This window comes from Trematomus bernacchii, unplaced genomic scaffold, assembly GCF_902827165.1.
Source record: "Trematomus bernacchii unplaced genomic scaffold, fTreBer1.1, whole genome shotgun sequence".
Lineage (NCBI taxonomy): Eukaryota > Metazoa > Chordata > Actinopteri > Perciformes > Nototheniidae > Trematomus > Trematomus bernacchii.
In genome coordinates, this window is record NW_022987839.1 from 4721573 (window position 1) to 4793661 (window position 72089).

Sequence of the window (72089 nt, forward strand, 5' to 3'; positions counted from 1 at the left end):
GACGTCCCGATGCTCATATTTAACGTGTAGATGTAAAACGATCCCGATATTAATCCATATACTCCTGCAGCAGAAATACAGGAGACCCGCTCAAACTGACGTGGATGTTTCAAATGTGAACGACAGGCGCAGACAGTTCTCATTGGCAGGTTTCTTCGATGACGTTTATATTAACCAATCAGGAGTGTTGTGGACTCATTCCAAACATACCTGACTTGTCTGCCGTGTTATGGCTGAATTCCATTTCAAGTGCCGTAGTTCTGGCTGTCGGCCAGAATCCGAAAACCATACATTATACTGCATGTAAAACTATAACTAACCCTTATTACTGTATATTGACCAATGGGAAAAAAAACACAGCAACATAACACATAAATAAAATAAGGATAACTGTGACTTATTGTTGAGTAAATAACAGTGTGTGTTTTAAACCTTGGTCCTCCCTGCAGAGATTTCTCCACTTTCTATGATTTTTTTTTTTTTTTAATGATATTGTCAACTGTAGATGTTTACAATATAGTAAGTTAGGAATTTCATGAAAACATATTTATTTTTACTTTTGTTTCAACATTGGATATTTTGTGTTTGTGGTGGATTCAATCGAATATTGAGAAAATTATTTATGTAAAAATGTTTGACACTTTTTTTTTACAGTTTCATGTGTAGGTACCTTAAAATTACAAAGAAATATCTTAAAGTCTTATAATAGTAATACACTTTTATATTACGAGGAGTTACATATTTAATTGCAGATAATAATTTAAATTTTACATATTTTTTTTTTTTTTCTGAAAGTGCAAAAATACTGTAAATATGATATAGTACATTTACTTTAAAAAAAAAATGAAATAAATGTTATTTGTTGTTGTCAAAATACTTAAAATAATGTTTTGGGTTGTTAATTTATAGTTCATATCTATAATTTTACGGGATTTTGCAAGTTATTTAAAAAAACATAATTACTATAAAAAAATAATTATTTCCTGTAAAATTAGGATATTTTTTTACAGTGTATAGAATGTCTCAGTTCAAATCTTCCAGACGGTTTGAGAAGTAGGCTATGCTGCAGGACACACGCCGGTTAGAATAGTCTATTCTGCACATGTGCAATGCTGCACAATTCAAATTTTACAGTAATGGGTTGTGCTATTACAGATGATTTTGAGTACAGTGCTTTACTGTGAAATAATAGTTAAATAATGTCAAATCCAATTTTACTGTAGTTTTATAGATATTTTGTTGTGATATTACAGGGGCTTTTTATTACAATATTTCTCTGTAATATGATACTCTTAAATGCTGTGAAATCCTTGCAATGTTTACAATGTTGTTGTGATATTACAGGGGCTTTTTATTACAATATTTCTCTGTAATATGATACTCTTAAATGCTGTGAAATCCTTGCAATGTTTACAATGTTGTTGTGATATTACAGAGGATTTTGATTGCAGTATCTTATTGTGAAATAATAGTTAAATGCTGTGAAATCCAAGGATACAGTCCTTTTTACATGTATTTGTTGGGATATTACAGGGGGCCTTGATTACAATATGTCACTGTAAAATAATACTGTTAAATGTAGTGAAATGCTGGTAAATTTTTACAGTGTGCATTCGACCAAGAAGATACAAACTTGAAGAAAACAGAATCATACAAGTACATCAGGTTTCATAGAGCCAAACCATTTTAAGTGCTACTCAACTGGCTTTAGATAAGCCAGTCCTTTGTTAGTCTACAAGTGCTTTGTTAGTATGTAAGTGCTTAGTTAGTATCTAAGTGTGTTTAAAAAATCACTTGCTATTTTCTACATAACATCCATATTAAACTGTTATAACACCCATATTACACATTAATACACCCCTATTACTGCATTATTGCACCTGCATTACACCCATGTTACACCATTATTACACCGTACAGTACACCGACTGTAATTACACTGTTATTACACCCCTAATATACCCATATTATACTGTTATCACATCCACATTACACATTAATAAACCTGCCATTATACCCATGTAAAACTGTTATTACACACATATTATACACATGTTACACTGTTATTTTACCCATATAACACCCATGTCACAGCAATATTACACCCATATTACACCGTAATTACACTGTTATTACGGTGGGTTTCTTGGCTCTAAATTAGCTTGAGTTTTACATAATGATATCTCTATGCTCGGGAAGTAAACAACGGAGTCCAATGGAGGTGTTTCAGGCAGGGGCGGCCGGGAGTATGTGAGAGAGAACTTTTGGATTTAAGCCTTTGCAGACCATTTATGTCCACAGGAAAAGGAAAACCTGAAAAACGATAATACAGCCTCTTTAAAATACCCCTCTTATAATTTGTGCACATTTATGAGCTAGAGAAACAAGCTATCTTTGATTCTGAGGGACTGTACCCACATCAAAAACATGTTGTGGGTTTCATCATGCAACGATAAACTGTGTGAGGACACAAGACATACTGTAATACTAGAAAGATTCACAACAATGTTAAACGCTCTCTCTCTCTCTCATTCAGCAGAGGGTCCAAAGTCTAGCGTTTATTCACAGAACAGCACAGTGTGTTACTGCCAGGTAAACCGGCTGTTGGCATCCATGACAGCTGAGAATAAGACACATAAAAGACATTGAAGAGTGTTAGAAATTAAAATCAATATTCAATGACGTAATTTAGTTTAAACGCACAGTAAGCTTTGTCGTAGCAGTTTTAAAATCAGCTGGGGTCTAGAGAGAATAATCAGTTAGGTGACAAACGTACAGCAACACAATGTTCTTACCCCCTCTGGCACTGTATGCAAAACCACCTCACCCTACAAGACAGTGAGATATACACAGACACAGTATGCAAAACCTCACCCCCTAAACGCGTCTGTTGATCACACATACATTTAAGATTCACTCTCAGAGAGATGACCTAATCAGAGAAACTAAGGCCCCGCTCACACGGGACCGTTTGCGTTTATGCACAGTATGCGTATTCAAAAAAGTCTTCCGTTCACATGCATTTGTTTCATTTAACGTGTCTGTTCAAACGAGGCCGCTGGAAACGCTGTAGTACATATGCTGGGACTGTAAGTGGCGCTGTAACTTCCGCCAAAATACACCAAAAGCCGCAAAGAAGAGCAACCGAGCAGCCCCGCTGCAATGTTGCCATGGCTACCCTTCTGTTTAAGCCCCGAAACTGAAACTGAAACTGAAAGAAACCGAATCTGTGGATATTGCATCCCGACCAAGAAGCACGTCTCCGTGGAGAGGACGGCTCAGAAAGAGAGAGATATTCTCTACAAACACCGGGTGAGATCCTCCTTTGTCAATATAATGGATCAATGCATGAAATCTGACTCTGTTTATTTTGTTTAAGGAGTATATTGGGCGTTAACAATTCTGGTTTGCCTTTTATAATATTATTTCATTCAAAAACCCCTTGTGCGTTTAATTAACACAGCTATTTTTGATAGTTGCTACAGCAGTGAGCAGGAGAGGTGGGGAGAGGCGGGGCTATCGTTATTTTTTCAGGAAATATTCGTATCGAGGTGATTACACGGACTCGGTTGACCCCCCAGAGCGTTTCGTTTGCAAATCTATCCACCTTGGGACCCGTTATTGTTTGTGGGGTCAGTTTCTATCGGCCTCGTGTAAATAATAGGGCTATACGCACGCGAAACTATGCAGATACAAGCAGTTTTCTCCTCGTGTAAACGGCGCCTAAGACAATGAGAAAGAGGAGGGAAGTTCCCTCCCTACGTGACCGCCCACCATTGATGAGGAGGAGTCACCACTGAGATATAGAGAGAGGTGACGGAGCTCTGGACACTACTTCTTCTTCTTCACCACGAGACTTCACCCCTTCACCCCGGCGAGGCAACAGCTGCTCTGTCTCTCCTCTTACCCTCTGCTTGTTGTATCATCGTGCCATTTAATTAAACTCAACCAATTTGAACCTTTCCGGAGACTCCATTAGTCTCTTCATTCTAAGCTTCTCTTCTGGGCGCGAGAACAACAAATACTTCTAACAAGAGCTAACTGTGGACTATTTCTCAAACTAAAGGTAAGTCAAATGTAGTAATACTAGAAGATGTGATGCCTCCGCAGCAATGAGTGGAATATGTGGGTCCTCCTCTGAATAAATGTTTCAGGCGTGAAATGAAAATTAGGATTAAAATGTTCAATAACAGGAATGCTATTAGTACACTTGACATGGACACATTCAAAAACACTTGGTAGGGATACATATGGTTGATATAATTAAATATTCTTCCTATTCTCAATACATCCCAGAAAGAAAGACCAATTGAAGACACTATTCATTAAAACTGCGATATGAATATATTGTGTTGTGTACTGCTTAGCAACCGATTGGCAAGGTAGTTTTCAGGTAATGCTAATCAAACAAGTAGATTTTCTTCTCACAATAGCACACATTTAGATGAGTATTCACAGAAGGATGAATGATACAAACAAAACGTCAATGTCCTTTAAACTAGGATAGATTGCTGCAATTCATTGGTTTATTTTTAATAGCTTTTGGATGATGGATGTATGGCACAGAGGGATAAGATGTACAGTAACAAGCCCCAAGGAGCGTGTCATAAGGCACTTTTTTCACAAGATGGCAGTATAATGCCAACATCTGAGTATCACTTGTACTTAGATAACGCAGGATGGACTCTGGAGTTTTTTGTACGTGACTTAAATTATGTTGTGGCTTGCTCATACTGCAGCCAAAAATGATGTGATTTTAAAAGCTTTCCTAAAAGAATTGAGGCATTATCTCATTCAGTTATATATAAAATAATCAAAAGTCAAATGTGTTCCAGTGTATGGATATTGCGATCCACCAACACCTGTTGCACGTTTATAATGTCACTTACTTGTTAAGGATGCACTGCAGTGATGCCTTTATAACTGTGGCAAGAAAAATAAGCTTAAACTCTTAAACTAATATATAAGCTGTTTCTTTTGTAAGTTTAAGGAACTCATCTGAAAACCACACATCCTGTCTGTGCTTCATAAAATAAAGCCATCTGTCCTATCAGCTGTTGTGAGGCTTTTAATGTTAAAGAGCCTTAGCTTCCTGTTTCACTGTTTACTGACATTAGCATGACTTTTTGACTTGTTTTGAATGGTTTTAGCATAACACACAGTCAAAATATAACGGTAAAGAGCCAACTAGAGCAAAGGTGCATCTCTGTTTTGACGAACATCGACTGTCAACACCGAGAAGGTAACGTTAAAGGGGACCTATCATGCAAAATGCACTTTTGTACGTCTTTTATTCATGAATATGTGTCCCCGGTGTTCCAGGGAACTCACCAAGTGTCAGAAAACACAACCCTCTCTATTTTCCTCCATACCCAAATCTCTAAAAAAAGGGCTGCAACGGATCTGATAAAAACTGATCCAGATTTGAACACTGTCCTGACGTCAGGACGGTGGCGCTACGGCTATTGGGCCAACTCCACCAATCAGGAGGAGACAGCCACGGCCATTGCCGTTCGAAAGTGCTGGAGACGCTGTAGTACATATGCCAGACCTGTAGGTGGTGCTGTTCTCACTGAATCTGCCCTTGCTAAAACAGAGCTATAAATGGTCAAATTGAGCGAAATGAGGCATGGCTAAAATGCATAATCTGTTTGTTATTTTGAAGAGAAAAAAAGTATAAATATGCCTTATATAGGTATGGTCCTACACTATATTATTCAAATATAGCATGATTGGTCCACTTTAAGTTACGTTTCTATCTTTACGTTACCTGCGTCGGTTACGTACTTTAAGACGCTGCTAATATTAACTTAGCATCACAGGAATTCAAACCATGCACTGCTATTAACGTGGATCATGTACCAGACCAGAGTGTAGGAATACTCTGTTACAAGTAAAAGTCCTGCATTCAAAATGTTACTCAAGTAGAAGTAGAAAAGTCAAAATATATTTAAAGTACCAAATGTAAAAGTAGTCATTGTGCAGATTGGTCCATTTCAGAATAATATATATGATATGTTTTATTATCGATCATTAAAGTGTTCTCAAAGCTGGTAAAGGTGCAGCTAGTTTGAATGACTTTGTATACTGCAGGGTAGCTTGTGAATTGCAGCACACAGCTGGTGCAGCTGCATCCTATGTCTTTATAAAGTCAATACACAGAGAGAAGGTGTTAGTAGGCCTAGTTATCACTACTTTAAAATATGTAACAATAGATCTAGGGATATACATGTGTAAAGTGTTCACTTCTCTGTCCTTTTTACTAAAGCTTAGGGCATACATCTCAGGGGTTAGAAGTTGATACATGAGATAAAGAAGACACAATCTTAAGTGATAGAGCAATTGCTGTTTTGTGAAATATTGGACAATGTTTATCTCAACGAACAACCAGTCTTTGGTTAATCTGCTAACATCTCAGAGACATCTGGCATGCTTCAAAAGGCCCAAACAACACATGTAATGGTTTAATCTTTAAAAGCAGAATGTATTTATAAATATTTTCCCATGTTCCAGAAGAGATGTCCTCCCAGGTCCGACTGCGGCTGCTGCCCAGAGCCAGATGCATGTTCGACGAGCCGCTCCAGGTGAAGGTGGCCGGGCTGAGGTCCAGACAGGTAGTCACCCTGAGAGCCAGAGCCACGGACGAGAAGGGAGTGATGTTCAGCTCCATGGCCACATACGAAGCTGATGGAAGCGGGGAGGTGGACCTGCAGAGAGACCCCTCCCTCAGCGGGACCTACACCGGGGTCCAGCCCATGGGCCTGCTGTGGTCCATGAGGCCAGACACCTTGCACAAAAGGTTAATATATACATGTTCACTGAACCCCCATGTGGTGAGGTTCTCTGTGCACGAGGAGAAGGGCGGGATGCTGGCGGAGGCGACCAATGAGAGGCTTCTGGTTGGAGACGGGGTCATCCGGCGCCCGGTGAAAGATGGGAATATTCGTGGAGTCCTGTTTACTCCCCCAGGTTAGTCCGTTTCTCTATTCCTCTTCACATCAAACAGTAGTGCATGGCCACAGCCTGATAAAGCTATTTCCTTTTTTCACACAAGTCCATTGTCAAACAAAAACAATTATAATGACTTCAGGAACCAATATGTCGCTGAGAGGCTGAGGTCGGGCCTGGTTGCCTTTTGTCTGACACGCTTGGAAAAAGGATGTGTTCAGGTCCAAAAATGCTTTGAATAAAATCTTAAATTAATGAAAATGGTTGGCTTATTATCACATGTACAAGTATATAGTCTGTATAATCCAGTTATCAAAAGTTGCGGTCAACAAAAAATACACCGACCCTCTCACCCTCTCTTCCACACACACACACACACACACACACACACACACACACACACACACACACACACACACACACACACACACACACACACACACACACACACACCCCTCACACAGGTGATTACTATGAGTGCCGCCAATAACCATGGGACCCAACTAATTTAACCCATAATTGATCACTAAATAATAATAATATATACAAAGCAGTGGCGGCCGGTCCATAGGGGCGCCACCCCACCTCTTCCCATATTAAAAAATAAAAATAAAAAAAAAAAATATATTTTAAAAAATATATATATTTTTATTTTTATTTTTAATGAACAAGGTAAATATTATATAATTGGTATCAGTCAAATGTATAATCTACAATAAAATCTCGTTTAAAATTGTGTTACGATGTCTAAAGTTACTGATAAGTCACATGTTTCCTGCCTGGCCTTGCCCGTGTACCTTCTCTCGTCTGGGCGCTAAGAGAGGAGCCCTCAACCAGTGCAGCAGCAGCCACTAGCAGCTGACTGTTGCTATCTGTAACTGTAAACTATGCCGCGAAAACATAATTTCAGCCAATCAGCGTCGTCAAATATGATGGTCACAGGGCTCCTACGTGAGCGCCCGGTGCAGTCTGTGAGTTGTTTGGACTCGTATCCAAGGAGACAAAACAGGAAGCTGTCATACACTCTGGAAGCTACCACATTAGCAGCTAATGAAAACTCCGTTTTTGACATAAAAATTGAATTATGGATCATCAATCATTTTTCAAAGTGACAGACACATTGGATTAACCTATGGATTAACCTTCAGCTGCGTTATTCTCGTTTTTGATCAGAATTGTTATTCTGCAAAAGGTGAGCATATCTCCATGTTTTGCTACCTAAAGCTACATCGTGTGATGTCTGTATTTGCTTCCCCTGTCACGAGTTCTGATCGCTCAGTGATGATACTTATATTTCTAGAATATGTGGAATCTCAGTTTGTAAGCTTGTTTGTGCATATCCGATAAGTATATCGATTGATTTATACCTAGAGTGCGTTAGCATTTTTTCGCTCAGGGCTCATTTAGACGCTTCTTGTGAGACTTGTGTTTTGTTTCGGTAAACATGGTTCATATCATCAGTTAGATGCGTTTCCTCTGAGTAGGACACATTAATAGTTTATTACATTTTAAGAAGCCCTGAGACACAGTTTCGTGAGAAAAAAAACGGGGGGAAAAAAGCCCCTTAACAGGTTAAATGGGAATTAAATCAGTGTTCCCAAAGCCCCGGTGTTCTGCAGTTTGTGTGGGCCTACTGTACTGTTGCACAGTTTATGCTGTAGAAACTATGTCCAGGACAAGGTGTTTGGAAGTTTTGGAAGATTCATAGCTAACCACACTGAAGTTATGGAGGTATTGATCAGTCTTCTCATATTTTTAAGCCTCAAATTGTCCTTCTCCCCCCCTCTAACATCACCAGAAGTCATGATTTAAGGGGTCTTTTCTCAAAAAAAATTACCGGGGGAGCATCCCCCCGGACCCCTCTAGTATTGTTTGATCACCATTTCCACAGCCCCACCTAAAATATTTTCCACCAGCCGCCACTGATACAAAGACTAATAACAAAGTATAACCAACCAAAAAACATTTATTAAATCTACAACACAAAGTACCACTTTCTGACATTCATGGCTGCAACAACACTATTAATTAAAAAACATAAATCGTATATAAGAAGTGGACATAGTCACCGGGACGTCACAGATTAGTTTGGCTGACTTCCATTTTTAAGCCTCGATGTACGCATTTTGCTGTTACCTTCTTGTTTTTTTGGAACAAGAAGTGACATGAGAGGTCGGAGCAGGGATTGAGATCATAAACTCTCCAAAACATTTATTGTGGTTTAATAAATCAAGTGAGTAAGCATGGTTATTTTGTCATAGACTTCTATACAATCTGACTGGGCAGTTGGATAGAGCTGGACATTAGAAATACTGCAGGTTTAAGGCACTCATGCATTGGCTTTAGTTTTCAGAATCAGAATACCTTTACACGTCCTACAGAGGGGACATTTTGATTGTTACAGCGAAGTGGAGAGCCAGACATAGCAACATATTAATTCAGATGCAAGCACAAAATATTTAAGATAAAATTAGAAATGACACAAATTACACTGTACAAAAATACACATCAAGGTGGACAACAGAAAGTATCAGTAACAGTTTTAAAAAATAAATAAGTGTAACTGTAACCGACCAGTAGTTCTTAATCTATCTTTGTCTTTATTCAGGAGAGGGTCCGTTCCCTGCTGTGTTGGATCTGTTCACTTTTGGTCGAGGTATGACGGAGAAAAGGGCCTCTCTGCTGGCCAGCCGGGGGTTTGTGGTTCTGACTGTAGCGCTGTTCGGCCACGATGACATGGCGAAGAACATCAAAGAGGTCCATCTGGATTATTTTGAAGAAGCAATAGCGTTTTTAAAGAAACAAGATAAGGTGAGTACAGGCCACATTTTTTTAAATCTTCACTGAAGTTGCAAAGATGTTAGATTCTTCGCTCAGTGGCAAAATGTATGATTACTTACAACATAGCTAACCTTATGGGCATCATAATAAATGCTAAAAAGCCTTACGTTACATTGAATTTATCTGATACTTTTAACCAAAGTGACTTAAAGTGCATTCAACCACGAGGAAACAAACTCAAAAGCAAGAATCCCGCAGGTACATTTTCTATCTATAAGCCAAACCAGATTCTACTGCATTAGCTTCACTTAAAGCCAAAGAAAGCAGCTCACAGTTTGCTTGTTTGTCCACAGGTTGGCAGTAAAGCAGTTGGTGTAATATCCATTTCTAAAAGTGGAGATCTTGCCCTATCAATAGCCTCTAACCTGCCAGATGTTGGAGCCACGGTGTGGATAAATGGCTGCTCTGCCAACACCTTGTTACCCCTCTACTACAATAAGAGCCAGATCCTCCCCGCGTTAATGTTTGACTTGAGCAGGATGATTCCCACAGACTCAGGGGCCTTTAACTGCAAATATGTGTTGCAAAATCCGCTGGCAGAGGAGAACAAAGCCACCCTGATCCCCATCGAACGAGCCGAGGGACGCTTCCTCTTCGTGGCTTCGGAGGACGACCTCAACTGGGACAGCAAGGCCTACATGGAGAACATGGTGGAGCGACTGCAGCGACACGGGAAGGACAACTTTGAGAGTGTGTGTTACCCCGGAGCGGGACATTACCTGGAGCCTCCGTACGGACCCTACTGCCCCTCAAGTGTCCATGGGGTTGTAGGCAAGCCGGTCCTGTGGGGGGGGGAAGCAACGTCCCACGCAGCAGCTGAAGTCCACCTGTGGAGAAAGATCCAGGAGTTTCTCAGGACTCACCTGAGCTGTGAAGCTCCACAGACTAAAGCCAGATTATAGACAGAAATATCATCATATGATAAACACACGGATAACTGTAAATAATTATATAGCGAATCATGTCATGTTTGATTTGATGATAGTTGAAGCACTGAGAGAAAGACATGACATTCGGAAAACGAAGTGTAGAACACGCTAGCAAGTGTGCAGGTGTGCGTCATATGAGAGGCCCCGCCTTACATCTTCCACCACAGATTTGGGAAAATTGGTCCGTGCGCAAAGCATTGTGGGGATTTTAAGACCGCGGAGTCTACTCATGTGCAGCCTCGATATTTCTCCAAACGGAGTACGCCGGGCTCGGTAGATTTCCAAGTATGCTGGAGATTGGAACAGTACTTCGGCGGCACTCGATGACGTAGTATGCTTGAAATAGTGGCTCTGAAGCAGCTTTACTCGTGATTGAGAAACACCCTGTGTTTCACAACATGTTCTATGGCACGTCTCTACTGGGAATTGTAGTTTTAAAAGACGTTTTCGTTTTTCCCAAAATTAGAAGTTGACAGTATTAAACTGTGTACAGCCCTGGAGGTTTAGGGGATAGGAAACACATTGGTGTGTACAAATGTAAAACATGTAATTAATAAATGGGTGAAAATCGCTTGTGTGGGAAGCATTAATATATACCCACATGCCAGCTCATTGTTACTTTGTAATTCTACTCCACTACAATTCAGAGATTAACCTGGTATTTTTACTCCACTACATTTATTTTAGTTACTTTGCAGATTCTGATTAATGATGTGAAATATAAACAACCCTTAAAGCAGACTTTAGTTACACCTGAGTAAAATTCAGGGAAAGGTGATTGTCAAGTGCCAACAATCAGGAGAGATATTAGTTGGTGCTTGAGAAGACTAAACATTTATCTGCAGATCTCTATAAAGTATATTCATTACTCGTTATTCTCTACTAATAGTTAATTAAAAACTGTATATAATAGCTATTTTGCACATCCCTTTCAAGATTTTCTAAGGTTTATTGACATATCATATACACAACTATGTTGAAGTTATGCAATTAATGAAAAACTTGGGTCACAGGTTCCTCAACAGTGCATTACAAGACATCTATCAATATGTGTGTATACCTCCACCATTAAACTCAAATTCTGCACATGTCTTATACGATCTACATACATAAGAGTATAATTAATATATATATAATATCAGTTAAAATAAGTGCTTCAACACAGTTAACATTGCAGGAAAGCAATATATTAGACGTTAAGTACTTTGTCAGGCTTAATATTTATCTGTAGATAGATACCCCCAAAGCTTTTTTCTTATTTGAAAGAAGACCTTAACCTAAAGTATTCTTTAATGTGTTAATAAAGGTTAATTAGTTTGTCTGTTTTGCACATCCTCATATTAATATCTTTGTACATCAGGTACTAAACTGTTTTATTGTAGAGATCACTTACAGTATCTTCTTGATTTTTTATATTCTATATTTCTATCATTGACCTTCTACTTTCCCACTATGAAAGTATGTACTCTTAATATTTTATTCACCAAATAACATTATTCAACAAAAATAAGGCCCTGACACACCAGGCAGTCACCAGAGAACTCGCCGACACCCGACACCGACAGTTCCATCGACGAGTTCTCCTGCGTCTTGGCCGTGTGTCGCACTGGAAATCACCGCAAAGACTTCAGCCGAGCACGTACGAACTGCGCATGCGTGAGTGGCAATAACTCTCCTTACCAGCAGGCGGCGGTAGTGTGTATTCGTCATTCAAAATAGGCAACAACCGGAAGACAGAGAAGAAGAACAGACTGATATAAACAAACAAATAGCGTGTGCGTTCCATTTTCACTCTCGTCCATCGAAAACATGTTTTAGAATATAAAAATACATGAATGATGAAATGAGCACATAAAGTGCAGACATACTATGAAATCACAGTTAATAGACCTGCATCTGATGATCGCAGTGTTCTGGCGGGTGTGTAGTTTGAGTCAGCAATGTAATAATGGCCACTTCTTGCTAAATTTACGATGAGATGAAAAACCGGAGTTGACCAAACAAATCACGGAGCTCTCAGCAGAGGACAGCCGGGGACGCTCCCGCCGATATCAGAGATGTCCCTGTTATGTGTGGGAGGTAAGAGAGGACATTTAAGGGCTATGTTTGATGTCTTTTAAGTATCACCTGCTGGGGTTTAGCTGCTGTCCTGTGCCTTTTTTAATCGTTTGTTTACGTCCCTCACTTCCGTTTCGCTTCTCATTTGCTAGCTGAACAGCTGATCATAGTGGTTTCTTGGCCTGATAGCTTGTGTCCGACACCCGGCCGATTCAACATGTGTCGACCGTGAAAGGCCAAATAAGGCGTGTCACGGCCGAGGGTTCGGGACACACCAAATTGACTTTGGGCGACAAGGAACCCGTTGTCGCCAGACAACGCAAGACGGCCAAATACGGCCTGGTGTGTCAGGGCCTGACGAGGAAGAGAAACAGCGGCTCTGAATGTATAGTGCCTTGCTTTTTGTGTACAGTTTATATACAGAAATTCTAGTCTGCATTTTTAAAGACTTTCTTTGTGATATAAGACATAGTGAATTAAATCACAATAATGCTCAACTCGAAAACATGTCGTCCTGTTTCTCTGGATTCAAACATTTTAACACTTTAATTATTTTATCTAACCCTTAAATTACATGACATTACATTTTATTTAGCTGATGCTTTTATCCAAAGCGACTTACAATAAGTGCATTCGACCAAGAAGATACAAACTTGAAGAAAACAGAATCATAAAAGTACATCAGGTTTCATAGAGCCAAACCATTTTAAGTGCTACTCAACTGGCTTTAGATAAGCCAGTCCTTTGTTAGTCTACAAGTGCTTTGTTAGTATGTAAGTGCTTAGTTAGTATCTAAGTGTGTTTAAAAAATCACTTGCTATTTTCTACATAACATCCATATTAAACTGTTATAACACCCATATTACACATTAATACACCCCTATTGCACCTGCATTACACCCATGTTACACCATTATTACACCGTACAGTACACCGACTGTATTTACACCCCTAATATACCCATATTATACTGTTATCACATCCACATTACACATTAATAAACCTGCCATTATACCCATGTAAAACTGTTATTACACACATATTATACACATGTTACACTGTTATTTTACCCATATAACACCCATGTCACAGCAATATTACACCCATATTACACCGTAATTACACTGTTATTACGGTGGGTTTTTTGGCTCTAAATTAGCTTGAGTTTTACATAATGATATCACTATGCTCGGGAAGTAAACAACGGAGTCCAATGGAGGTGTTTCAGGCAGGGGCGGCCGGGAGTATGTGAGAGAGAACTTTTGGATTTAAGCCTTTGCAGACCATTTACGTCCACAGGAAAAGGAAAACCTGAAAAACGATAATACAGCCTCTTTAAAATACCCCTCTTATAATTTGTGCACATTTATGAGCTAGAGAAACAAGCTATCTTTGATTCTGAGGGACTGTACCCACATCAAAAACATGTTGTGGGTTTCATCATGCAACGATAAACTGTGTGAGGACACAAGACATACTGTAATACTAGAAAGATTCACAACAACGTTAAACGCTCTCTCTCTCATTCATTCAGCAGACGGGTCCAAAGTCTAGCGTTTATTCACAGAACAGCACAGTGTGTTACTGCCAGGTAAACCGGCTGTTGGCATCCATGACAGCTGAGAATAAGACACATAAAAGACATTGAAGAGTGTTAGAAATTAAAATCAATATTCAATGACGTAATTTAGTTTAAACGCACAGTAAGCTTTGTCGTAGCAGTTTTAAAATCAGCTGGGGTCTAGAGAGAATAATCAGTTAGGTGACAAACGTACAGCAACACAATGTTCTTACCCCCTCTGGCACTGTATGCAAAACCACCTCACCCTACAAGACAGTGAGATATACACAGACACAGTATGCAAAACCTCACCCCCTAAACGCGTCTGTTGATCACACATACATTTAAGATTCACTCTCAGAGAGATGACCTAATCAGAGAAACTAAGGCCCCGCTCACACGGGACCGTTTGCGTTTATGCACAGTATGCGTATTCAAAAAAGTCTTCCGTTCACATGCATTTGTTTCATTTAACGTGTCTGTTCAAACGAGGCCGCTGGAAACGCTGTAGTACATATGCTGGGACTGTAAGTGGCGCTGTAACTTCCGCCAAAATACACCAAAAGCCGCGAAGAAGAGCAACCGAGCAGCCCCGCTGCAATGTTGCCATGGCTACCCTTCTGTTTAAGCCCCGAAACTGAAACTGAAACTGAAAGAAACCGAATCTGTGGATATTGCATCCCGACCAAGAAGCACGTCTCCGTGGAGAGGACGGCTCAGAAAGAGAGAGATATTCTCTACAAACACCGGGTGAGATCCTCCTTTGTCAATATAATGGATCAATGCATGAAATCTGACTCTGTTTATTTTGTTTAAGGAGTATATTGGGCGTTAACAATTCTGGTTTGCCTTTTATAATATTATTTCATTCAAAAACCCCTTGTGCGTTTAATTAACACAGCTATTTTTGATAGTTGCTACAGCAGTGAGCAGGAGAGGTGGGGAGAGGCGGGGCTATCGTTATTTTTTCAGGAAATATTCGTATCGAGGTGATTACACGGACTCGGTTGACCCCCCAGAGCGTTTCGTTTGCAAATCTATCCACCTTGGGACCCGTTATTGTTTGTGGGGTCAGTTTCTATCGGCCTCGTGTAAATAATAGGGCTATACGCACGCGAAACTATGCAGATACAAGCAGTTTTCTCCTCGTGTAAACGGCGCCTAAGACAATGAGAAAGAGGAGGGAAGTTCCCTCCCTACGTGACCGCCCACCATTGATGAGGAGGAGTCACCACTGAGATATAGAGAGAGGTGACGGAGCTCTGGACACACTACTTCTTCTTCTTCACCACGAGACTTCAACCCTTCACCCCAGCGAGGCAACAGCTGCTCTGTCTCTCCTCTTACCCTCTGCTTGTTGTATCATCGTGCCATTTAATTAAACTCAACCAATTTGAACCTTTCCGGAGACTCCATTAGTCTCTTCATTCTAAGCTTCTCTTCTGGGCGCGAGAACAACAAATACTTCTAACAAGAGCTAACTGTGGACTATTTCTCAAACTAAAGGTAAGTCAAATGTAGTAATACTAGAAGATGTGATGCCTCCGCAGCAATGAGTGGAATATGTGGGTCCTCCTCTGAATAAATGTTTCAGGCGTGAAATGAAAATTAGGATTAAAATGTTCAATAACAGGAATGCTATTAGTACACTTGACATGGACACATTCAAAAACACTTGGTAGGGATACATATGGTTGATATAATTCAATATTCTTCCTATTCTCAATACATCCCAGAAAGAAAGACCAATTGAAGACACTATTCATTAAAACTGCGATATGAATATATTGTGTTGTGTTCATTAACTGCTTAGCAACAGCTTGGCAAGGTAGTTTTCAGGTAATGCTAATCAAACAAGTAGATTTTCTTCTCACAATAGCACACATTTAGATGAGTATTCACAGAAGGATGAATGATACAAACAAAACGTCAATGTCCTTTAAACTAGGAAAGATTGCTGCATTGGTTTATTTTTAATAGCTTTTGGATGATGGATGTATGGCACAGAGGGATAAGATGTACAGTAACAAGCCCCCAGGAGCGTGTCATAAGGCACTTCTTTCACAAGATGGCAGTATAATGCCAACATCTGAGTATCACTTGTACTTAGATAAGGCAGGATGGACTTTTGGACTTGTTTTGAATGGTTTTAGCATAACACACAGTCAAAATATAACGGTAAAGAGCCAACTAGAGCAAAGGTGCATCTCTGTTTTGACGAACATCGACTGTCAACACCGAGAAGGTAATTTCTATCTTTACGTTACCTGCCTCGGTTACGTACTTTAAGACGCTGCTAATGTTAACTTAGCATCACAGGAATTCAAAGCATGCACTGCTATTAACGTGGATCATGTACCAGAGTGTAGGAATACTCTGTTACAATAAAAGTCCTGCATTCAAAATGTTACTCAAGTAGAAGTAGAAAAGTCAAAATATACTTAAAGTACCAAAAGTAAAAGTAGTCATTGTGCAGATTGGTCCATTTCAGAATAATATATATGATATGTTTTATAATTATTGATGCATTATTAAAGTGTTATCAAAGCTGGTAGAGATGCAGCTAGTTTGAATTACTTAGTATACTGCAGGGTAGCTTGTGAATTGCTGCACACAGCTGGTGCAGCTGCATCCTATGTCTTTATAAAGTCAATACACAGAGAGAAGGTGTTAGTAGGCCTAGTTATCACTACTTTATTTTATGTAACAATAGATCTAGGGATATACATTTGTAAAGTTTTTCCTTTTCTGTCCTTTTTCCTAAAGCTTAGGGCATACATCTCAGGGGTTAGAAGTTGATACATGAGAGAAAGAAGGCATAATCTTAAGTGATAGAGCAACTGCTGTTTTGTGAAATATTGGATTTTTTTTTATCTCAGCTTCAAAAGGCCCAAACAACTCATGTAATGGTTTAATCTTTAAAAACAGAATGTATTTTACGCTGCTATGGACAGTCTTGCACAAATGTACATTCTCAAAGATATTGAAGTGACTATTGTGTTGTATATATTGATTGTTGTGCTTTAATTTAGGTCTTAATGTGTGCATATGTATAAATGTGTCTTTTGATTGTGTATGTATGTCACATATTTTTATATATATTTGTTTTTGTATTCGGGATTGTGGGAAACGGTATATTTCGATCTCTCTGTCTGTACCATAGACTGTATATATAAATGGACGTAGGGTCCGTGACGTCACCCATAGGATTCTGCAGAGTTGCCGAGAAGCCCTTAGTAGGCGGAATTGGCCACTAACGGCTCGACAGTGGCGTCAGAGTTCCACTCCCGCCTGCTCCAGCCTGCTCCAAATAAGGGCAAAGAGGCGGAGCCGAGGCGGGACCTGCTGGCTCCGGGCTGGATGTAATGGCGCATTTCCACTACACGGCCTCGCTCGGCCCCGCTCGGTATGGCTGGGCCGCGATTGGCCTCGTTAGGACCAGCTCACTTTATGGCGCGTTTCCATTACAGTTTAGGAACTGGGGTAGTATCTATAGTAACGCAGTGTAGGCGGAGCGACGCTGCTTAAAACTGCCGTGACGTCATCTTCAATGCGACACAACAATGGAGGATGTGAAGATGTGAAAGCGATCGTTTGCTTGTTTTTTGCTGTGTGGTTTATTATCACAAGAAATAGACAAGAGTTGTTTCGAAAGAGGCGACGTATAGAAGAAGCTGACGCGAGAGTTCGGGCAGTCCTCCTACGCCGCAGAGACTACAGGACGACTCGAATCACTACTAACTACAATGCTACTTGGTAAGCTAACGTTCACTAACTAGCAATGTGTTTAGGCTCACGCTCCCTATACGACCAAAGTATTTCAAGTATTTAATTAATTGTAGCTACCACTTTTACGTATTAAAATATGTATGCTTTTGTTTGTGTATTTCAGAAGTTACCGACCGAGCTACCGAGTGGTGGAATGTGATTGTTCCATCTTTCACACACACTCAGTGGGTGGAGAACTTCAGGATGCCTGAGGAAAACCTACGTCTACCAGGGGTAGCAGTGGCACACGGTGCAGAGGAGGGCAGGGACATACGAGAGGGTCTGATGCGCTACCTGAATACCTAGAATGTATAATGTAATACCTAAATATTCATTGTATTGTATTGAACATAAATACATCTTTTCTTTTTCACATACATGTGTTTGTCAAATTATTTAAACCAAAAAAATGTTATCAGAATTGACTATTTAGTAAATATTTGAATTTCAAGCACCAGTACTGCCCCCATAATAATAATAATAATCTAATAAATTAAGCAAATATCAAAGCAAACTATAAACATAAATACAAAAGTGTAAAACACAACAGAACTATATTCATAAATGCAAGTGTAAAAAATTGTTAACATGGATGGAGGCTAAAGTATCCACAGCATAAAATAATATGATTATGATGGTTTGTCTGAAAGACACAGCCTCAAGGTTCAAGGTTTTTTATTTTGTCATACGAACATAGCTAGTGTAGTTATGACAATGAACATCTTAGGTCACAGGCTCCTCCAACAGTGCAACACAATAACCCAGATCAACAGAAATATAGTGCAAGTAAATATTAAGCGCTGTGCACCGCTCTCTTTGTATAGGTGTTTTCTTTTGTTCTCTTCTCTTTGAAATATATAAGCAATGTGTTTGAGTCTAGCACAACGAGGGTATTACAATTGAGTAATTTTTACTACATGTATTTATCATGTATTCTTAATACCATTATGTAATGTTATGTTTTAGAGGAGGACCTCAAGCTAGCAAACTCAATTTCAAAGAGTATGCAGAGTTGTCCTGCTAAAGAGTTAAAATGTATTATTTAACCAAGTATTTATTCTCTTATTTGCTTTAATTGCAACAGATGATAAAGGTTTCACTGTGATAAGTATTCTCTTAAATCCATAAACCCCTGTACAGTGCTTTGTGGACGATGGTGTTTATGATATTTCTGACTGCAGAGGGACGCCTAGATGATGCCATCTTTCTGTGCGATCGCTGGTGGGTGCAATTATTTATCAACAAGCAATAAGATAAGACATGGCATTGATTCTGCTGGGCCAGTTGCCGTTCCTGCAGGGCCAGATCCTCTCCTCCTCGGTTTGTGCTGTTGATGCAGAGGACGTTGTTCGGAACTGTTCCTCCTCGCTAGTCCCAATGTAATCATCTAGAACAGAAACATGACTTGTAAATTCCACAAACTACTGCAGCACAATACTATAAATAGCAACAACAACTATAGAAAAGACAAACTGAACGTAAACAATGGCACATATGGTGTTAGCAAACAATAGCTCTCGCTAATGCTATCTGCCTAGCTAGCCTTCGGGGCTCCATAAAAGCATGGGTTGTCGAACATAAATGTAAGGATAAAATAGACTTATTTGTTAGAAGTGAGCTTTAGAACAGATAGGGACACAAAGCAGGGACACAAAGCTTTCAAGCAAATAACAGAGTGTTAGCAAAAACGTACCATGCAGACTCCAGTAACGCCGTTGGAGAGTCCAGTGTCTGTGTAGAGACCTCCTGAAAGACTTTGATATTGCGAGTTGTCCCGTCGAGCACCCGCTGGACCTTATCATCTGCAATATAATGGACGTCGTCACTTCCTCGACCGACCATGGTGTGCTTTTCTTTGCCATTGTTGTAGCTCCTCTGTTAACAAAAATGCTGTTTGTAAAAATGGATTATCTCGCGCGCAGATTGTGACGATTCTCTCCGACCAATCAGCAGCCGAGAGCGTTGACGTCACAAACTCAGCCCGGTTGTCTTTGGCCCTGGCCCCAAGATTTTATGAGGCCAGAAAAACTGTGAATTAGGACCCGCCGGCCGGTACTAGGCCAAGTGGAAACGCAACCACAAACGGGCCGCTGACGTCACAGCCCTCTTAAACCGGGCTGCGCGCTGTAGTGGAAACGCGCCATAACAGAGCTAGCTGAAGCTACCAAGCTAAGCTAACATGCTCACCATCTGCAGAGTTGCCGTCGCATTTTACGTTTCTAAGGTAAGCGGACATGAGACTATTCAGCAAAACTATAAATAATAATCTAAGTTGAGTTTTTAGCATAATACTTCAGAATCTTAAAATCCCTTAACGTTTGTATGCAATGTGCTAAATTAAACACTGGAATCAAGCAAAATATTAATATGTTTGCATGACATTAGTTATTTATATTTTGCCATCACTTAATTATACGTTTAATACATTTAAGTTAAGCTAAGGTACATGTGATGATAGCTAGTTAGTGCTCTTACCTGTGAGGCCTCCTCCAAACAGCATTATAACCAGACTGTATCATTAAAACTACAAGTACCAGTTCTAGATCCTTGACTTTAGACAAACAATTCAAAAGACAAAATGTATTTAAAGACCAATCTTTATTTGAAGGTGCCTCTTAACCTGAGATATTAGTTATACAGTAATAGTATTGACAATCTAAAAAAACTGAGCAACTCAACAGTCAACTTTATATTTCTTATTGTCTAAAGCATTTATTATTTTCATTTTTCCCCTCTCATATTCAGTGTGGATGGATTGAGACAGCGTGGTGTCCAGAGAGCTGCAGAGACTTCAGGGAGAAACCTCTGTGTGATGGACGTCCAGTCTGTTGGTTTGGCCGGAGAGGACTGAGGGTCTTTCCTCAGCGAGGAGGACCAGGCCTGATGGAGGAGCCCATGCAGAGCTGATACCACCTGATCAGGCCTAGTCTGTCACTTTATTTGACTAAATGTGTTTACTTATACATTTAATCAGTGGCGGCCGGTCCATAGGGGCGCTAGGGGCGCCGCCCCACCTCTTCCCATATTGAAAAAAAAAAATAATAATAATAATTAAAATTAAAATAAAAAAAAAAAAATATGTTTAAAAAAATATATATGTTTTTATTTTTATTTTTAATGAACAAGGTAAATATTATATAATTGGTATCAGTAAAATGTATAATCTACAATAAAATCTCGTTTAAAATTGTGTTACGATGTCTAAAGTTACTGATAAGTCACATGTTTCCTGCCTGGCCTTGCCCATGCACCTTCTCTCGTCTGGGCGCTAAGAGAGGAGCCTTCAACCAGTGCAGCAGCAGCCACCAGCAGCTGACTGTTGCTATCTGTAACGTGTAAACTATGCCGCGAAAATATAATTTCAGCCAATCAGCGTCGTCAAAGATGACGGTCACCGGGCGCCAATGTCAGCGCCCAGTGCAGTCTGTGAGTAGTTTGGACAGTGACTCGTATCCGGTTGACGCAGTAGTTGATGAGGATGGCTTCGTGTGCAGGTGGAGTCTCCGGACCTCGGTCCCCGCCTAATTCTGTTCAAGAGCTAATCTCCAATCCTTTCGAAAGGAGAAGTTTGGCAGATAAATTGTTGCTTAAAGACCTTGCACCGGACCAACCCGATTTGAATATATCGCAGCAATCTCGTGAAAAAGACAACATTTATACACGAGGCTTCACAAGTAGCTGGTACACAAGAAAGGCTTGGCTAGCTGGATGCAAACAGATAAATGCTGTCTTTTGTTTCCCATGCTTGGATATCACTTTATATGTAGAGAGGAGGTTTCCCATGGTTGTTAGAAGTTTATTAATAAGTGGGCATTTATCACAGAAGTGATTGTTCTGTCTCCACGTTTGTTGCATTGTCTGTGATGTATTTTCCAACGGTTATAGCTCCTGTTCTGTCCCAGCAACACTACACGGTTTGCAGCTCCACCACATTTTTGGTTTATCTTCGGTGTCGCTTAAAATCTGCTTCCCATCGGACTAAAACCTCCACGTAATCTGAAGACAGATACTTGAAGTTATTTAAACCTTTTGCAAACTTTATGTTCTTTCTTGCTCTAGCCTTGCCAGTTACATTGTACATAACACATATATTATCATTATGCTAACTGGTTGTTCGTGTTAGACGATGTAGCTTTTTCATTTCTGAGTTATTGCTATATGTAAATAAGCCTGTTTGTAAATAATCCTCAGAGAAACAAAGAAAAAACACAATTTATGACATTTTGTGCTGTGGTTATTTTTTTTAAATTGCATTTATTCACAGTTCAGTTTGAAATGCTGTAGTGACTTGTATTGAACCACTTAAATATTTATAATTAATGCTACTGAAAAGATGCTATTAATTTTATATCTCACATGCAGTTCACTGTAAAGCTACTTGGTGAAGGTGTTGGTTCATAAAACATGAACAGTTTTAAGAAAGAAAAAAACAGACCAGTTCTGAGAACACAAATTCCTGGTAAAGTAGTAGATGTTCAGGTTGATAAATAATATTTTCCACACTGAAGATTATGGAGGTATTGATCAGTCTTCTCATATTTTTAAGCCTCGATTTCTCCTTTCCCCCCCCCTCTAACATCACCAGAAGTCATCATTTAAGGGGTCATTTCTCGAAAAAAAATTCCGGGGGGAAACCCCCCGGACCCCCCGGGTAGGTCACTTACGGTACGTCAAGAGCCCCACCAAAAAAAAAGACCACCGGCCGCCACTGCATTTAATAGGTTTACACCTTCTGTCCATGTGTGCTTTTTATTTAAAACATGTTTGATTAACTTTTGGTTCACATTTCAATAAATTGAATTTCACTAGCAAGAACCACGCCACAACAGTGTGATGTTTGTACGTTTATTGAAGTAACATGTGAAGGATATGAGGGGGGTGAAGAGGTGATCTGGGAGGACGAGCTATGGTCCGTGCAGTGGGAGACTCAGAGTGGGGGTTCCGTCTCCGGCATGAACTGCGTGGGCTGATTACGGTCCCCCAGACGATACCTGGAGTTTAATGTTAGTATACGCAGTATATAGATATGCACCGTTTAGATATAAATGGTGATGGGCAGAGGATGTTTATGGGTAGAAGGGTGAGGGAGGGTGGGTTGAAAGATGAGACAAGCGGTTGCCGGAAGCTTTTGCCGGATATAAATAGGGGTGGCCGTGGTTTGAGGCGGAGTTTTAGGCGTGGCCATGCTCCTGAACCTATGTTAACATTTTAACCTCATTTCACTAGCAAGAACCACGCCACAACAGTGTGATGTTTGTACGTTTATTGAAGTAACGTGAAGGATATGAGGGGGGTGAAGAGGTGATCTGGGAGGACGAGCTATGGTCCGTGCAGTGGGAGACTCAGAGTGGGGGTTCCGTCTCCGGCATGAACTGCGTGGGCTGATTACGGTCCCCCAAAAGAGTCGGATTAAAAGCAGCTGACTTAAGCGTGTGCATGTCAGACGTCGTTTAGATTGTTGCGGATGTAAGCGTGGTACGCTTGGGATGACGAGCGGCCGAGGGCCTAGGTGGTTGGATAAGAGATGCCTGGTCTAGCTGCTGTGGACGCTGCGCCGATGCGGGAGAAATGGCTCTAATTCTGAGAGTGCCCCCCAAAATGTGCGGGATGTTCTGAAAGTGTTTCTGGACCAGAAACATGTGGCTTGAAGATAACGTGTCTGGAACGAGTGACTACATCTTCACTTCTAAATCTGGCTAAACATTGAGAGAGAGAGACCGGAGCGTCTGCTCGCTGCGAGGGTCGGAGAGAGAGAGACCGGAGCGTCTGCTCGCTGCGAGGGTCGGAGAGAGAGAGACTGGAGCGTCTGCTCGCTGCGAGGGTCAGAGAGGGAGGGACCGGAGCGTCTGCTCACGGCGAGGGTCGGAGAGAGAGGGACCGGAGCGTCTGCTCGCTGCGAGGGTCAGAGGGCTTGCTGTGCCTGTTAACTGTTCTGGACTATGAGGAGATCTCTAGTCATCCTGAGAAGTCTACTGGATTCAGGTCTGTTCTGGACTATGTGGAGATCTCTAGTCATCCTGAGAAGTCTACTGGATTCAGTTCTGTTCTGGACTATGTGGAGATCTCTAGTCATCCTGAGAAGTCTACTGGATTCAGGTCTGTTCTGGACTATGTGGAGATCTCTAGTCATCTTGAGAAGTCTACTGGATTCAGGTCTGTTCTGGACTATGTGGAGATCTCTAGTCATCCTGAGAAGTCTACTGGATTCAGGTCTGTTCTGGACTATGTGGAGATCTCTAGTCATCCTGAGAAGTCTACTGGATTCAGGTCTGTTCTGGACTATGTGGAGATCTCTAGTCTGTTCTGGACTATGTGGAGATCTCTAGTCATCCTGAGAAGTCTACTGGATTCAGGTCTGTTCTGGACTATGTGGAGATCTCTAGTCTGTTCTGGACTATGTGAAGATCTCTAGTCATCCTGAGAAGTCTACTGGATTCAGGTCTGTTCTGGACTATGTGGAGATCTCTAGTCTGTTCTGGACTATGTGGAGATCTCTAGTCATCCTGAGAAGTCTACTGGATTCAGGTCTGTTCTGGACTATGTGGAGATCTCTAGTCTGTTCTGGACTATGTGGAGATCTCTAGTCATCCTGAGAAGTCTACTGGATTCAGGTCTGTTCTGGACTATGTGGAGATCTCTAGTCTGTTCTGGACTATGTGGAGATCTCTAGTCATCCTGAGAAGTCTACTGGATTCAGGTCTGTTCTGGACTATGTGGAGATCTCTAGTCTGTTCTGGACTATGTGGAGATCTCTAGTCATCCTGAGAAGTCTACTGGATTCAGGTCTGTTCTGGACTATGTGGAGATCTCTAGTCTGTTCTGGACTATGTGGAGATCTCTAGTCATCCTGAGAAGTCTGCTGGATTCAGGTCTGTTCTGGACTATGTGGAGATCTCTAGTCTGTTCTGGACTATGTGGAGATCTCTAGTCGTAGAGATAGAGACTGGAGCGTCTGCTCACTGCGGGGGTCGGAAAGAGAGAGACCGGAGCGGCTGCTCACTGCCGCTGTTGCAGCTGTTGCCGCTGTGGCGGCAAAAAATCAATGCAGGTGTTGCCGCTGTTGCAGCTGTTGCCGCTGTTGCAGCTGTTGCGGCTGTTGCGGGTGTTGCAGCTGTGGCAGCAAAACACAATGCAGGTGTTGGGGAAGGGATGGGGAAGGGATGGGGTAGGGATGGGGGGAGGAGGAGGGGGAAAAGATAGACCAGTTGGAAAGGAAGGTACTGGGTAAGAGTCGGCTGATAGGTTAGCATGTGGCATGGCCCCTGCCCCTTGGCTTACTGGGTGGGACAATGTTGCTACGGGGTTAGCTGCTAACCTTGTTTGAACCGTGACGACGCGCAGCGTCTTTCTTTATTTCTTAACTGAACATGCTAACGTCCGTGTACCTGGTTGTTACCTGGAGACACGTTTAACTGAACATGCTAACGTCCGTGTACCTGGTTGCTACCAGGAGACACGTTTAACTGAACATGCTAACGTCCGTGTACCTGGTTGTTACCTGGAGACACGTTTAACTGAACATGCTAACGTCCGTGTACCTGGTTGCTACCAGGAGACACGTTTAACTGAACATGCTAACGTCCGTGTACCTGGTTGTTACCTGGAGACACGTTTAACTGAACATGCTAACGTCCGTGTACCTGGTTGTTACCTGGAGACACGTTGTTAACGGAGGAAGGTAAGCAGAAGCTGGGTAGCTGTGGACTGCTGAAGGTAGAGAAGAAGAAGGGATGGAGGGATGAAGGGATGTATGTGCAGGGGGATTTTTTGTGAAGCCTGTGAGCAGGCACAGAGGGCAATACAACCTGGCCCCCACCAGGGGGTGCTGGTGAGTCGGGCTTTGTCCGTGGAGGAGGACGGAGGCCTGTGACGTCACGACCCGTGGTGTGCGCGCGCGCGCGCGGTGGTTGACTCTGGAGCGGGAAGAGCTGTGCGTGTTGTTGTTCTTGCCGTTGTGCTGCTGTAGGCTTTATAGATGTTGAACAGTCTAGCCTTGTTGTCATTTCGGTGAAAGTGGATGCCGTTTTCCTTCAGGAAACGTTGGAGTTGCATGACTGTCCACCTCCGTAGTTCGGACTCCGTTTCGGAGCACGGCTCCGTCCGAGAGGCGTGTCGAGTGCGCCGCTGCGAGTGGCCGGGAGCTGCGAGTGAGGCAGGCTGCCGGTGGTGGGGAGATTGGAGCTGGCTGTACCTGTTGCGGCCTCGGCTGTTTGCCCTCGCTGGCGGAGTAGACGAAGCCTGGGACCTGTCTGGAGTTGGAGGTATCTCGTTGGGGGAGCTTGAGTGGGAGCGGTGGCGGCTGGTGTGTGGGACACTGATTGCCGAGCGCACGCGGCTCCGTTCGGATGCTTGGCTTAGATCTGTCTGCTGACCTGAGGATGGCGGGTAGCCGATGTCGAAGGGGTAGCCGGTGTCGAAGAGATCTTCATCTGACTCCGGCGAGTTGATCAGGATTTCGGGATCCATGGTGAGTAGCAATGTTCTTGTGGTAGCGTTTTGTTTGTATTGATCTGTGACGACGCGCAGCGTGAATCACAGTCTGCCTGTCGGTCTTTGAAAGATGAGACAAGCGGTTGCCGGAAGCTTTTGCCGGATATAAATAGGGGTGGCCGTGGTTTGAGGCGGAGTTTTAGGCGTGGCCATGCTCCTGAACCTATGTTAACATTTTAACCTCATTTGTATTTGCACTCCTTTTGTCCATTATTCTTACTGAAAATGTTAGATTACACATTCACATCCGACTGAAGATTGGCCCCATTTATTTGCGTTGCAAACTCTGTGGTACAAGGTACATGTTGTGAAGCTCATGAAGTGAGGCAAATAGAAATAATCAGCTGATGGAGTGTAGATGTGGAAATAGGTGCATTCGATCAGCTGACTGTGTTTTCACAATAAAAATGGTTTCTTAGTGAATGTCCTGTACTGGTCTTAACATCTCATAACATCAGCTTTTAATTTTCCTATTGGATGTTTTTCTTGACCCTCGGAGAAAGAAGAGATGCTGAGTCGTGTCTTTCAGGCATGTCCTTTCCTAACAAAAATTACAGAAAACATAAAGCATATTATTGCAGAACAAGTGTGTTATTTATGAAAGAGGTGTGCTTGTGTTTAGGGGCTGTAGATATAATTATTTTGTAATTGTAATGTTTTTTTTTTATTTCAACAGTGAGCTACAAAGACAATCAGATTATGAATGAACAGTATGAAATTCATCAACATTGAAATGTATTTTATTATCAAAATAATATTTAACTGTTATTAAAACAAGCTTGCTCTGTTGTCTCACTGAAAGAATAACTTTTACCACGTTTTTACAGACAATATTGAGAGATAAATAGAAGTTGTCACTATGCGTTAAATATCTTTGCCTTCAATACCTTAAATTAGAAAGCTGACAGTCATATTGCTTGTTAACATCTAAATGTAACCCTTTGCATGGAAAAAACCCTCAACTTCACTGATGTGTAGGTGATCTAGTATTTAGTATTGTTTAATGGAATGTATATCAGTGTATTAAAGTCAATACTTCATTTATTTAAACCAATATCTTTCTTGATTCTTTGTACAGTATGAAAAAAGAGTATTTGTACCTGTGCTGAAGTTCACTGCTGTGAGGAGTCCAGTTCTGTCTCTCACTCTCTGGTCCAGCCTGTCGAATCACCTGGACACTTTAAACAAACAGATATATATGTAAAGAACCATGTGTACAAACAATATAACTTATCTTCTGTTGACATGTTGGATTGTGTATTGACCGAGTCAGGGTCCTTTTTATTTTACTGTAACTTTGGAAGTTGTGTTACCAATGCTTACTGTTTATTTGATACCAATTTGGTAATGCAATTAATAAAAACAACAAGGTTTGGGTTCGTTCTTCAGATGACTGTGACGTTAACGTGTAAGCTCAATAATGAACTACAGCTCAACCAACCATGTTGTAATATCTAAGTAATCATCTTGAAATATGACATTAATAATTGTAATATACACACATCTTATTGTGAGGTTGATTTCACATACACTACTTCGACGTTAGCTTGTCTACATACTTGAGCATAGCCAATTTAAATTAACCTAAGCGATGCATAAAGTTCCTACCTACATAATAAAATATCTCTCTAAGTTACAAGGATGACCGTATTTTATCAACCTCAAACAGAAGCCTTTTGTTCTACAGTATTATCCCACTTAACGCTTAACACTTGTCTATTTCGTTTTAACCTTTATATATACAGTCTATGGTTTTAAGTTAACTTGGAGGCTAAGATTAGCATCGTTAGCACCGATGTAGCTACCACTCGCTTACACGCAAACCCAAGCCTTAACATTCATTACGTAGCTGATTGAAATCATAAACACATAAATAAAGTACTCGAATTTCACTTACCGCAAAACGGCATTCATGCACCGTCTGTTTTAACCGCAGAGCGAGTCACAATAGTCCCATATATAAGCATGAAGAACAAACAAACACGGCCGGGGTCAAGTTGTGTTCCCTGGATGAACTGAGCATGGAGAGTCCCTGTAGCTTCACGGAGACGGAGCAGCTAGCAGAGAGACAAGAAGCTAACAGCAGCAGTCACTTGACAGAGCTGTCACTCAATGCGACCACGCCCTAATTTATGCAAAAACTTTAAGACCTAATATAAATAAAAGGGTCATGTTAGAAAACAATTCACTCACAGATTCATAATCATGAAGGTGGAATCTAACTATATACATAATAAAATGTATTGCAGCCAGGGCTAGAAACGTTTTTTTTCTGCTGTGAAATTGGGCATTTTAACATGGGGCTCTATGGAAATTGCTCCTTTCTGCAGTCATCGCCTATCGGCCAATATATGAACTGCAGTTTATGGCACTTCCGTATTGGCGTCCCGGCTCTTCCCCAGAGTTTGCCGCTTGGTCTGTACACACAAACTGAAAGATTGACAATAAAGTTGACTTTGACTTTACTATTTATAAATCTTTTCCCATGTTCCAGAAGAGATGTCCTCCCAGGTCCGACTGCGGCTGCTGCCCAGAGCCAGATGCATGTTCGACGAGCCGCTCCAGGTGAAGGTGGCCGGGCTGAGGTCCAGACAGGTAGTCACCCTGAGAGCCAGAGCCACGGACGAGAAGGGAGTGATGTTCAGCTCCATGGCCACATACAAGGCTGATGGGAGCGGGGAGGTGGACCTGCAGAGAGACCCCTCCCTCAGCGGGACCTACACCGGGGTCCAGCCCATGGGCATGCTGTGGTCCATGAGGCCAGACACCTTGCACAAAAGGTTAATAAAAACATGTTCACTGAACCCCCATGTGGTGAGGTTCTCTGTGCACGAGGAGAAGGGCGGGATGCTGGCGGAGGCGACCAATGAGAGGCTTCTGGTTGGAGACGGGGTCATCCGGCGCCCGGTGAAAGATGGGAATATTCGTGGAGTCCTGTTTACTCCCCCAGGTTAGTCCGTTTCTCTATTCCTCTTCACATCAAACAGTAGTGCATGGCCACAGCCTGATAAAGCTATTTCCTTTTTTCACACAAGTCCATTGTCAAACAAAAACAATTATAATGACTTCAGGAACCAATATGTCGCTGAGAGGCTAAGGTCGGGCTTGGTTGCCTTTTGTCTGACACGCTTGGAAAAAGGATGTGTTCAGGTCCAAAAATGCTTTGAATAAAATCTTAAATTAATGAAAATGGTTGGCTTATTATCACATGTACAAGTATATAGTCTGTATAATCCAGTTATCAAAAGTTGCGGTCAACAAAAAATACACCGACCCTCTCACCCTCTCTTCCACACACACACACACACACACACACACACCTCACAAAGGGGATTATGTTTACTATGAGTGCAGCCAAAAACCATGGGACCCAACTAATTCAACCCATAATTGATCACAAAATAATAAATAATAATAATGTATACAAAGACTAATAACAAAGTATAACCAACCAAAAAACATTTATTAAATCTACAACACAAAGTACCACTTTCTGACATTCATGGCTGCAACAACACTATTAATTAAAAAACATAAATCGTATATAAGAAGTGGACATAGTCACCGGGACGTCACAGATTAGTTTGGCTGACTTCCATTTTTAAGCCTCGATGTACGCATTTTGCTGTTACCTTCTTGTTTTTTTGGAACAAGAAGTGACATGAGAGGTCGGAGCAGGGATTGAGATCATAAACTCTCCAAAACATTTATTGTGGTTTAATAAATCAAGTGAGTAAGCATGGTTATTTTGTCATAGACTTCTATACAATCTGACCGGGCAGTTGGATAGAGCTGGACATTAGAAATACTGCAGGTTTAAGGCACTCATGCATTGGCTTTAGTTTTCAGAATCAGAATACCTTTACACGTCCTACAGAGGGGACATTTTGATTGTTACAGCGAAGTGGAGAGCCAGACATAGCAACATATTAATTCAGATGCAAGCACAAAATATTTAAGATAAAATTAGAAATGACACAAATTACGCTGTACAAAAATACACATCAAGGTGGACAACAGAAAGTACCAGTAACAGTTTTAAAAAATAAATAAGTGTAACTGTAACCGACCTGTAGTTCTTAATCTATCTTTGTCTTTATTCAGGAGAGGGTCCGTTCCCTGCTGTGTTGGATCTGTACACTTTTGGTGGAGGTTTGTCGGAGAAAAGGGCCTCTCTGCTGGCCAGCCGGGGGTTTGTGGTTCTGACTGTAGCGCTGTACGGCCACGATGACATGGCGAAGAACATCAAAGAGGTCCATCTGGATTATTTTGAAGAAGCAATAGCGTTTTTAAAGAAACAAGATAAGGTGAGTACAGGCCACATTTTTGAAAATCTTCACTGAAGTTGCAAAGATGTTAGATTCTTCGCTCAGTGGCAAAATGTATGATTACTTACAACATAGCTAACCTTATGGGCATCATAATAAATGCTAAAAAGCCTTACGTTACATTTAATTTATCTGATACTTTTAACCAAAGTGACTTAAAGTGCATTCAACCACGAGGAAACAAACTCAAAAGCAAGAATCCCGCAGGTACATTTTCTATCTATAAGCCAAACCAGATTCTACTGCATTAGCTTCACTTAAAGCCAAAGAAAGCAGCTCACAGTTTGCTTGTTTGTCCACAGGTTGGCAGTAAAGCAGTTGGTGTAATATCCATTTCTAAAAGTGGAGATCTTGCCCTATCAATAGCCTCTAACCTGCCAGATGTTGGAGCCACGGTGTGGATAAATGGCTGCTCTGCCAACACCTTGTTACCCCTCTACTACAATAAGAGCCAGATCCTCCCCGCGTTAATGTTTGACTTGAGCAGGATGATCCCCACAGACTCAGGGGCCTTTAACTGCAAATATGTGTTGCAAAATCCGCTGGCAGAGGAGAACAAAGCCACCCTGATCCCCATCGAACGAGCCGAGGGACGCTTCCTCTTCGTGGCTTCGGAGGACGACCTCAACTGGGACAGCAAGGCCTACATGGAGAACATGGTGGAGCGACTGCAGCGACACGGGAAGGACAACTTTGAGAGTGTGTGTTACCCCGGAGCGGGACATTACCTGGAGCCTCCGTACGGACCCTACTGCCCCTCAAGTGTCCATGGGGTTGCAGGCAAGCCGGTCCTGTGGGGGGGGGAAGCACAGGCCCACGCAGCAGCTGAAGTCCACCTGTGGAGAAAGATCCAGGAGTTTCTCAGGACTCACCTGAGCTGTGATGCTCCACAGACTAAAGCCAGATTATAGACAGAAATATCATCATATGATAAACACACGGATAACTGTAAATAATTATATAGCGAATCATGTCATGTTTGATTTGATGATAGTTGAAGCACTGAGAGAAAGACATGCTTGCAGTATGCAGTATTCATGTGTTTAATAGGCCCAATTTTCTAATAAATTCTGTCAATTAAAGTTGGAAACATGTTCTAACAAATCTAAGTTGATAAGAAAAAAGCCCAATAACTTATTTTCATAACAACCTTGAAATATACCCTTCATATTTCCTCTTATGATAAGCAATCTGAAGCTTCTGTTTTAAGGAACGAGCTGCCAACATAATAAATGAAACCCCATGGAGAGCTGTGAGCTGTTTTTTTCTTACAGCATTTTCAAGTATCAAGAATAATTGACCTACATTGGATTGACTTTTCCAACTTATAACTGAACTTATGAGGCAATACACCTCACTTCACCTCAGTGGCCCAGCCCTTCGTATAGTTTTCTGTATGCGGCCCTCGGGGAAAAAAGTTTGGACACCCCTGCTGTAGACTGATATATAAGAAGCAGTAAATAACAACAGGACTTATTCCTCATTGTAGGTAATGTTTAAAATATGCAAAGGTTGATTTTTCCATCAAATCTACAACTTCCTCTTCATAACATCCATCCTAACGCCATCTAACTCTCACTTCACAGAGCGAGTTGTAGGTGGATCAGGTAAGAAGAGACATTTGTGTGATTCAGGCGACCTCTCTTCTCTACGGCACGTCAGCACTGTGTTTCTTTTCTTAATATTTAATATTCACGTGGTTTGACACCTCTGTTTCTGTTTCACTCCTGTTTCACCCCTGTCTCCTCAGTGTGGGTCCGGTTGGGGGGGAAAGTTTAGCGCTTGGCTGCACGATTACGTCTGAAACGATCCTCCTGATTATTCTATTAGATCAAATCCAAATCTCAGTCGAGTCCTTCAACAGCAGCCGTCAAAAACCATTCAGGATGTTCAACGGATCTCAAATGATATATGAGACACACTCACATCCTACTCCTGCTAGGGACAGCAACATTAGAAACTACAAATATATATTTAAAGTATTAAATATATTTGTTATGGTCATACTTATTACAGCCATGATTTGAAAATATGAATTCCTTTTTTGTACAAAGTGACTCATAGACTTGAAACCATTTTTTAATATTACTCATTTGACAGAAACATTTATTTCAGCATCGATTTTGATAACAGATTCATTGCCATTCATCAAGCAGTAACACCAACAATTGTTCAGATATATTATTATTATATTTTATATATTCGTTTGTGATATCTTTTCGGGTTTTACAATGACTTTTGAGGAAATATAAATGGTTATTTATGTAGATAAAATGATAGTTTTAGTCGTATAAATAAAAATGTGTCATTAACTTATTGTTTTCAGTAGGATAAGTTGTATATTTAAAATGTATTATTCAAGTAGAAATTGACCCCCATATAATCCTCAATGGTTAAAGATTGATTGAGCAGTTTTCAACACACATTTGAGTGTGTTAACAAACGTTTTAAAACACCTTTTGTGCACCTTTCGTGATAATTGAGACATTTAATTGTGCAGCCATTGTTCCTCTTCACCACCTTCGACTACACCACACTCTTCTGCTGATGCTGCTCATCTCTTCTCCCACACACACACACACACACACACACACCCACCTTCCACCTGAGAGTCTTTCCCCTTCGTTTGAATAAATGCACTCATGATTCACCATCAGCTGCTCTCAGTCTGACTCACTGTTTGCCAAGTCCCTATCGACTTCGCCACCATATTATGATACAGACTGCGAGTAATCAGCAAAAATATTAACCAAATTAGTGTGCTATGCAGAATATATTGCATTATTGACCTATAGGAATATGTATTTTACACTTTAATATACATAATACAGTTTTAAAATTGACATGTAACTGTGATAGAACCAAGAAAACTATATTTAACACCTTTCAATCCTCAGACCTTAAGCAGGTAATATTTCTTGGAAAATTCACAGCCACTTAGATTTTAATCAAACGTAGATGACAATAAGAATTTCTAGCGTAGAGAATATTTAAAAATAAATGTGTACCCTTGACATATGGAATCATTCTGAAAAAATGTAAAAGGCTTATAAGTACGAAATGTAAAGAGATTAACAACATGTGCAGTATTTGACGGACTCTTATTTACCTGATCTTACCTTATTAGCACTTTGAGTTTTTTGAAAAGTGCGCTTATAAATAAAATTGATTATTATTATCTGAGGGAGAAAAAAAAAATCCATTAAATGTGTTGGGTTTTTTTCTCCAGAAGACCAATTTTGAAGGCTCCACAGATGTTATCAGTTACAAGAAACAACACTTTCCGTTAAAACAGTACATGAAGTGAAATGTGTGTCCTGATGAATTACCTGCTGTCTCTACTTCTATTTGCAGAAGGCTTTGGAGATGAAAAGAGAGGAATATGAAAGTTTACCAGGGTGGAAGCAAGTGAACATAAAGAAGGCCAGAGGATTGTTTTAAGAAAGTTTTTTTAAATCGAAGATGGAAGCAGCGGATAAAAACTGGCCTGTTGAGATGGAGATGGAGACGGAGACACAGGAAATGTCACATTAACCTGTTTTGATGGAAACACGAGAGGACATTGGGATGGAAAGTACCGGAATCTGAAGAAAAGGAACACAGGCCGACACTTGTCTTGCTTATAATCATGTTTCATCTTTAAACTTTGTCATTACGTAACAGAAATTCAAACGTTTTAAGAGAAAGTGGAAAAATAAACTTTGCTTCGGTTCATACACGGTGTTTTGGAGTCCCCTCCAAAGTCAGGATTAAGAATGAAAATGTACACATAGTACGCTTGGTGTCAGAGTGCCATGCTGTGTATGTATATGTTTTGCCAATGTTGAACAGCTAACTATTGTTTGAGTTTAGCTGCCTGGATGACAATTATTTTCCTTTAGGCCGTTCTTTTTTATTATATTTATTTTATCTTAACTTAATGTAGCTTACACTCTTTTCTGTGACCATCATTCTTCAATTGGCATTATATTGGCATTGGCATTATATATATTATTTATACCCTAATGTCATAACAATAGCATTAGCAGCTATATGTTTAATGCTATCTAGCTACTTTGGCTAGGTTTCATTGTTCGGCCAGATGTGGCGAGAAAGTGCGAGTGAGAAGACCGACAGATCGTGCCTGACGTGCCGTGCGTGACGCTGCGTCTCACATACACAAGTTGCCGTAGCGACAAGAGGAAGATATGAAATTTCCCTTCTACACAATATAATATTTGCAAGTATAGAGTAGTGGCTGATGTTTTTAGTCAGAAACAGGTAAACTGTAGTGTACACTTACTACTAATAAATAACTTTAGTGTGAGTAAGTTACTTATTTGCACTGTAAGAGACTGTGGCCTAGGCTCCACGGGAACGAAAACGGGTTGTATCCGCATATTTCTCTTGCGTATAGCCCTTTAAGCTGCACGACGCCGTAACGGAACAGTAGAAACGGACCCTGCAAATGACAACGGGTCCAAAGGTGGATAGATCTGGGAACGGAGCGCTCTGGGGGGTCCAACGGGGCCGCGTGGTAGCCTATACGGTCATCCGTTTCTGATAATGACGACGCAATAGCCCCGCCTCTCCCCACCTCTGCTGCTCACCCCCGCAAAAGTACACTGCACACTGAATTCAGATTATTTATCTTTATCTCGATATGGACATAAACGCGAGTGAAGTCTAATCTGACAGGACGCCCGGAGACACGCAGTTCCTCCCGCTGTGATGCAGCGGGAGCAAAACACACACTTCAAGTCAGATCATCACCCTTAGCTATTTTAATTACCTCTCAAACTACCTAAACTAGTTATAAATATGTTTATTTTTACTGTCGGGTTTACTTACTGGATCAGCTGCTGCATGAGACAGACACTGACGCTGTCAGAAGAGAGGAAAAAGAGACAGGCTCCGTGTATTTTATTATTATATATCATTATATCGTCGTTATTCATTTGTTTTAAAGCTCAATAAATAACAAAGAAGACCTTTGACCGGCACTTTTATAATTTTGTCCGGAAGATTTAAACTTTAACACACGTTGACCGGCGAAAAACTCTGCCCGGTTCCCTCGGCCCCCACCAAGGAGAATAAACAGAAGTGCAGCCATGACAACCATTCTTCTTCGCTGCTTTTGTGGAGGAAGTTGCTGCTTTTGTGGAGGAAGTTACAGCGCCACGTACAGGCTCAGCATATGTACTGCAGCTTTTCCAGCGGTTGGATGTAAACGGAGCTGTCTCGTGTAGCAAGACACAATCCGGTGTATATTGCGTGTGGACGGAAGCTTTTTGGCGTTTGCGTTTGCGTTAATCCTATGCGTTTTGCCGTATGCGTTCCCGTGGAGCCTGGGCCTGTATATCAACGCAGCCTCTGTCGGTCTTCTGACTCGCACTTTCTCGCCACATCTGGCCGAACAATGAAACCTAGCCAAAGTAGCTAGCATTAAACATATAGCTGCTAATGCTATTGTTATGACATTAGGGTATAAATAATATATATAATGCCAATGCCAATATAATGCCAATTGAAGAATGATGGTCACAGAAAAGAGTGTAAGCTACATTAAGTTAAGATAAAATAAATATAATAAAAAAGAAGAACGGCCTAAAGGAAAATAATTGTCATCCAGGCAGCTAAACTCAAACAATAGTTAGCTGTTCAACATTGGCAAAACATATTTAAGTTAAAAAATATTCATTTAGACCCCTAGCTTGCTCACATTATGACAATATATCTGCTCACTTTGTTAAAAACGTTTTGTTTCTGTATAACTTACCTAGAGTTAGACTCTCCTCCGCTGACATCCATCCTCCACAGCAGCCAGTGTTGCAGCCAGAGGTGAAATGGCAGTTGGGACATTTGATGGACAGTTGGTCGGACAGTTGAAAAATGATACATTTGAAATAACTCAACCGTGATTGGGCAGGACAGTGGATACACTAATATGTTGACTTTGTGCATTTTTTTTTCTATGTACACACATGTGTGTGTAAAATAGTTCAGAAATGACACTGAATGTGTTGAATTGCCTTTGACACAGCAGTGTGTTAAAAAAATGACACATTAATTCTAGGAGTGTAATACTTTTACAAACACTATAGAGTGGCGAAGTCCCTCCCCTTCCGGTGGACCTCCATGGGACCTTATTTCGGAAAAATTATGTATTGAAGTCAATGGAGAGAGAAAGATTATCTTTCGATCCCGTTTGAATTGTGCCACGAATTACACATATGATGTTTGTCAATTTAAAAGATAATTTTGCAAGTCAAAAAAAAAAAATGTGTCGTAAAACTGTGAAGTAACACATTTATTTGTGTGAAATGCTCAATGAACTACATCTCTGGTCTCACAGAACAACACACGTCACCAAGATGGCCGTCACTACTGTCAACAAAACGATTGACTTCCCTCACTATCACCACAATGAAACACGTCCTGAAGAATGTCATGCAAAGCTGCCTGCCTGCCTTCCTTTGATTCTCTCTGAACTGCCTGGTCATTTTAATGTTTAATGTCAACCATTTGTGCAGATAGCATGAAGTAGAGAAGATCGCTAGCGTTAGCGTTAGCATTTCTCCCCCGGGCTTAAATTGTGTATTATAGAATGATCACACCGGTGACAGTACTATTCAAAGGGTTCACGAAATATGACTACTACTCTGTTTAACATGTTGGGTTACTTCATGTTACTTCATGTTAAGGCTAATAAAAATGACACGGCTGTAATGCTAACTAACGTGCTAGCTACTAGCTAGCTTGATCCAGACACTCCTAGTCCTTTCATCAGACGGGAAGCGAAAGAATGAGCAAGACCCATTGCTGGTATGATAACAACCTGGTACTAAGCACACAGGCATCTTGTTAAAGTTATCTTATCTTAGCCGCGCCATATAGATAGATTATATCTATATGGCGCTGATTTTAGCTAGTGGAGGAAAACAATTGTGACATCACTTACATGACTCTGGGATTTGTAGTCTTTCTAGTTGCGTATTTTTCAAAGTCTTATATTTCAACAGTTTTAAAACAAACTGTGACTTTTTTGACATGGAAATTATTTTTTAAGATTGACAAACATCATATGTGTAATTCATGGCACAATTCAAACGGGATCGAAAGATACGTTTTCTCTCCCCATTGACTTCAATGCATAATTTTTCCGAAATAAGGTCCCATTACCCGGAAGTAGGTGGGCGTGACTTCGCCACTCTATAGTAATAATATGCATTCATTATGACAATATCATACTATTACTATACTGTAGGAGTGTTCTATAGTGTGTTAAAAAAACAACTACAGAAACACTAAATATTATACTATAGTAGTACTATTTAAAATAATAGTCTTAATACGGAAACACCAAAATAAAACACTAGAGTAATACTTTTACAAACACTATATAATAATATGCATTCACTATGACAATATCATGCTATTACTATAGGAGTGGTCTATAGTGTGTTCAAAAAACAACTACAGTACAGAAACACTATATATTATATTATAGTTATACTATTTAAAATAATATAGGAATACTACAAAGATCTAGATACATAGTATTACTATTGAAATATTATAGGGCTACTATAGCTAGTAAAATGGCACTACAGAAAAAACTATAGTAATACGATAGCTGGTAAAAAATACTATAGAACACTACAAACTTACTATAGGATACTATACAACTCTTATAGTATACTATAGTAATACTATAGTTCATTTTCGTAAGGGTCCTGCCTTATCTAAGTACAAGTGATACTCAGATGTTGGCATTATACTGCCATCTTGTGAAAAAAGTGCCTTATGACACGCTCCTGGGGGCTTGTTACTGTACATCCAGTGGCGTTTTTATGTGTACAAAACTGGGGGGGCAGAGAGAGGTGGGGGGAGAGAGAGAGGGGGGGGGGAGAGAGAGAGAGAGGGGGAGGAGAGAGAGAGAGAGAGGGGGGAGAGAGAGAGAGGGGGGGGGAGAGAGAGAGGGGGGAGGAGAGAGAGAGAGAGAGGGGGAGAGAGAGAGGTGGGGGGGAGAGAGAGAGAGAGGGGGAGAGAGAGAGAGGTGGGGGGAGAGAGAGAGAGAGGGGGGGAGAGAGAGAGGTGGGGGGGAGAGAGAGAGAGAGGGGGAGAGAGAGGGGGGGGGGGAGAGAGAGAGAGAGAGGGGGGAGAGAGAGAGGGGGGGGGGAGAGAGAGAGGGGGGAGGAGAGAGAGAGAGAGGGGGGAGAGAGAGAGGTGGGGGGGAGAGAGAGAGAGAGAGGGGGAGAGAGAGGGGGGGGGGGAGAGGGGGGGGGGAGTGTCAAATTACATACTGAAGACCACACGGAGCAACACTGTCAGCGCATACATTTACGTACACTGTGTACGTAAATGTACGGTACACAGCGTGGGGATGTCATATTGTAATGCACCTTAATACATAAGTAAAGGGCACCATCACAAAGCAATTCTTAACAACAACAACAACAACCATAATGCTTTAGCATTAAAACACCATAGACTGTAAATATAAGGAAAACACAGACACTCATCACCGAGGTCACAATATCAATCGATCCAGCAGAGGCAAAACACAGAAGATCAACAAAATATATGACATAAATGAACTTACCAAAGCTGAAGGCTCACTTGAAAAGAAAAGCGGCGAGGAGCAGCGACGAGTCCGCCGACTCGTCGTGGCCCCGCAGTGCTGTCTCACATTTCCCACACAGTTTAATACAGGTGATGATCCGACCCAACACGTACCTGTTTTCTTCCACCTTCCTATTATGATCATCAATGCCGCATCTGTAGGCGCTGTCAATCTGAGCTGCAACATTCACCCTTCCCAGTAATCCCAATTTTACAGCATTTTCCAAGTGACTGTTGCTGCTCTCATGCTTCATTGTCCTCTCCGAAAGATGCTTTAAGTCCTTGTAACCTGTCCTCGACCAAGTACCTTGATATTCACCAAAAAGCAGGCAAGGAAAGCAAAAGAGGGAATTCTTCTGGATGCTCGCCGTTAGCCATTTCTTTTTAGCAAACCACTCAGCATTAAACCCGCGGTTCACTTTGCCCGCAGTCTGGACCATTTGGAAATCCGGTGGATGGTGGGCACCGAGGCGCTTTACCTCCAGTTTCTCTCCGAGACTAAGTGTCTCAAATGTGTGCTCCAGTAAATGGTCAACTTCATTCATTTTCTTTCCGTTTTTTACTTCTTTTTAATCGCTGGTGATGTTAGCTATATGCTGCTCTCTCGTCTTCTCTTCACACTACACGTGACGTTTCGCAGCACTGCACACGTGACATATTTACAGCCAATCAGTTCTGAATTATGTGAGATGACGTATGGTGGGGATGGCACCTCTGTGCCCCTATGGTCTTTTTTTTTTTGCCACACACATTACATTGAAAAATACTCTGAGCATGCGCAGTGTAGTTTTTACAGTCACCGTTCACTTAAACAGTGAGAGGGAGGGGCACGATCAGGTTTTGTCCCACATGGCTCAAAACGGCACTGTCGACACTAATTAGAAGAACACAGACTAAAACAGCAATGTACATACGAATCAGATGATTAAACATGACCTTAAAATATATTTTATATATTTTTTTATTTCTTTTTTTGCATCTCTTTGCATTTTTTGTAATCATTATGTGTAATACTTTCTGCTGACACTAGGTGAGCCCCGCGCTTTAGCCGAAGAAGCTAGCCGGTTTTTCCTGGCCGCCCGGCGATTTACCACTACACGCTGTGGCGCCTTCCCTGGTGGGGGCACGCCGGAGAGGAGGTTCGATCAAGTCTGGTCGGCCTCGTGTGGATCCTCTCAGAATTTCGCCCGCCTGTTTTTGATCGTGGACGGGACGACCCTTTTGAGTTTTTTTCTGGTGCCTGAGAGGAGGTTCGACCATGTCTGGTCGGCCTCGTGTGGACCCTCTCGCTTTTTCACCACCTCGACGGCGGCTTCGGACGTCGCCCATGCCTTCTTCGGCCCGTGGGTGGCGCGCTTCTGGACCCCGTCTCGCCTCGGCAGCAGCTTCGGGCGTCGCCCACGCCTTCATCGGCCCGTGGGTGGCGCGCTTCTGGACCCTGCCTGGCCTCTCCTATAACCGCGGCTCACGGTTCGCCTCGACGGCGGCTTCGGACGTCCCCCCGTCTGGCCTCTCCCCTGTCCACGGCTCCTTCCTCCCGAGGACTTCGTACCCGCCGCCGCTGTGCCTTCGCCTGCGGTCGGGCAGCGCTCGTCCCTGCTGGGGACCTCCGGGATATTCACGCCCGTCCCCACGTCGCAACACAGCGAGCCTGCTTTCTGCGGCCCCCTTCCGACGGCCCGTTCCATGGCCCGGCCCTCGCCGGCGGCCCCGCCCTCCTCGGCCCCTGTGGTGCTTCCTCCCGGACGCGTGGATTGTGTCCATGGTTGAATTCTGGGGGGCTTGTGTAGTGATCACTCATTTACTCATGTACATAATTCACTCATGGAACTACAGGTGGGGGGGTATTGTTTCCGCACGGACATATGTGTTGCTGACAGTATTTATTGTGTGCCCTCCTGGCTTCTTTTCTTCTCTTCCCGGGCTGCTCATTAAAGTTCCCATTTGCACCTTCGATGCACCGCCTCCGACTCCTATCTCTCGGCACTACAATAGGAAGAATATTGAATTATATCAACTATATGTATCCCTACCAAGTGTTTTTGAATGTGTCCATGTCAAGTGTACTAATAGCATTCCTGTTATTGAACATTTTAATCCTAATTTTCATTTCACGCCTGAAACATTTATTCAGAGGAGGACCCACATATTCCACTCATTGCTGCGGAGGCATCACATCTTCTAGTATTACTACATTTGACTTACCTTTAGTTTGAGAAATAGTCCACAGTTAGCTCTTGTTAGAAGTATTCGTTGTTCTCGCGCCCAGAAGAGAAGCTTAGAATGAAGAGACTAATGGAGTCTCCGGAAAGGTTCAAATTGGTTGAGTTTAATTAAATGGCACGATATATCTCAGTGGTGACTCCTCCTCATCAATGGTGGGCGGTCACGTAGGGAGGGAACTTCCCTCCTCTTTCTCATTGTCTAATGGGGCATTTCCACCATGGCGCGGAGCGCGGTTTAAGCGTGCCGTGTCGTGCCGGGCCCGTTTTTGGTTGCGTTTCCACTAGGCCTAGTTCCGGCCCGGGGGTACTTTTTCACCTCTTTTCTGGCCCGACAAAATCGTGGTTCTATCGGGGCCAACAAACAGGGCTGAGTCGGGCTGTGTATGCTAAACTAGAGAGAGAATCGCTGGCAAGGAGGCTACAACTACAACAAGATGAACATATTTGACCGTGATTTAATTGTAATACACGTTTCAAAATGATGCCGAAGTAACAACATACTGATACCGGTTAGTAAAAACCATGAATTAATGCTTTGGCAAGTTTGCAGACAGACGGCAGGTGAAAAACCTTTTAAAATGCGTGTTTTCTAGATGGAGATTGGCTAAGCTAACTCAATATATGCTCCGACCGTCCACACTCACAACAACGGCCTATACAGACATAAATAAAGCAGCGACTGTACTCGCCATGACACAGGCAGTCTGTGGTGTGTACTTGTTTAACTTTTGTCTAGTTTCTGAACATATATAAGGAGCTGTGAGCTCTGAGTGCTAACAGCTAACGGCTGTGTTGTTTTTCTGGGGTTCTCATTGAAGATGACGTCACGGCTCCGCCTACACTGCGTTACTATAGTAACTACCCCAGTTCCTAAACTGTAATGGAAGCGCAGCATGAAGTGAGCCGGCCCTAACAAGGCCCAACGCGGCCTAGCAGTACCGAGCGAGGCCGAGGCCGACCGTGTGGTGGAAATGCGCCATTAGTTTCTCTGATTAGGTCATCTCTCTGAGGCGCCCTCGTATAGCCCTATTATTTACACGAGGCCGATAGAAACTGACCCCACAAACGATAACGGGTCCCAAGGTGGATAGATTTGCAAACGAAACGCTCTGGGGGGTCAACCGAGTCCGTGTAATCACCTCTACACGAATATTTCCTGAAAAAATAACGATAGCCCCACCTCTCCTGCTCACTGCTGTAGCAACTATCAAAAATAGCTGTGTTAATTAAACGCACAAGGGGTTCTTGAATGAAATAATATTATAAAAGGCAAACCAGAATTGTTAACGCCCAATATACTCCTTAAACAAAATAAACAGAGTCAGATTTCATGCATTGATCCATTATATTGACAATTTTCCAGCCAAACAACACAAACAAAATTAAACAGTCCGCTCTGCGATACACCAAACTTGTCTTTACTGCCTAATCCAGGCCATTATTGTTCATTGCTCCTGCGCCCGTCGGCGGCAAAAAGAGAAATGTTTGTAGGCAGAGGACCGGCGTGTCCCAGAGGAGCGATCTCACCCGATGTTTGTAGAGAATATCTCTCTTTCTGAGCGCATCCTCTCCACGGAGACGTGCTTCTTGGTCGGTCGATGCAATATCCACAGATTCGGTTTCTTTCAGTTAACTTCCCCGTTGCATTTCCTTGATGAGGAGGAGTCACCACTGAGATATATCGTGCCATTTAATTAAACTCAACCAATTTGAACCTTTCCGGAGACTCCATTAGTCTCTTCATTCTAAGCTTCTCTTCTGGGCGCGAGAACAACGAATACTTCTAACAAGAGCTAACTGTGGACTATTTCTCAAACTAAAGGTAAGTCAAATGTAGTAATACTAGAAGATGTGATGCCTCCGCAGCAATGAGTGGAATATGTGGGTCCTCCTCTGAATAAATGTTTCAGGCGTGAAATGAAAATTAGGATTAAAATGTTCAATAACAGGAATGCATTTGCTGAGGAAATTACTATATCCCGCTGAATACCAGCAATCGCCACACACACTTCCTCCTGTCAGTAGCTACTGCTAGTGCTACTGCTACTGACCATGCTACAGATATTAGTGCAAAATCTACAGCTCCTCTACCACAACCATCAGCAACAAGTGGACATGGAGAATTACATGAACTACATGTTGCTAAATACACCGCGGGGCATAAACAGAAGGGTAGCCATGGCAACATTGCTGCGGGGCTGCTCCGGGCTGCTCTTCTTCGCTGCTTTTGGTGTATTTTGGCGGAAGTTACAGCGCCACTTACAGTCCCGGCATATGTACTACAGCGTTTCCAGCGGTCTCGTTTGAACAGACACGTTAAATGAAACGAATGCATGTGAACGGAAGACTTTTTTGAATATGCATACTGTGCATAAATGCAAACGTTCCCGTGTGAAGGAGGCCTGAGAGTGAATCTTAAATGTATGTGTGATCAACAGACGCGTTTAGGGGGTGAGGTTTTGCATACTGTGTCTGTGTATATCTCACTGTCTTGTAGGGTGAGGTGGTTTTGCATACAGTGCCAGAGGGGGTAAGAACATTGTGTTGCTGTACTTTTGTCTCCTAACTGATTATTCTCTCTAGACCCCAGCTGATTTTAAAACTGCTATGACAAAGCTTACTGTGCGTTTAAACTAAATTACGTAATTGAATATTGATTTTAATTTCTAACACTCTTCAATGTCTTTTATGTGTCTTATTCTCAGCTGTCATGGATGCCAACAGTCGGTTTACCTGGCAGTAACACACTGTGCTGTTCTGTGAATAAACGCTAGACTTTGGACCCTCTGCTGAATGAATGAGAGAGAGCGTTTAACGTTGTTGTGAATCTTTCTAGTATTACAGTATGTCTTGTGTCCTCACACAGTTTATCGTTGCATGATGAAACCCACAACATGTTTTTGATGTGGGTACAGTCCCTCAGAATCAAAGATAGCTTGTTTCTCTAGCTCATAAATGTGCACAAATTATAAGAGGGGTATTTTAAAGAGGCTGTATTATCGTTTTTCAGGTTTTGCTTTTCCTCTGGTGTAAAGATTGTTGTGCATGTTACATGCACAACAATCTTTATGTATCCCTACTGTTAAGGAATAATTCTTCTAGATATCTAACCTTTTGCTCTGTGACGTTTTATGATCTACTCTGACGTCTGTTATCTCCTTTAAGGAAAGGCATTGGTGCCATATGTGTTGTTGTCACCAGTTTGTGACCGGTCAACTTGTCTGGCACGAATGGTAATTGTTGTGAGAACGCTGAGGCACTTCTTTATCGGTGTTTGTGGACTCTAAGATGTGAAATCTTTGAGGCCATGAGTGTCGGACGCAGGTGGCTCAGTGTTCCCAGCTGTTTAGTCTACTCCTTCAGAGATGTTGATTCTCTGTGAACCAGTTAAAAGGTCTAACATAGAGAGAGGCTCTTCAGAATTGACGTGGCAACTCTACCGTGAAGTCGGAACCAATGACTCTTTGATTTGTGATGTGAATCCTCCGGCCGAATACTCTGAATAAACCCATCAGTGTTTGACATCAAAGCTCCAACTCTCACCGTGTCTCCTTCCTGAGTTGGTGACTCCATGCATTGCTACACAGAAGTTTCCCCCACAAATACCAAGTGTTTTTGAATGTGTCCATGTCAAGTGTACTAATAGCATTCCTGTTATTGAACATTTTAATCCTAATTTTTATTTCACGCCTGAAACATTTATTCAGAGGAGGACCCACATATTCCACTCATTGCTGCGGAGGCATCACATTTTCTAGTATTACTACATTTGACTTGCCTTTAGTTTGAGAAATAGTCCACAGTTAGCTCTTCAATGTCTTTTATGTGTCTTATTCTCAGCTGTCATGGATGCCAACAGCCGGTTTACCTGGCAGTAACACACTGTGCTGTTCTGTAAATAAACGCTAGACTTTGGACCCTCTGCTGAATGAGAGAGAGAGCGTTTAACGTTGTTGTGAATCTTTCTAGTATTACAGTATGTCTTGTGTCCTCACACAGTTTATCGTTGCATGATGAAACCCACAACATGTTTTTGATGTGGGTACAGTCCCTCAGAATCAAAGATAGCTTGTTTCTCTAGCTCATAAATGTGCACAAATTATAAGAGGGGTATTTTAAAGAGGCTGTATTATCGTTTTTCAGGTTTTCCTTTTCCTGTGGACGTAAATGGTCTGCAAAGGCTTAAATCCAAAAGTTCTCTCTCACATACTCCCGGCCGCCCATGCCTGAAACACCTCCATTGGACTCCGTTGTTTACTTCCCGAGCATAGTGATATCATTATGTAAAACTCAAGCTAATTTAGAGCCAAAAACCCAACCGTAATAACAGTGTAATTACGGTGTAATATGGGTGTAATATTGCTGTGACATGGGTGTTATATGGGTAAAATAACAGTGTAACACGTGTATAATATGTGTGTAATAACAGTTTTACATGGGTATAATGGCAGGTTTATTAATGTGTAATGTGGATGTGATAACAGTATAATATGGGTATATTAGGGGTGTAATAACAGTGTAATTACAGTCGGTGTACTGTACGGTGTAATAATGGTGTAACATGGGTGTAATGCAGGTGCAATAGGGGTGTATTAATGTGTAATATGGGTGTTATAACATGTTTAATATGGATGTTATGTAGAAAATAGCAAGTGATTTTTTAAACACACTTAGATACTAACTAAGCACTTACATACCAACAAAGCACTTGTATACTAACAAAGGACTGGCTTATCTAAAGCCAGTTGAGTAGCACTTAAAATGGTTTGGCTCTATGAAACCTGATGTACTTATATGATTCTGTTTTCTTCAAGTTTGTATCTTCTTGGTCGAATGCACTTATTGTAAGTCGCTTTGGATAAAAGCATCAGCTAAATAAAATGTAATGTAATGTAATTTAAGGGTTAGATAAAATAATTAAAGTGTTAAAATGTTTGAATCCAGAGAAACAGGACGACATGTTTTCGAGTTGAGCATTATTGTGATTTAATTCACTATGTCTTATATCACAAAGAAAGTCTTTAAAAATGCAGACTAGAATTTCTGTATATAAACTGTACACAAAAAGCAAGGCACTAGACATTCAGAGCTGCTGTTTCTCTTCCTCGTCAAACCTTTAAAATTACAACTCTTACATCTCGGTAGGTCACGACTCAGCAGTTTTAACACAGTGGAGCAACTTGAGATCCTACATGGTCACTCAGACAGCATCCGGACAGAAAAGAAAAAAAAAACTTTCCCCACAACATCTGACGTGACGGGATTTGTTTTTACACACATGTACACAAATACACATTACACACAAACATTATATACAGCCGCACACACACATACATCAACCTGGTCTCACCAGAATGCGTGACTCCACCACGACTCCGTAACACCGCAGTGCGTGGTGGAGTCACGAACTTTGCTACATTTACGTTTCGGCACCACGCAAACAACCCCAATGTAAAGTGAATGAGGCTCCTTTGTCGTGGTGCACACACGCATTTCTACAACGTCCCGCAGTGAGCTTTTATTCTATAAAACGTTTTTAAAATCTACTTTATAGCTTGTAGTAACTCACGGGAGGCTTCTTTTATTTTATTTGTATTCATAATAATTTTTATTTTTCGTCAGAATGTATTATGGTGCATTATTTACCAATTTTTGTTCTCAAAAAACAGTGCATTGTGTGTAATACAACTGTGATTTTTATTAAATTAGTTAGTTTTTAAGGAAGGCCAGAGCTTCAGCTGTGTCAAATAGATTGTTCCCTTTAGTTAACGTTATTTAAAAGATAATTATATTCCTATTTGATCATGTCCCCTTTATTGTATTACGGACGCAGAGAGCAATGTGAGCGTCCATTCCCATTGGATAACGGAGGATTTTACACCCGGAAGTAAGTATTCTCCTTACTGTCGATTGATTTTACAGTGATATCTGCACTACTCATCGACTCAAAACCACCAGATTATCCTTGTTAATTACACAACATTGATTGGTTTAAATTGTGTACAATGCTTTTGTAATTTTCCCCTTCGATTCGGAGAAACAAATATGTGTTCAGAGTTTAGGATGGCCGAAGACACTACACTACCCAGAATCCTCAGCTATTGTTCCGCTTTGCCTCAAGCTCTGTGATTGGTTGACCTCCAACTGCATTCCATATGAAAAAAAACGTTTCGTAAAAGATAAAATCATACTTTATTCAGCAGTGCTTGCTTTACTCTTTGAAAGTCATCACATGAATGCATTGTAATGAATGGTTTGGCTGCATTGAACATTACACATCTGTCGTAGTTCTTTATTTATCTACAGAGATCGGGCCTCAGAATGGACCGGAAACTATTCTTTTACCGTTCTGTTTTAATTTCACAATAAAGTTAGTAGTAATAATTTGTTTTGATATTATTGTTTTGTATTAACTACTAGACCGCTGGGTCATGTTAAGAGCATATTTTCTGTGTTGCTGTGGGTTTTTTACATCGCTTTTGTGTTACAAATATCAAAACAATAACAGAATATATCCGTCGTAAACTAAACCAGAAACAGCAGTATATTTTATTTTGTTAACACTGTAAACTTGACAGCTTTTTAACCCGCACCTCCTACTGGTTAAAGCACGTTATTACACGTTTAGAGTAATTGCAATGCAGGTAGATTGTGTTGCTTTTTAATGACTGTTTTAAAATGCCTTTTTCTTAATGTCTTTCATTTTTGTAAAGCATTTTGAATGTGTTATATTTGATGAAAACATTTAAATATTAAGAGTACATACTCTTAATATAGTGGGAAAGTGGAAGGTCAATGATACAGTATAAATAATATAGAATAGAAAATATCAAGAAGATACTGTAAGTGATCTCTACAATAAAACAGTTTAGTGCCTGATAGGAGGATGTGCAAAACAGACAAACTAATAAGGCTTTATTTAAACATTAAAGAATACTTTCGGTTAAGGTCTTCTTTTGAATAAGAAAAAAGCTTTGGGGGTATCTACAGATATGAAGCCTGACAAAGTACTTAACGTCTAATATATTGCATGGTTTGTTTTGGAACTTGACAATCAACTTTCCTGCAATGTTAACTATGTTGAAGCACTTATTTTAACTGATATTATACATATTAATTATACTCTTATAAGATGTATATAGATAGTATAAGAAATGTGCAGAATATGTTTAATGGTGGAGGTACACAGATATCGATAGATGTCTTGTAATGCACTGTTGAGGAACCTGTGACCCAAGTTTTTCATTCATTGCATAACTACACCGTAGTTGTGTATATGATATGTCAATAAACCTTAGAAAATCTTGAAATCTTGAAAGGGATGTGCAAAATAGCCATTACTGTATATACAGTTTTTAATTAACTATTAGTAGAGAATAACGAGTAATGAATATACTTTATAAGGATCTGCAGATAAATATTTAGTCTTCTCAAGCACCCACTACCAAATATCTCGCCTGATTGTTGGCACTTGACAATCACCTTCACTGAATTTTACTCAGGTGTAACTAAAGTCTGATTTAAGGGTTGTTTATATGTCATATCATTAATCAAAATCTGTAAAGTAACTAAAATAAATGTAGTGGAGTAAAAATACCAGGTTAACCTTAAAGAAAGCCCTCAGGATTATAAAAGACCCCCATCACCCCAGCCACAAACTGTTCTGTCTGCTGCCGTCTGGCAGGCGGTACCGCAGCATCCGGACTAAAACCACCAGACTCAGGGACAGCTTCATCCCACAGGCCATAAGACTATTAAACACCTGAACTTTGAAACAACATCCATAACATTCATCTGGCTGCTACTTAGAAATTATTTATCTAATATATCATATTCCAATCACTTGTATATAGACTCTTATTGCACTATTTCACTTTTTACTATTTTACTATTTTTCTTTTTGTATTTACTGCACTATTTTGTCTGTGTATCTGTTTTATTGTGTTGCACTGTTGGAGGAGCCTGTGACCTAAGGGGGGGGGGGGGTAGGACACGTTCTAAGCACATGGTGTAGTCCCATAGCTGAGGATTCTGGGTAGTGTAGTGTCTTCTGCCATCCAAAAACTCCGAAAAAATATTTGTTTCTCCGAATCGAAAGGGGAAAATAAATGATTTTATCTTTTACGAAACGTTTTTTTTCATATGGAATGCAGTTGGAGGTCAACCAATCACAGAGCTTGAGGCAAAGCGGAACAATAGCTGAGGATTCTGGGTAGTGTAGTGTCTTCGGCCATCCTAAACTCTGAACACATATTTGTTTCTCCGAATCGAAGGGGAAAATTACAAAAGCATTGTACACAATTTAAACCAATCAATGTTGTGTAATTAACAAGGATAATCTGGTGGTTTTGAGTCGATGAGTAGTGCAGATATCACTGTAAAATCAATCGACAGTAAGGAGAATACTTACTTCCGGGTGTAAAATCCTCCGTTATCCAATGGGAATGGACGCTCACATTGCTCACTGGGTCCGTAATACAATAAAGGGGACATGATCAAATAGGAATATAATTATCTTTTAAATAACGTTAACTAAAAGGGAACAATCTATATGACACAGCTGAAGCTCTGGCCTTCCTTAAAAACTAACTAATTTAATAAAAATCACAGTTGTATTACACACAATGCACTGTTTTTTGAGAACAAAAATTGGTAAATAATGCACCATAATACATTCTGACAAAAAATAAAAATGATTATGAATACAAATAAAATAAAAGAAGCCTCCCGTGAGTTACTACAAGCTATAAAGTAGATTTTAAAAACGTTTTATAGAATAAAAGCTCACTGCGGGACGTTGTAGAAATGCGTGTGTGCACCACGACAAAGGAGCCTCATTAGCCGCGTTCACACCAGAGTACTTTTCACCGTACTTTTCGCGTTTAGTTCCGTTAGTACCCCTTATGTTGCGTTCACACCAAAAATCGTACTTAATCTCGGGAACTTTTACCCCCATTTTTAGAGCCCGCTGGGAGATCATACTTTCTTGTGGGTGAAAAGTGCCCCAGTGCTGATTGGCTGGGCGAATTGCAAACCACGCCCTGTACAACTGTGAAAATGTTTTGTAGAGCCGCCATTGTTTTTCCTCGCTACAAAAACCCAGCGCACCGAGTAGTTTGTTTTTTAACGCAGTTATGGCAAACATCAGGAAAAAGAGTGATGAGGAGGTATCAGCGCTTCTGGACATCTACGCCGAGGATGCGACCCAGGGAATGCTGCTGAAGCCAGTACCCAACTCGAAGATGTTCGATTGTTGTTCGAAGAAGTTGCTTGAGATGGGAATCTTGCACAGCGCCATGGCATGCCGGCTAAAAATAAAGAAACTCCGGCAGGACTACAAAAAAATTAAAGACTGGAATAATAAAAGTGGTAACGACTGGAAGACCAGTAAATGGTACGACCGCTTGGATGCTTTGCTAAGCCACAGACCTTCATTCTCCGGTACAGCATCGAGCCTTGATTCGGGCAGTATGGTATTGGAGGCCGCTCCAACGGCGGATTTAGAGGGCGACCACGACGAAGGTAAAAGCAACTACATGCACTGGGGTTTTAATCTGCACAATAATGGTCTCAGATGTACTTTTATTTGCTCAGTAGATCAAGCTAGCCATGCTAGGCTGAACTAGCTAACACTGGCCCCGAGCTGGCTAATAACATCTAGCTAGCTAGATATTCTCGGCCGCTATGAAAACGTTTTGACTTGTGAATAACTGTGCAGTGTTTCTGTAATTTGCTTCACTAACTCATGGCACTAATCGTGTGTTTCAGGCGAGGAAAATCATCAACTCTCGGGATTGGAAACAAGCGAGCTTTGCCTTGAAGATCAAAGCGCTTGCTCGTCTCCCTTACCAGCAACCAAACGCAAAGGTACACACACTGTAACTTTGTCTTGAAAGAACGTTACGCATGGAACTGATGTTCACAATCATGTTTATTTCCTTCTTGGTACAATTATGAAACAGCGTGAAAACGTATTCGCCTAGACCGGCATTTACAAATTTTCGCGCCTTTTTACTCTCTCACAAACATTGTAAACATCCGGGCTAGAGGTCACATGACTTCCGGTAAGAAATCGCTTCCACTTGGAGCATATATCGCCACCTACTGTTGATTTATTAAATGTTTTTATTAAATCCTTGTCCTCAGACCAGTGCTTTTGAAGAATTTGAAGATCAGCTTGTTTGCTTCATTTCTTGATTTACTTTCATATATTGACTTGAAATCCATGTCCTTGATGTTGAGTTGTTCCAGTGCAGTTTTCAGAATGAGTCTTTGTCTGTTATAATCCGGGCAGCTAAAAAATACATGATGTATTGTCTCTGGTTGTTGATCTTGTATCTTGCTTATTTTCCCCTCTTAGGAAAGCGGACACAGGATGCACTTTTCTTTGAGACCGTCCAGGCGTTGGAGGACCGGCGTGCCGTGGTGAATGAGTCGCTGCGTGGAGATCAGATGGTGCTGTTCACCAAGGCCCAGGAAACGGAGGACAAGATGCTCACCTCGATGGAGCGCCAGGCAGAAGTGTTCAAGCAGCAGATGGAGTGCCAGCAGCACCAGGATGAAGTGTGGGCGCTGCGCCATGAGGAAGCGTCAGCGCAGCGCGAGCGGCGCCAGGAGCTGCGCCAGGAGCGGCAGGATGAGCGACAAACTGCATTTAATAATGGGTTTCTGGAAGTGCTTTCCCAGCTAGTGAAAGCCAACAGGTCTTCCTCCCTTTAGTTGCCACTGTTAATGTCTGCTGCTGAGCCTATGCCTACACCTGGGACAGTTTATTTGGTATAGTTTTTGTAAATACTGACACACGACACACAACTTTGCACTAAGGTGTGTATGCTGCTGAGACTATCCCTACACCTGGGACAGTTTATTTTATATTGTTATTACTGTTATCACTTTATTTTATATATAATGTTTACTGACATGTACAACTGACACTTTATTTACATTTAAAATTGTTCTATTTAATGTTATGTCTTGAGAGTGCAATAAAGAAAACCGACCCTGTATCTTGCTTATTTCTCCTGACACTTTATCTTTAGTGACCTGTGTAGCATCCTATACATCACATGTAAGTGATTATTCTGATACCATCATGTTTCATCGGTTATAAACTGGCAAAGCTTTATTTGTCATTTATTTATCATCAATGTTGCAACCTTGTGGGGGAATGGCAGCGGCACATACACAAATATGATAATTTATATAATTTTAAATATTATTTGACCTAAACTTTTAATTCCCCCCCATTTCACACAACACAACATGGAGTCCACTATGGGCCAAAACTAACATGTATGTTTCCATAGTGTTTATGGCAGACGGATGCAGTGGGTCTCAGGAAGATATATATATATATATATATCATTAAGGTGGGTTTGCTGCTGAGACTATCCCTACACCTGGGACAGTTTATTTTTATATTGTTATTACTGTTATTATATAGTACAACTGACACTTTATTTTATATTGACAATGTTTACTGACATGTACAACTGACATTTTAGTTACATTTAAAATATTTCTATTTAATGTTATGTCTTGAGAGTGCAATAAAGAAAACCGACATGGCGATTAAACAGATCCTGTATCTTGCTTATCGTCATCAGCCATCCTATGGTGAAACATGGCAATCATGTGTGCTTTCCGTCGGCCAATCCTTTTCCTAAGGCTTTTGAACTGCCTTTGATGCTGAAGAAACTTTGCGATTATAGCATTCGACGTGTGGCGGCTCCGGATTTGTGTCGGACGCCTAATAGGCTCAGGCTCAGGCTCTGGCTCAGGCCGCATTAACGAAGTTACAAAGCTGTATAACATGAGCACAAACAGCACAACTTCAGTCGACTCCATCTCCATCATGTCTGAGGTCGGAAGGTAAACAACAGACAGTATACGCGGGAAGTTTTTCTTCTTCTTCTTCTCTTGTTTTGTAGCGGATTGCAAACAACTTTAAGGTGCATACCGCTACCTACTGTACTCACCGTGAAGTGGTTTGTGGCCTGCCAGTAAAGCCAAAGCAGAAGAAGAAGAAGTGACGTCAGCGGCTCATTTGCGTAATCTTCCCTCAGGGAAAAGTACTCCGGTGTGAACGCGATCTGTACTAAGTGCCCTGGGGTTAAAAGCGCCGGGGCTCTTAAGGCCCCTACACACCAGGCCGATATCGGCCGTCTTGCGTTGTTTGGCGACAACGGGTTCCTTGTCGCCCAAAGTCAATTTGGTGTGTCCCGAACCCTCGGCCGTGACACGCCTTATTTGGCCTTTCACGGTCGACACCCGGCCGATTCAACATGTTGAATCGGCCGGGTGTCGGACACAAGCTATCGGGCCAAGAAACCACTCTGATCAGCTGTTCGGCTAGCAAATGAGAAGCGAAACGGAAGTGAGGGACGTAAACAAACGATTTAAGGCACAAGACAGCAGCTAAACACCAGCAGGTGATACTTAAAGACATCAAACATAGCCCTTAAATGTCCTCTCTTACCTCCCACACATAGCAGGGACATCTCTGATATCGGCGGGAGCGTCCCCGGCTGTCCTCTGCTGAGAGCTCCGTGATTTGTTTGGTCAAGTCCGGTTTTTCATCTCATCGTAAATTTAGCAAGAAGTGGCCATTATTACATTGCTGACTCAATAAACTACACACCCGCCAGAACACTGCGATCATCAGATGCAGGTCTATTAACTGTGATTTTATAGTATATCTGCACTTTATGTGCTCATTTCATCATTCATGTATTTTTATATTCTAAAACATGTTTTCGATGGACGAGAGTGAAAATGGAACGCACACGCTATTTGTTTGTTTATATCAGTCTGTTCTTCTTCTCTGTCTTCCGGTTGTTGCCTATTTTGAATGACGAATACACACTACCGCCGCCTGCTGGTAAGGAGAGTTATTGCCACTCACGCATGCGCAGTTCGTACGTGCTCGGCTGAAGTCTTTGCGGTGATTTCCAGTGCGACACACGGCCAAGACGCAGGAGAACTCGTCGATGGAACTGTCGGTGTCGGGTGTCGGTGAGTTCTCTGGTGACTGCCTGGTGTGTCAGGGCCTTTAGTGCCGGAACTAAGTACAGGAAAGTACTTGGTGTGAACGCGGCTATTCACTTTACATTGGGGTTGTGGTGCCGACACGTAAATGTAGCAAAGTTCGTGACTCCACCACGCACTGCGGTGTTACGGAGTCGTGGTGGAGTCACGCATTCTGGTGAGACCAGGTTGATGTATGTGTGTGTGCGGCTGTATATAATGTTTGTGTGTAATGTGTATTTGTGTACATGTGTGTAAAAACAAATCCTGTCACGTCAGATGTTGTGGGGAAAGTTTTTTTTTTCTTTTCTGTCCGGATGCTGTCTGACCACGTAGGATCTCAAGTTGCTCCACTGTGTTAAAACTGCTGAGTCGTGACCTACCGAGATGTAAGAGTTGTAATTTTAAAGGTTTGATGAGGAAGAGAAACAGCAGCTCTGAATGTATAGTGCCTTGCTTTTTGTGTACAGTTTATATACAGAAATTCTAGTCTGCATTTTTAAAGACTTTCTTTGTGATATAAGACATAGTGAATTAAATCACAATAATGCTCAACTCGAAAACATGTCGTCCTGTTTCTCTGGATTCAAACATTTTAACACTTTAATTATTTTATCTAACCCTTAAATTACATGACATTACATTTCATTTAGCTGATGCTTTTATCCAAAGCGACTTACAATAAGTGCATTCGACCAAGAAGATACAAACTTGAAGAAAACAGAATCATATAAGTACATCAGGTTTCATAGAGCCAAACCATTTTAAGTGCTACTCAACTGGCTTTAGATAAGCCAGTCCTTTGTTAGTATGTAAGTGCTTTGTTAGTATGTAAGTGTGTTTAAAAAATCACTTGCTATTTTCTACATAACATCCATATTAAACTGTTATAACACCCATATTACACATTAATACACCCCTATTACTGCATTATTGCACCTGCATTACACCCATGTTACACCATTATTACACCGTACAGTACACCGACTGTAATTACACTGTTATTACACCCCTAATATACCCATATTATACTGTTATCACATCCACATTACACATTAATAAACCTGCCATTATACCCATGTAAAACTGTTATTACACACATATTATACACGTGTTACACTGTTATTTTACCCATATAACACCCATGTCACAGCAATATTACACCCATATTACACCGTAATTACACTGTTATTACGGTGTTTTTTTTGGCTCTAAATTAGCTTGAGTTTTACATAATGATATCACTATGCTCGGGAAGTAAACAACGGAGTCCAATGGAGGTGTTTCAGGCATGGGCGGCCGGGAGTATGTGAGAGAGAACTTTTGGATTTAAGCCTTTGCAGACCATTTACGTCCACAGGAAAAGGAAAACCTGAAAAACGATAATACAGCCTCTTTAAAATACCCCTCTTATAATTTGTGCACATTTATGAGCTAGAGAAACAAGCTATCTTTGATTATGAGGGACTGTACCCACATCAAAAACATGTTGTGGGTTTCATCATGCAACGATAAACTGTGTGAGGACACAAGACATACTGTAATACTAGAAAGATTCACAACAATGTTAAACGCTCTCTCTCTCATTCAGCAGAGGGTCCAAAGTCTAGCGTTTATTTACAGAACAGCACAGTGTGTTACTGCCAGGTAAACCGGCTGTTGGCATCCATGACAGCTGAGAATAAGACACATAAAAGACATTGAAGAGTGTTAGAAATTAAAATCAATATTCAATGACGTATTTAGTTTAAACGCACAGTAAGCTTTGTCGTAGCAGTTTTAAAATCAGCTGGGGTCTAGAGAGAATAATCAGTTAGGTGACAAACGTACAGCAACACAATGTTCTTACCCCCTCTGGCACTGTATGCAAAACCACCTCACCCTACAAGACAGTGAGATATACACAGACACAGTATGCAAAACCTCACCCCCTAAACGCGTCTGTTGATCACACATACATTTAAGATTCACTCTCAGAGAGATGACCTAATCAGAGAAACTAAGACAATGAGAAAGAGGAGGGAAGTTCCCTCCCTACGTGACCGCCCACCATTGATGAGGAGGAGTCACCACTGAGATATAGAGAGAGGTGACGGAGCTCTGGACACTACTTCTTCTTCTTCACCACGAGACTTCACCCCTTCACCCCGGCGAGGCAACAGCTGCTCTGTCTCTCCTCTTACCCTCTGCTTGTTGTATCATCGTGCCATTTAATTAAACTCAACCAATTTGAACCTTTCTGGAGACTCCATTAGTCTCTTCATTCTAAGCTTCTCTTCTGGGCGCGAGAACAACAAATACTTCTAACAAGAGCTAACTGTGGACTATTTCTCAAACTAAAGGTAAGTCAAATGTAGTAATACTGGAAGATGTGATGCCTCCGCAGCAATGAGTGGAATATGTGGGTCCTCCTCTGAATAAATGTTTCAGGCGTGAAATGAAAATTAGGATTAAAATGTTCAATAACAGGAATGCTATTAGTACACTTGACATGGACACATTCAAAAACACTTGGTAGGGATACATATGGTTGATATAATTCAATATTCTTCCTATTCTCAATACATCCCAGAAAGAAAGACCAATTGAAGACACTATTCATTAAAACTGCGATATGAATATATTGTGTTGTGTTCATTAACTGCTTAGCAACAGCTTGGCAAGGTAGTTTTCAGGTAATGCTAATCAAACAAGTAGATTTTCTTCTCACAATAGCACACATTTAGATGAGTATTCACAGAAGGATGAATGATACAAAAAAAACGTCAATGTCCTTTAAACTAGGAAAGATTGCTGCATTGGTTTATTTTTAATAGCTTTTGGATGATGGATGTATGGCACAGAGGGATAAGATGTACAGTAACAAGCCCCAAGGAGCGTGTCATAAGGCACTTTTTTCACAAGATGGCAGTATAATGCCAACATCTGAGTATCACTTGTACTTAGACAAGGCAGGATGGACTCTGGAGTTTTTTGTACGTGACTTAAATTATGTTGTGGCTTTGCTCATACTGCAGCCAAAAATGATGTGATTTTAAAAGCTTTCCTAAAAAAATTGAGGCATTATCTCATTCAGTTATATATAAAATAATCAAAAGTCAAATGTGTTCCAGTGTATGGATATTGCGATCCACCAACACCTGTTGCAAGTTTATAATGTCACTTACTTGTTAAGGATGCACTGCAGTGATGCCTTTATAACTGTGGCAAGAAAAATAAGCTTAAACTCTTAAACTAATATATAAGCTGTTTCTTTTGTAAGTTTAAGGAACTCTTCTGAAAACCACACATCCTGTCTGTGCTTCATAAAATAAAGCCATCTGTCCTATCAGCTGTCGTGAGGCTTTTATTGTGAAAGAGCCTTAGCTTCCTGTTTCACTGTTTACTGACATTAGCGTGACTTTTTGACTTGTTTTGAATGGTTTTAGCATAACACACAGTCAAAATATAACGGTAAAGAGCCAACTAGAGCAAAGGTGCATCTCTGTTTTGACGAACATCGACTGTCAACACCGAGAAGGTAACGTGAAGTTACGTTTCTATCTTTACGTTACCTGCGTCGGTTACGTACGCTGCTAATGTTAACTTAGCATCACAGGAATTCAAAGCATGCACTGCTATTAATGTGGATCATGTACCTGGGTGTAGGAATACTCTGTTACAAGTAAAAGTCCTGCATTCAAAATGTTACTCAAGTAGAAGTAGAAAAGTGAAAATATACTTAAAGTACCAAAAGTAAAAGTAGTCATTGTGCAGATTGGTCCATTTCAGAATAATATATATGATATGTTTTATAATTATTGATGCATTATTGTTGCGTGAGACATTATATTCAGCAGAAGTCTCCACGTTTGCAGTCAACCAAAGTAGTTTGTAAGTATGCTACGGACAGAAAAACACACACGACCACATCGCTCAGAGTTTGGCCTGGAGTACGGGCCGTTTATTGAATCTGCGCATGCTCATTAGCATGACCACGTTTCTTTCACTCAGGCACATTCTGATGATGTCATACACATGAACTGAAACATGACTTTGTTCATATACAAATATGCTTAACACTCCCACTCAAAGACATGTTAATAACTCTCTACAGTGGTACACAGAATCCAAATAAACAAAAAAAACTTCTCTAGCAGTGTTCAATGTTTACACTTGCAATTCACATTACTCTCCAAACAAATACCCTTTGAATTTGTCAAATTTTGCCTTTGTCAAAATGTAACTTTTGCTCGCATGGAGTTGACCTTGGTTTGCACTCTGACATGCCAAACCTCTCTAGCATCTTTGCTATGTGTCTCTTTTGGCTCATTTTGATCTCCCCCTCACTCTGTGTAAAGTCGATACCTAGGAAGTGTTTAAGTTCACCCAAATCTTTCATTTTAAACTTCCTCTTCAACATCTCTTTGACATCACCGAGTGAGCCGTTGTTATTGGCTGCTATGAGTAGGTCATCTACCCATATCAACAGAATAACTCTTTCGTTCTCAGACTCTTTTCTGTAGACACAATGATCAGCATCATTTTGCACAAACCCATTGTCTGTAAGATGATCATGCAGTAACTTGTTCCAGTTCCGCCCGGATTGCTTTAAACCATACAATGACTTGTTGAGTTTGCACACTAAGTGTTCCCCTGTTTTAGATTTTGCCTCAAAACCTTTGGGCTGTTCCATATATAACTCGCAGTCTATTGGTGCATGGAGATAAGCTGTCTTCACATCCATTTGGTGTAGGATAAGATCATCCTGTATAGCCACCTGCATCAATGTACGTACAGAAGTCATATTTGCTGTCGGTGAAAAAGTTTCCTTGTAATCAATTCCCTCTACTTGACTATAGCCTTTAGCTACATATCTGGCTTTAAAAATCTCAGATCCATCTGGGCTTTCCTTTACTGCATATACCCAACGACCTCCCACTGCTTGCTTGCCTTTTGGCAGTGTGGTCAGACTGAAGGTCTCATTCTCTGTTAAAGAGTTAATCTCCTCTTTCATTGCATCAGCCCACATTTTTGATTTCTTAGAGCCTACAGCCTGCATGTATGTTTTGGGTACGTCACAAGCAACTCTGTAGAAATAATCTACATTTTCACCTTCATCATTACAATCAGCCTTACACTGATACTCCAATAAATATTCTGGAGCGTTTCTTTGTCTAGTGGGATAGCGTCGTGCACTCTCTCCCTGTTCTCTTTGAGTACTATCTGTCTGGATCTGACTAGCCTCAATATTCTCCTCACTATCGGACTGTACACCCACATTAGGCTCTCTCTGATTCTGGTTGACCATTTTTGTCCCTGCTGGTGTTGTGGGAATAATTTCTCCATAAGTGTCATCATCCATATTACGATTTGTCTGAGTCTGACTATCTGCGCTACTCTTTGTGATACATTTTACCAGCCTATGTTTCAGGACTTTCCCTGTCTCAGGATAAAATACTTGGAATGCTGGGCTATATTTGTCGTATCCTACAAAAATACCCTTTGCACATCTAGAATCTAGCTTCTTCTTATCCTGCTTATACCCGTAGCATTCAGAGCCAAATATTTTCATGTTGGACAAGTTGGGTGTTTTGCCAGTAAAAACACGGTATGGTGTCTGCTCTAGACGCTTACAGTAACACCTGTTACGTATCTGTGCTGCTGTTTGTACAGCATATGTCCATAACTGCTTTGGGAGGTTACTCTCTAATAGCATGCATCGTGACATCTCAAATAAGGTCCGGCAGTACCGTTCTGGTGAGGTGAGTATGGTGCACTTGTCTCGTGCCTTATCCCTTTCGTCCTAAGTAAAGTTTGAAACTCATGCCCGGTGAATTCAGTACCGTTGTCAGATCTTATGCACTTAATGTATCCATATGGAGCAGTATCCGCTATGAATTTCTCAGTAGTTTTTGCTGTATCACTCTTTGCTTTGATAAAGTAGGGAAAAATCATCCCACTATAATCATCAGTAAATGCTATTGCATATCTGTACCCGTCTTTATCTGCTGGTTCTATTGGACCGCATAGGTCTGTATGTACTAGCTCCAGTACTGTCTTAGCTTTTACATCTGCCTGCCTGTTTCTGCTTTGAGTACATTTTCCCTGCGTACATATTTCACAGTTATGGTTAGACATGTCATGTTTCCCTTTGATCGACATACCTTTAACCACTTTCTCTAGTTTAGACACATCCTCAAAATTACAATGACCAAGTATTCTATGCCATGTCTGGATGTCATGACAACCATTACAAACATCATCAGTATTTTCATCCTCTACTGTGCTAAGGTAATATAGCCTACAATACACATCCATTTTAAACTTGGTACCATTTTGATGAATCAGCCAATCATCACCGTCCTTGAAGCGGACCTCAGCTCCACTGGCTGTCGCTGCTTTCACGGAGAAAATGTCCTGTGGAAAAGATGGGATGTAAAGCGCTCGTTTGAGCCTCGTTTTCACTTGCCGTCCCTCGCTGTCGAGCAGAACAACTTCGGCTTCTCCCCTCATCTTCGCCATCCCGGTCGTTTTCGTTCCATCTGCCAGCTCTATCACATGGTCCTCGGGTCTAAAGCTCTTATCGATTGTCTTAAACTTTGCCGGGTCATTAATCATGTGCGTCGTGGCACCACAGTCGACCATAAGACCTCTCTTATTTCCTACTTGATTTTGACAGTCACTCATTTTGAAAAAGAATGATGCACCGGTATCATCCTCCGTGTCTCCGTCTGCCTTCTTCACCTGATCACGGCCCAGCCCTCTGCCTCGGCCTCGCCCCCTTCCTCGGTGTGGCGTGTCCCACCGTCGCTCCTCTCGCCTCGCTTGGATCTCGTTAGGGCATGTCCTGGCCATATGCCCCATCTTTCCGCATGTGTAGCATTCAGTGTCGGCCAAGTCCATCTTCTTCCGTCTTCCACGTCCTCGTGTCCTTGCCCCGCTAGTCCTCATAACGCCGTCCTCATCCGCATTCATGTCACTCGTCCTATATTTGTCAGTGCTCTCATAGCTCCGCAGTTTAGCTTTGAAGTCACCGAACGTTAGACGGTCGTTGGTTTGAGTGACGTGCACGACAAACGGGTTGAATGAGTCCGGTAACCCCTTCACTACCATGGCAATCTGCAACCCGTCACTGATATTTTCTTCTGCCCTTCTCAAAGACGTGAATATAGTCTCCGCTCGAATAATATAATCAGTAACAGTCTCGTTGCTTGCTTTGTGGAGAGAAGAGAGTTCACAGTACAGGCTCACGACTCGTGGTTTGTCCTTTCCTGCGTAGTGCTCTCGGAGTATTGCCAACGCTTTTCTTCCATCTCGTTTTGCGTCTCTCATTATGAGTGATAAACTCTTATTATCTAGACACTGCACTAATTCAGCATATGCTTCTGCATTCTTTGTTGCGTCTTCAAGTGCTTCTTCGTTGTTGTAGTCTATCGCTGGCTCTTCCAGGATAACTTCACTGAGGCCGCGGAGTTCCATGTGCGCCAAAAACCTCGTCTCCCATAACTCAAAGTTTTTCTCGTCACCGTCGAATAACAACTTAAACCACCTTTGGCCTCCTTGACTGGGCCCATAACCTGTTGCGTGAGACATTATATTCAGCAGAAGTCTCCACGTTTGCAGTCAACCAAAGTAGTTTGTAAGTATGCTACGGACAGAAAAACACACACGACCACATCGCTCAGAGTTTGGCCTGGAGTACGGGCCGTTTATTGAATCTGCGCATGCTCATTAGCATGACCACGTTTCTTTCACTCAGGCACATTCTGATGATGTCATACACATGAACTGAAACATGACTTTGTTCATATACAAATATGCTTAACACTCCCACTCAAAGACATGTTAATAACTCTCTACAGTGGTACACAGAATCCAAATAAACAAAAAAAACTTCTCTAGCAGTGTTCAATGTTTACACTTGCAATTCACATTACTCTCCAAACAAATACCCTTTGAATTTGTCAAATTTTGCCTTTGTCAAAATGTAACTTTTGCTCGCATGGAGTTGACCTTGGTTTGCACTCTGACATGCCAAACCTCTCTAGCATCTTTGCTATGTGTCTCTTTTGGCTCATTTTGATCTCCCCCTCACTCTGTGTAAAGTCGATACCTAGGAAGTGTTTAAGTTCACCCAAATCTTTCATTTTAAACTTCCTCTTCAACATCTCTTTGACATCACCGAGTGAGCCGTTGTTATTGGCTGCTATGAGTAGGTCATCTACCCATATCAACAGAATAACTCTTTCGTTCTCAGACTCTTTTCTGTAGACACAATGATCAGCATCATTTTGCACAAACCCATTGTCTGTAAGATGATCATGCAGTAACTTGTTCCAGTTCCGCCCGGATTGCTTTAAACCATACAATGACTTGTTGAGTTTGCACACTAAGTGTTCCCCTGTTTTAGATTTTGCCTCAAAACCTTTGGGCTGTTCCATATATAACTCGCAGTCTATTGGTGCATGGAGATAAGCTGTCTTCACATCCATTTGGTGTAGGATAAGATCATCCTGTATAGCCACCTGCATCAATGTACGTACAGAAGTCATATTTGCTGTCGGTGAAAAAGTTTCCTTGTAATCAATTCCCTCTACTTGACTATAGCCTTTAGCTACATATCTGGCTTTAAAAATCTCAGATCCATCTGGGCTTTCCTTTACTGCATATACCCAACGACCTCCCACTGCTTGCTTGCCTTTTGGCAGTGTGGTCAGACTGAAGGTCTCATTCTCTGTTAAAGAGTTAATCTCCTCTTTCATTGCATCAGCCCACATTTTTGATTTCTTAGAGCCTACAGCCTGCATGTATGTTTTGGGTACGTCACAAGCAACTCTGTAGAAATAATCTACATTTTCACCTTCATCATTACAATCAGCCTTACACTGATACTCCAATAAATATTCTGGAGCGTTTCTTTGTCTAGTGGGATAGCGTCGTGCACTCTCTCCCTGTTCTCTTTGAGTACTATCTGTCTGGATCTGACTAGCCTCAATATTCTCCTCACTATCGGACTGTACACCCACATTAGGCTCTCTCTGATTCTGGTTGACCATTTTTGTCCCTGCTGGTGTTGTGGGAATAATTTCTCCATAAGTGTCATCATCCATATTACGATTTGTCTGAGTCTGACTATCTGCGCTACTCTTTGTGATACATTTTACCAGCCTATGTTTCAGGACTTTCCCTGTCTCAGGATAAAATACTTGGAATGCTGGGCTATATTTGTCGTATCCTACAAAAATACCCTTTGCACATCTAGAATCTAGCTTCTTCTTATCCTGCTTATACCCGTAGCATTCAGAGCCAAATATTTTCATGTTGGACAAGTTGGGTGTTTTGCCAGTAAAAACACGGTATGGTGTCTGCTCTAGACGCTTACAGTAACACCTGTTACGTATCTGTGCTGCTGTTTGTACAGCATATGTCCATAACTGCTTTGGGAGGTTACTCTCTAATAGCATGCATCGTGACATCTCAAATAAGGTCCGGCAGTACCGTTCTGGTGAGGTGAGTATGGTGCACTTGTCTCGTGCCTTATCCCTTTCGTCCTAAGTAAAGTTTGAAACTCATGCCCGGTGAATTCAGTACCGTTGTCAGATCTTATGCACTTAATGTATCCATATGGAGCAGTATCCGCTATGAATTTCTCAGTAGTTTTTGCTGTATCACTCTTTGCTTTGATAAAGTAGGGAAAAATCATCCCACTATAATCATCAGTAAATGCTATTGCATATCTGTACCCGTCTTTATCTGCTGGTTCTATTGGACCGCATAGGTCTGTATGTACTAGCTCCAGTACTGTCTTAGCTTTTACATCTGCCTGCCTGTTTCTGCTTTGAGTACATTTTCCCTGCGTACATATTTCACAGTTATGGTTAGACATGTCATGTTTCCCTTTGATCGACATACCTTTAACCACTTTCTCTAGTTTAGACACATCCTCAAAATTACAATGACCAAGTATTCTATGCCATGTCTGGATGTCATGACAACCATTACAAACATCATCAGTATTTTCATCCTCTACTGTGCTAAGGTAATATAGCCTACAATACACATCCATTTTAAACTTGGTACCATTTTGATGAATCAGCCAATCATCACCGTCCTTGAAGCGGACCTCAGCTCCACTGGCTGTCGCTGCTTTCACGGAGAAAATGTCCTGTGGAAAAGATGGGATGTAAAGCGCTCGTTTGAGCCTCGTTTTCACTTGCCGTCCCTCGCTGTCGAGCAGAACAACTTCGGCTTCTCCCCTCATCTTCGCCATCCCGGTCGTTTTCGTTCCATCTGCCAGCTCTATCACATGGTCCTCGGGTCTAAAGCTCTTATCGATTGTCTTAAACTTTGCCGGGTCATTAATCATGTGCGTCGTGGCACCACAGTCGACCATAAGACCTCTCTTATTTCCTACTTGATTTTGACAGTCACTCATTTTGAAAAAGAATGATGCACCGGTATCATCCTCCGTGTCTCCGTCTGCCTTCTTCACCTGATCACGGCCCAGCCCTCTGCCTCGGCCTCGCCCCCTTCCTCGGTGTGGCGTGTCCCACCGTCGCTCCTCTCGCCTCGCTTGGATCTCGTTAGGGCATGTCCTGGCCATATGCCCCATCTTTCCGCATGTGTAGCATTCAGTGTCGGCCAAGTCCATCTTCTTCCGTCTTCCACGTCCTCGTGTCCTTGCCCCGCTAGTCCTCATAACGCCGTCCTCATCCGCATTCATGTCACTCGTCCTATATTTGTCAGTGCTCTCATAGCTCCGCAGTTTAGCTTTGAAGTCACCGAACGTTAGACGGTCGTTGGTTTGAGTGACGTGCACGACAAACGGGTTGAATGAGTCCGGTAACCCCTTCACTACCATGGCAATCTGCAACCCGTCACTGATATTTTCTTCTGCCCTTCTCAAAGACGTGAATATAGTCTCCGCTCGAATAATATAATCAGTAACAGTCTCGTTGCTTGCTTTGTGGAGAGAAGAGAGTTCACAGTACAGGCTCACGACTCGTGGTTTGTCCTTTCCTGCGTAGTGCTCTCGGAGTATTGCCAACGCTTTTCTTCCATCTCGTTTTGCGTCTCTCATTATGAGTGATAAACTCTTATTATCTAGACACTGCACTAATTCAGCATATGCTTCTGCATTCTTTGTTGCGTCTTCAAGTGCTTCTTCGTTGTTGTAGTCTATCGCTGGCTCTTCCAGGATAACTTCACTGAGGCCGCGGAGTTCCATGTGCGCCAAAAACCTCGTCTCCCATAACTCAAAGTTTTTCTCGTCACCGTCGAATAACAACTTAAACCACCTTTGGCCTCCTTGACTGGGCCCATAACCTGTTGCGTGAGACATTATATTCAGCAGAAGTCTCCACGTTTGCAGTCAACCAAAGTAGTTTGTAAGTATGCTACGGACAGAAAAACACACACGACCACATCGCTCAGAGTTTGGCCTGGAGTACGGGCCGTTTATTGAATCTGCGCATGCTCATTAGCATGACCACGTTTCTTTCACTCAGGCACATTCTGATGATGTCATACACATGAACTGAAACATGACTTTGTTCATATACAAATATGCTTAACAATTATTAAAGTGTTATCAAAGCTGGTAGAGGTGCAGCTAGTTTGAATGACTTTGTATACTGCAGGGTAGCTTGTGAATTGCTGCACACAGCTGGTGCAGCTGCATCCTATGTCTTTATAAAGTCAATACACAGAGAGAAGGTGTTAGTAAGCCTTGTTATCACTACTTTATTTTATGTAACAATAGATCTAGGGATATACATTTGTAAAGTTTTTCCTTTTCTGTCCTTTTTCCTAAAGCTTAGGGCATAAATCTCAGGGGTTAGAAGTTGATACATGAGAGAAAGAAGGCACAATCTGAAAGTGGACCTATCATGCTATATTTGAATAATATAGTGTAGGACCATACCTATATAAGGCATATTTATACTTTTTTTTTCAAAATACCAAACAGATCATGCATTTTAGCCATGCCTCATTTTGCTCAATTAGAAATGTTTTAGCTCTGTTTTTGCAAGGGCTGATTCTGTGAGAACAGCACCATCTACAGGCCTGGCATATGTACTACAGCATCTCCAGCGCTTTCGAACGGCAATGGCCGTGGCTGTCTCCTCCTGATTGGTGGAGTTGGCCCAATAGCCGTAGCGCCACCGTCCTGACGTCAGGACAGTGTTCAAATCTGGATCAGTTTTTATCAGATCCGTTGCAGCCCCTTTTTTTAGAGATTTGGGTATGGAGGAAAATAGAGAGGGTTGTGTTTTCTGACACTTGGTGAGTTCCCTGGAACACCGGGGACACATATTCATGTATAAAAGACGTACCAAAGTGCATTTAGAATGATAGGTCCCCTTTAAGTGATAGAGCAACTGCTGTTTTGTGAAATATTGGAAAAAATGTTATCTCAGCTTCAAAAGGCCCAAACAACTCATGTAATGGTTTAATCTTTAAAAACAGAAGGTATTTTACGCTGCTATGGACAGTCTTGCACAAATGTACATTCTCAAAGATATTGAAGTGACGATTGTGTTGTATATATTGATTGTTGTGCTTTAATTTAGGTCTTAATGTGTGCATATGTATAAATGTGTCTTTTGATTGTGTATATGTATGTCACATATTTTTATATATATTTGTTTTTGTATTCGGGATTGTGGGAAACGGTATTTCGATCTCTCTGTCTGTACACACAAACTGAAAGATTGACAATAAAGTTGACTTTGACTTTACTATTTATAAATCTTTTCCCATGTTCCAGAAGAGATGTCCTCCCAGGTCCGACTGCGGCTGCTGCCCACAGCCAGATGCATGTTCGACGAGCCGCTCCAGGTGAAGGTGGCCGGGCTGAGGTCCAGACAGGTAGTCACCCTGAGAGCCAGAGCCACGGACGAGAAGGGAGTGATGTTCAGCTCCATGGCCACATACGAGGCTGATGGGAGCGGGGAGGTGGACCTGCAGAGAGACCCCTCCCTCAGCGGGACCTACACCGGGGTCCAGCCCATGGGCCTGCTGTGGTCCATGAGGCCAGACACCTTGCACAAAAGGTTCATAAAAACATGTTCACTGATCCCCCATGTGGTGAGGTTCTCTGTGCACGAGGAGAAGGGCGGGATGCTGGCGGAGGCGACCAATGAGAGGCTTCTGGTTGGAGACGGGGTCATCCGGCGCCCGGTGAAAGATGGGAATATTCGTGGAGTCCTGTTTACTCCCCCAGGTTAGTCCGTTTATCTATTCCTCTTCACATCAAACAGTAGTGCATGGCCACAGCCTGATAAAGCTATTTCCTTTTTTCACACAAGTCCATTGTCAAACAAAAACAATTATAATGACTTCAGGAACCAATATGTCGCTGAGAGGCTGAGGTCGGGCCTGGTTGCCTTTTGTCTGACACGCTTGGAAAAAGGATGTGTTCAGGTCCAAAAATGCTTTGAATAAAATCTTAAATTAATGAAAATGGTTGGCTTATTATCACATGTACAAGTATATAGTCTGTATAATCCAGTTATCAAAAGTTGCGGTCAACAAAAAATACACCGACCCTCTCACCCTCTCTTCCACACACACACACACACACACACACACACACACCTCACACAGGTGATTATGTTTACTATGAGTGCAGCCAAAAACCATGGGACCCAACTAATTCAACCCATAATTGATCACAAAATAATAAATAATAATAATGTATACAAAGACTAATAACAAAGTATAACCAACCAAAAAACATTTATTAAATCTACAACACAAAGTACCACTTTCTGACATTCATGGCTGCAACAACACTATTAATTAAAAAACATAAATCGTATATAAGAAGTGGACATAGTCACCGGGACGTCACAGATTAGTTTGGCTGACTTCCATTTTTAAGCCTCGATGTACGCATTTTGCTGTTACCTTCTTGTTTTTTTGGAACAAGAAGTGACATGAGAGGTCGGAGCAGGGATTGAGATCATAAACTCTCCAAAACATTTATTGTGGTTTAATAAATCAAGTGAGTAAGCATGGTTATTTTGTCATAGACTTCTATACAATCTGACTGGGCAGTTGGATAGAGCTGGACATTAGAAATACTGCAGGTTTAAGGCACTCATGCATTGGCTTTAGTTTTCAGAATCAGAATACCTTTACACGTCCTACAGAGGGGACATTTTGATTGTTACAGCGAAGTGGAGAGCCAGACATAGCAACATATTAATTCAGATGCAAGCACAAAATATTTAAGATAAAATTAGAAATGACACAAATTACACTGTACAAAAATACACATCAAGGTGGACAACAGAAAGTACCAGTAACAGTTTTAAAAAATAAATAAGTGTAACTGTAACCGACCAGTAGTTCTTAATCTATCTTTGTCTTTATTCAGGAGAGGGTCCGTTCCCTGCTGTGTTGGATCTGTACACTTTTGGTCGAGGTTTGTCGGAGAAAAGGGCCTCTCTGCTGGCCAGCCGGGGGTTTGTGGTTCTGACTGTAGCGCTGTTCGGCCACGATGACATGGCGAAGAACATCAAAGAGGTCCATCTGGATTATTTTGAAGAAGCAATAGCGTTTTTAAAGAAACAAGATAAGGTGAGTACAGGCCACATTTTTTAAAATCTTCACTGAAGTTGCAAAGATGTTAGATTCTTCGCTCAGTGGCAAAATGTATGATTACTTACAACATAGCTAACCTTATGGGCATCATAATAAATGCTAAAAAGCCTTACGTTACATTGAATTTATCTGATACTTTTAACCAAAGTGACTTAAAGTGCATTCAACCACGAGGAAACAAACTCAAAAGCAAGAATCCCGCAGGTACATTTTCTATCTATAAGCCAAACCAGATTCTACTGCATTAGCTTCACTTAAAGCCAAAGAAAGCAGCTCACAGTTTGCTTGTTTGTCCACAGGTTGGCAGTAAAGCAGTCGGTGTAATAACCCTTTCTAAAAGTGGAGATCTTGCCCTATCAATAGCCTCTAACCTGCCAGATGTTGGAGCCACGGTGTGGATAAATGGCTGCTCTGCCAACACCTTGTTACCCCTCTACTACAATAAGAGCCAGATCCTCCCCGCGTTAATGTGTGACTTGAGCAGGATGATCCCCACAGACTCAGGGGCCTTTAACTGCAAATATGTGTTGCAAAATCCGCTGGCAGAGGAGAACAAAGCCACCCTGATCCCCATCGAACGAGCCGAGGGACGCTTCCTCTTCGTGGCTTCGGAGGACGACCTCAACTGGGACAGCAAGGCCTACATGGAGAACATGGTGGAGCGACTGCAGCGACACGGGAAGGACAACTTTGAGAGTGTGTGTTACCCCGGAGCGGGACATTACCTGGAGCCTCCGTACGGACCCTACTGCCCCTCAAGTTTCCATGGGGTTGCAGGCAAGCCGGTCCTGTGGGGGGGGGAAGCACAGGCCCACGCAGCAGCTGAAGTCCACCTGTGGAGAAAGATCCAGGAGTTTCTCAGGACTCACCTGAGCTGTGAAGCTCCACAGACTAAAGCCAGATTATAGACAGAAATATCATCATATAACACTGAACAGGCTGTTGTCCATCATGGATAAATAACCCCACCCATCCTCTCCACCTGCAGCTGGACAGTCAACGGAGCTCCTTCTCCAACAGACTGCTGCAGCTCCCCTGTCACAAGGACAGATACTGGAAAACATTCCTGCCCACTGCAATAACTCTGTACAATAAATCACCTCTGGCTGGAAGAGAACTCTCTGCTCCATAGTTTCTCTAGAAATTAAACCACGTTGTTCATTTTACTCTATAATCTGTTCAATATTTAAACTCCATATTCCATATATTTTGAATATATATATATATATATATTTGTATATATATATATAATATCTGCATGTATATTTTATATTTTATTTTATTTTTCTTTCTATTCTTGTATATTTTGTAGTTTTGTTTTATTGTAACATGCCTTTTATGCTGCTGTAACAACAACAATTTCCCAATTTGGGATCAATAAAGTACTATCTATCTATCTATCTATCTATCTATCTATCTATCTATCTATCTATCTATCTATATAACACACGGATAACTGTAACTGTGATTTGTAAATGTACTTATCTATGCTTTTAAGAAAGTGACATGGCTGTGTGTGGATGAGTTGAACAATGATTGGGAGGCATTGAAACACATACAATTATAAAGACTTTTCAATCAAGAAAAAACCTGAATTTTCATTTAAATATTCATTAAAAATAGCAAAAGCACCAAAATCCTATTTAAAAAAAGGTTGGTCCTCCTTGTCCAGTGTTGCAATTCCAATTCCACATTGATTGGAGTCAAGAGGTCACGTGATAATAACGCTATAAAAAAATGAGTTTTCATATAAATAAGAAAGCACTTTTTGAACATTAAAGCATGTCACAGTAGAGGAACATAATACAAATATGAACCTGAAAATGAGCATAGTAGGTCCACCATGTGTTTCTTCTTGTATGAATAAGGGTTGGAAAACTGTAAGTGCAGTAAATACTTAATAATGGCGGTTTCCATGTGTGAAACTGTTTTGTTTTTACAACCAGCACTGCTTACGGCTCTTGTATTCATTCCAAACATCGGGAGAAGGCTTGATGGAAATGTGTGAAGCTTTTTATGGGTTTATAAATGTTTCAACCTTCCCTTCAGGCCGCAGCCAGTCACCTCGAAACAACCTTGGCAAAACAAAATAGAAGAGAATTATAAAGGAAATGAGAGGCTGAGGAACAAAAACATGACTTATTAGAAACTATCGCATCCTGATCTTTCCCACTCGCTCAGTGTTCTGAGTCCAGAGATACAGCGTTATTGTTCCTACCAGCTCGCTACAGAGCAAGTTCATCAAGATAGCAGCAGCCGCCTTGATCTGCCTCCTCCGTTTATTGAGCATCATCATAGAAAAGCTCTCTGCCTGCCGAGCTCTCTTTGTGTTTATGTGTCTGACTGCTCCCTTTATGTCATTTCAGCTCCACACAGCTCTCATCAGCCTCTGGCTTTTGAAAGGCAGGGAATTATATTTTCCACTACCGTACCTGCACCAAAAAATGCCCTAGGATCAGAAGCTGGAGCTCCTGTGTTCTTCAGTACGACTGGGTTTATGTTTGTGTTAGCAACAGAGCCTTTGTGGAGACACAGGAACACTTGGAGGCTGTAGGAAAAGTTATTTGTACGCTTGTGCAATATCACAGAGTGGATGAGAGGATGTTAACACGACTCCTTTGGGGAACATCATTAGAGAACTGATGATAGCAAAGTGCTGGTGCTATGACTGTCAGTGAGAGAAAACTGACATTGTTTCCTGAAATAAATAGGTTGCTCT

The 72089-nt window shown here is 41.4% G+C and overlaps 3 protein-coding genes across 15 annotated transcripts; all 3 read left to right on the forward strand.

The window, feature by feature from the left end:
• The first annotated feature begins 3814 nt into the window (after nucleotides 1-3814).
• Nucleotides 3815-10795, forward strand: LOC117500156 (acyl-coenzyme A thioesterase 3-like). Of its 4 annotated transcripts, none has more exons than XM_034152884.1 (4): nucleotides 3815-4066; nucleotides 6517-6969; nucleotides 9557-9759; nucleotides 10083-10795. In XM_034152884.1, the coding sequence occupies exons 2-4, from the start codon at nucleotides 6519-6521 to the stop codon at nucleotides 10689-10691; spliced, it is 1263 nt and encodes a 420-aa protein (XP_034008775.1). In that variant the 5' UTR covers nucleotides 3815-4066; nucleotides 6517-6518; the 3' UTR covers nucleotides 10692-10795. The 4 variants fall into 4 exon arrangements, with proteins under 4 accessions (XP_034008775.1, XP_034008773.1, XP_034008774.1 ...); XM_034152882.1 differs by having other exon boundaries at nucleotides 3817-4066; nucleotides 6514-6969; XM_034152883.1 differs by lacking the exon at nucleotides 3815-4066 and adding an exon at nucleotides 5114-5242 and having other exon boundaries at nucleotides 6514-6969.
• A 4839-nt stretch (nucleotides 10796-15634) lies between these two features.
• Nucleotides 15635-32172, forward strand: LOC117500154 (acyl-coenzyme A thioesterase 5-like). Of its 5 annotated transcripts, none has more exons than XM_034152870.1 (4): nucleotides 15635-15843; nucleotides 29090-29545; nucleotides 30700-30902; nucleotides 31226-32172. In XM_034152870.1, the coding sequence occupies exons 2-4, from the start codon at nucleotides 29095-29097 to the stop codon at nucleotides 31832-31834; spliced, it is 1263 nt and encodes a 420-aa protein (XP_034008761.1). In that variant the 5' UTR covers nucleotides 15635-15843; nucleotides 29090-29094; the 3' UTR covers nucleotides 31835-32172. The 5 variants fall into 5 exon arrangements, with proteins under 5 accessions (XP_034008761.1, XP_034008763.1, XP_034008762.1 ...); XM_034152872.1 differs by having other exon boundaries at nucleotides 29093-29545; XM_034152871.1 differs by lacking the exon at nucleotides 15635-15843 and adding an exon at nucleotides 16477-16582.
• An 11267-nt stretch (nucleotides 32173-43439) lies between these two features.
• Nucleotides 43440-70426, forward strand: LOC117500155 (acyl-coenzyme A thioesterase 5-like). Of its 6 annotated transcripts, none has more exons than XM_034152878.1 (4): nucleotides 43440-43574; nucleotides 67530-67985; nucleotides 69144-69346; nucleotides 69670-70426. In XM_034152878.1, exons 2-4 carry the CDS (start codon nucleotides 67535-67537, stop codon nucleotides 70276-70278), a joined length of 1263 nt encoding a protein of 420 aa, XP_034008769.1. In that variant the 5' UTR covers nucleotides 43440-43574; nucleotides 67530-67534; the 3' UTR covers nucleotides 70279-70426. The 6 variants fall into 6 exon arrangements, with proteins under 6 accessions (XP_034008769.1, XP_034008771.1, XP_034008766.1 ...); XM_034152880.1 differs by having other exon boundaries at nucleotides 67533-67985; XM_034152875.1 differs by lacking the exon at nucleotides 43440-43574 and adding an exon at nucleotides 56883-57120.
• Nucleotides 70427-72089: the final 1663 nt, after the last annotated feature.

What these genes read in the sequence shown, in the direction of transcription:
- LOC117500156 (XM_034152884.1), top strand. Translation starts at nt 6,519, where the DNA reads ATGTCCTCCCAGGTCCGACTGCGGCTGCTGCCCAGAGCCAGATGCATG. An exon ending in AGTCCTGTTTACTCCCCCAG is followed by an intron (nt 6,970 to 9,556) that starts GTTAGTCCGTTT and finishes GTCTTTATTCAG; the next exon opens with GAGAGGGTCCGTTCCCTGCT. An exon ending in TTTTAAAGAAACAAGATAAG is followed by an intron (nt 9,760 to 10,082) that starts GTGAGTACAGGC and finishes GTTTGTCCACAG; the next exon opens with GTTGGCAGTAAAGCAGTTGG.
- LOC117500154 (XM_034152870.1), top strand. Translation starts at nt 29,095, where the DNA reads ATGTCCTCCCAGGTCCGACTGCGGCTGCTGCCCAGAGCCAGATGCATG. An exon ending in AGTCCTGTTTACTCCCCCAG is followed by an intron (nt 29,546 to 30,699) that starts GTTAGTCCGTTT and finishes GTCTTTATTCAG; the next exon opens with GAGAGGGTCCGTTCCCTGCT. An exon ending in TTTTAAAGAAACAAGATAAG is followed by an intron (nt 30,903 to 31,225) that starts GTGAGTACAGGC and finishes GTTTGTCCACAG; the next exon opens with GTTGGCAGTAAAGCAGTTGG.
- LOC117500155 (XM_034152878.1), top strand. Translation starts at nt 67,535, where the DNA reads ATGTCCTCCCAGGTCCGACTGCGGCTGCTGCCCACAGCCAGATGCATG. An exon ending in AGTCCTGTTTACTCCCCCAG is followed by an intron (nt 67,986 to 69,143) that starts GTTAGTCCGTTT and finishes GTCTTTATTCAG; the next exon opens with GAGAGGGTCCGTTCCCTGCT. An exon ending in TTTTAAAGAAACAAGATAAG is followed by an intron (nt 69,347 to 69,669) that starts GTGAGTACAGGC and finishes GTTTGTCCACAG; the next exon opens with GTTGGCAGTAAAGCAGTCGG.